The 71,513-nt window shown below is 38.8% G+C and overlaps 4 protein-coding genes across 13 annotated transcripts in view; 2 read left to right on the forward strand and 2 right to left on the reverse strand.

The window, feature by feature from the left end:
- b3gnt7 (UDP-GlcNAc:betaGal beta-1,3-N-acetylglucosaminyltransferase 7) overlaps window positions 1–3,153 on the reverse strand; it is a 3,974-nt gene extending 821 nt beyond the window's left edge. The window contains exons 1-2 of the mRNA XM_026142531.2: window positions 2,853–3,153; window positions 1–1,696 (exon numbers count right to left, since the gene is read on the reverse strand). The exon at window positions 1–1,696 is cut by the window's left edge and continues 821 nt beyond it. Coding sequence (XP_025998316.1) covers window positions 475–1,696; window positions 2,853–2,854 — 1,224 coding nt within the window. The 5' untranslated portion in view covers window positions 2,855–3,153 and the 3' untranslated portion in view covers window positions 1–474. The remainder of the gene's footprint in view (window positions 1,697–2,852) is intronic.
- A 7,536-nt stretch (window positions 3,154–10,689) lies between these two features.
- armc9 (armadillo repeat containing 9) lies at window positions 10,690–39,290 on the reverse strand. 5 transcript variants are annotated; one of them, XM_026142258.2, is made up of 26 exons: window positions 39,111–39,290; window positions 38,692–38,855; window positions 38,362–38,487; window positions 37,979–38,149; window positions 35,972–36,127; window positions 35,764–35,856; window positions 34,341–34,365; window positions 33,653–33,810; window positions 33,244–33,342; window positions 32,496–32,531; window positions 27,775–27,809; window positions 27,562–27,673; window positions 27,169–27,261; window positions 26,050–26,140; window positions 25,711–25,834; window positions 25,438–25,577; window positions 23,913–23,989; window positions 23,337–23,411; window positions 22,643–22,733; window positions 22,350–22,402; window positions 21,557–21,655; window positions 20,587–20,702; window positions 19,725–19,885; window positions 18,857–18,962; window positions 15,806–15,993; window positions 10,690–11,884 (listed from the first exon to the last, which is right to left on the reverse strand). In XM_026142258.2, the coding sequence occupies exons 2-26, from the start codon at window positions 38,764–38,766 to the stop codon at window positions 11,862–11,864; spliced, it is 2,523 nt and encodes an 840-aa protein (XP_025998043.1). In that variant the 5' UTR covers window positions 38,767–38,855; window positions 39,111–39,290; the 3' UTR covers window positions 10,690–11,861. The 5 variants fall into 5 exon arrangements, with proteins under 5 accessions (XP_025998043.1, XP_025998044.1, XP_025998042.1 ...); XM_026142259.2 differs by having other exon boundaries at window positions 15,806–15,990; window positions 38,692–38,889; window positions 39,111–39,275; XM_026142257.2 differs by having other exon boundaries at window positions 38,692–38,889; window positions 39,111–39,275.
- polr2h (RNA polymerase II, I and III subunit H) lies at window positions 38,633–42,082 on the forward strand. Of its 2 annotated transcripts, none has more exons than XM_080289837.1 (6): window positions 38,633–38,766; window positions 40,237–40,329; window positions 40,659–40,742; window positions 41,193–41,286; window positions 41,452–41,535; window positions 41,758–42,082. In XM_080289837.1, exons 2-6 carry the CDS (start codon window positions 40,257–40,259, stop codon window positions 41,873–41,875), a joined length of 453 nt encoding a protein of 150 aa, XP_080145963.1. In that variant the 5' UTR covers window positions 38,633–38,766; window positions 40,237–40,256; the 3' UTR covers window positions 41,876–42,082. The 2 variants fall into 2 exon arrangements, with proteins under 2 accessions (XP_080145963.1, XP_025998047.1); XM_026142262.2 differs by lacking the exon at window positions 38,633–38,766 and adding an exon at window positions 39,609–39,806.
- Window positions 42,083–43,504: 1,422 nt separating this feature from the next.
- mfsd8l1 (major facilitator superfamily domain containing 8-like 1) lies at window positions 43,505–53,889 on the forward strand. Of its 5 annotated transcripts, none has more exons than XM_026143089.2 (12): window positions 43,527–43,955; window positions 47,852–48,037; window positions 48,219–48,281; window positions 49,455–49,574; window positions 49,685–49,764; window positions 49,877–50,207; window positions 50,509–50,582; window positions 50,745–50,958; window positions 51,227–51,349; window positions 51,520–51,650; window positions 53,493–53,607; window positions 53,750–53,889. In XM_026143089.2, the coding sequence occupies exons 1-11, from the start codon at window positions 43,880–43,882 to the stop codon at window positions 53,571–53,573; spliced, it is 1,479 nt and encodes a 492-aa protein (XP_025998874.1). In that variant the 5' UTR covers window positions 43,527–43,879; the 3' UTR covers window positions 53,574–53,607; window positions 53,750–53,889. The 5 variants fall into 5 exon arrangements, with proteins under 5 accessions (XP_080145960.1, XP_080145962.1, XP_025998874.1 ...); XM_026143088.2 differs by having other exon boundaries at window positions 53,745–53,884; XM_026143090.2 differs by having other exon boundaries at window positions 43,815–43,955; window positions 47,887–48,037; window positions 53,745–53,884.
- Window positions 53,890–71,513: the final 17,624 nt, after the last annotated feature.

Here is a 71,513-nt window from a genome sequence, read left to right on the forward strand (position 1 = left end):
GGACAATTCTAGATCATGTCGGAAGGATAAAGAGGAATAAGTCTCTGTCATTATTTTTTTTTTAAAAAGACACAAGAGAATAAAATACCCACCAACTTAATGACAACTTAATCAACTTAGTATGCCCATTGATTTAGCAGCACAGTTTGGTTTTCTCTGAATCTGTGTGCCGACGGGGGTTGGTCCTTAAAAATGCCAACGTAAGCACACAATTCTAATTGAACTTAAAAAAATAATAAAAAATAAAATAAGCTCTGTATAATTTACTTTTGATAATCCTCTTCAAGAAATTGCACAACTGCTCACAAACAGAAAATTCAAATATTGTCCTGGTTTCACTCCACATACAGCTTCTGATAAACTATACCAGGAAGTTTGGCTCCTGCCTTACAGTGCGATGCACTTCCTCATAGCAGTCACCGAGGCAAGGCTGAGCTCGCTCGGTGCCGCTGTTCACCCGGTGTTCTCGCCAAGCTATAGGAGCTCCACCTTTTGTGAACAGACTAGTTCGCTGTTGACCAGATTCCACATGTGCTGGAGGTCCGACGGGAGCAGCTTGTGCACCACAATCATGTTCTTAAAAAAACAAGGTTCTCGGTTCAACTTGCTGTTCTTATTTTTCACCAAGCCAAACGTCTTAAAGGCGTTGTGTTTGACAGGCGTGACCTGAAGTACCTCCAGGCACATGCCCAAGAAGACATCGTCGATGGGGTAAAGCTCCAGCGTGTCTGCGGCCCAGTGAAGCCTACTCACGAGACTTCCATCCATTAGAAAACCGCCTCCACCTGCGTATGGAGGGTAGTGCGTCTTGTTATACAAAGCCTGGGGGATGTGATATTTGTTGTCCTTTTTACGAATAGGCTTCGCTTTGAAAATCACATCCCCAACAAACAGGTTCTTTCTGTGTCTGCTGTTTTCCAGGTATTCAAAAATATTTTTCACGCTGACAAAGACGTCATCATCCCCCTTGAAGACATATTGCACGTTGTAGCAGTAAGTATGGAACCACTTGAGGAAATGGGTCTCCTTGAGAGTCAGGTTGAAGAAGCTATCTAAGAAGTCCCACTGAAGAATATCGTTGTAAATCTGGTCTTCATACTCCACAAGTTTCTGATGATTTGCCCTTTCTGCCTCATTGGAGGACTTACCAAGAAGAAAGAGGGTCTTTATCCTTTTGCCGTCCACCACCTGCTCTCTGCCCCATGTTTTTCGGATGACCTCCCTGCGGTCATACTGAGTGGCCACTGATTTAATCACCATCAGCAGATACACCTCCCCTGTGCACTTCTCAGGGTGGTTGAGGGTCATGGGGAAATATCTGCAATGCCGATAAAGCAAAAACTGCTTGAAACTGTCCTCGAGGTTCTTGAACCACTCGTGTTTAGAAAAGTTGACATTGGCGCTACAGTTGGAACTCTTTACATCCCAAGTTGTGGGCCTGCCGTCCTCAGGGATTCTGGGCTTCTCTGTGGTGGTTGGAGCTTTTGGCTTTGACTGGTAGCTGCCAGACTTCCAGAAACTTTTTATCTGCAGGTATGAGTCAGCTCCAGATCCTGCTTCCTGAGCAGCATCCAAACGAGCGTGCCTCTCCAGCTCGAAGCTGATGCTCCCTCTCTGGACGGCCAATGCAACCACGGCTAGGAGAAACATGACACTCACCCTCTTGTACACTCTCCAACGATCTCTGCTATTCTTCCTGGGGGAAGATAAAAATCATGGGATTCCAGTTAGACACGGCAACATTATACCTTGTAATAGAGGGAAAGTTGATTATATAAACATTGTTAGTGAAAGGCATATGTGTGCAGTGTATACAAAGATTACCTCCAGGTCTTTATATCAAACAATGAGAGCTTATTTATTTATTTTTGCAGAGATTTGTGTATTGCAAAGTGACAAATGTTCATTTAGGATTAATTATTTAAAGAAAATTTAAGAAAAAAACACATAAGGGCGAAAATCATCAAAACTATAACACAACACCCTCGGAGGGTACCTACATAACAAACATGTTGCTGTATAGACAGAGAAAAGACATACGGATTGTCAGCATACCCACACGTCTCCAGAGATTCATTTGTAGTTTTGTGTATGGCCTAAAATGTAGTTGGGAAAGTCCTATGACACCTGGACAATTTTCACTTGAAACGTCATTTATAGATTACACAACCTATAGAGCCTTCACTATTACCATGTTTCTAGAGAAAAAAAACGCCCACCATAGATATATAACTTTCTATAGAAGAATAGTCATGAAATACGACTTATTTAACCAGCATCTGTGCTGTCTGTGGATTTTAAAAACATGGATTGTACTTCAGATTTTCTTCTATGCCAGGCTATATGGCTCTTTATTGCATTCATGATCAATAAGACACTCCTCTATTCCTGCATGGGCCCCTCTACTTCTGAAGATCACTATCTCCCCCCATCCCCATCCTCAAACAAAGTCCCTCCTGAAGCCACACAGTGGACATACAGCTACAAGTTACAGACAGGTGTATTTGTTCTCAACAACATCAGTAATAATAATAACAATAATAATGTGGTTAAGTCCTTAAAACTCTATAAGAGATCGATTCATTTTGCTTCTCACTAAATATTGTGGTTTTTCTTTGTTTGGTTATTTCAAAAGCTAATTCTCAACGTTCAATTGTTGCTTTCTCCTTGTCTTTTCCTTTTTCTTTCTTTTTTCTTTTTTACTTATCTGACAAGCCTACTTTCTAATAGACTTTAAAGATACAGAAAATCAGTTGAAATAAGTGAAAAAGAGGTTACGGTCAGATCAGACGAAAAAAAAAAAGAGGATAAACTATCCGTAATTAAATCTTTTAATAAAATACGCCACTTACATTTTTCCTTGTGCGTCAGATTCTTTGTGATGATGTGCCGGCGATGATCGATTAGTTTTGAGTGTTTTTGTTGTTGTTGTTTTTTTTAAAGGTAGAATGACTTTGCTTTATGTAATTTCCGCTTCTTGGAAAAAAGCTAAATATTCCTTTCCATCGAAACAGTCTTAAAGCATCAAGCGTCCCGTTTAAGAGAGAGTTTAAAGGTTTTCAGGGACTGTGGTGCGAATGTGCGCTGTATGGTCTGCGCCTCGGAGAGTGCGCTCAGGCGCAGAGATCCGCCTTTAAAAGCTCAGCCGCCGTTACGTAGCCTAGACTACACACACAACAGTTAATGAATGAACAGAGAGGGATGCATAGTGTCCACGACAGGCCAATTAATCATCAGCCGACTACCCTTAAACCTGCGACAAAGCAAATATTGAACTTCTTGTCATTTTATTTACTTACGTAGACGTATGTCGTCTGTATGAGGCGGATGAAGAGTGGAAAGGTGGCTTGTCCTGATCACATATCTGTGAGGGTATGGAGAGAAGGCAGAGGAGTTTTTCACCAATATTCAACAAAATTGTGGATTCCTGAGGAATGGAGAAGAAGCCTGTGGGCGACTTTCAAGAGCAAGGATCATGTACAGAGCTGTAGTCGACTACAGGGGGATGAAACTTATGATCCATGCCATCACGTTATGGGAAAGGGTTGCTAAAGCTAGGATAAGAAGAGAGGTGATCATCAGTGAGGAGCAATATGGCTATAAGCTGAGAAAGAGGTCCACAGATGCAATGTTGGCTTTGAGAATGTGGATGTAGAAGCATAAATAAGTCAAGAGGAGCTGCATGGTGTCTTTGTGGCGCTATGGAAAGCATGTGATAGGGAAATGTGGTATCTGGAGAAAGTCTGGAGAGGTAGATGTATGCACTGGAGAGAAGAGGAATGACATGGCGACAGAGAGATAGCAGCAAGACTAAAAGAGAGGGTAGCAATGCTATGATGAATGCTTTTGAGGAATCGTGTGAGGGTTTATATTGTCCCTTTCCTGATCACTCACAACTCACAACAGTAGAAACGAGTACATCAGAGGGACAGCTCAGGTTGAGAGGCTTGGAGACAAAATTAGGCTGGCGGTTGGACATGGATATGTTGAATATGGAGCTGTCAGGCAGGAAGAAAAGAGGAAGACCACAGAGACAGTTATGGAGGAGGAAGGAAGACCCATATCTTTTGTAACAAGAAAGATTTATCCAACTAAACTGTATATATAGTTTGGATTATTTATCTAAAGAAACATAAAGTGGTAGCTCGCGCTTTGCTCTCCTCTGCATTTTCATATTCCACTTGTTTGTACCTCATGCCCTATAAAGACCGCGGCGTGCTATAGCAACATAAGCCCTCTATACAGAATAGTAACCATTAACTTTGTCAGATAAATGCAGTAGATTGAAGTCAAGTACAATACATAAGTCCCATGAAATGTCACACAGCTGAAAGAAGAAAGAATTCCTTTGTTTTTTTAAGGCAGGTATTTGAATATAATTGTTGGAACCAGTGTTTTTGTTAACATCCGGTGTAAGTCCTGTAGAAATGTTTGCAAATAAGAATCAATCAGCGATATTACATTACAGGAAGTCTTCCTCATTTCTCCTCATTTTTACAGTCTTTTGAACAGCCAGAGAACTCAGTTGTTAAGGTCCAACCTCCACTTGCGTTAATCTAATGAAACTCCCAAGATATCAGTTATCAGACTATTATTAAGTAAATCTGACACTAAGCCCCATTAGTTTAGGTTCAGTGTGGTTTTTTTTACTGATATTCTTGTTCTTTTCTATGGCTGTAGCCACTACAGAAGAAAAAAGCAAGTGATACACTCTGTCCTCAGTATTTTTGCATTGTGATGTGGCCGAAAGCAGCTGGTTATCCCAAATTATTTATTCTAAACTGTGAATTACTGTTAATAATTGATTAGATATCCCACACGTTTGAACTTTTACCTTTTAAGTAAGCGTTTCTTTACTTGCCGTATGATTAAATCTGATTTACTCTCCAAAAAAAACAACCCTCTCACTTCTTAGTGTACATCTCTTTTCTGTGGGATAGTGTGGATGGGATTTTTTTGTATAAGCAGAAAAGGCTTTTTTTTAAGCATTCCCACTTTAAAATCGATTATTTCAGGTGTATACAGTGGGGCAAAAAAGTATTTAGTCAGCCACCGATGTGCAAGTTCCCCCACTTAAAATGATGACAGAGGTCAGTAATTTGCACCAGAGGTACACTTCAACTGTGAGAGACAGAATGTGAAAAAAAAATCCATGAATCCACATGGTAGGATTTGTAAAGAATTTATTCGTAAATCAGGGTGGACAATAAGTATTTGGTCACCTCAAACAAGGAAAATCTCTGGCTCTCACAGACCTGTAACGTCTTCTGTACGAAGCTTTTCTGTCCCCCACTCGTTACCTGTATGAATGGCACCTGTTTGAACTCATCATCTGTATAAAAGACACCTGTCCACAGCCTCAAACAGTCAGACTCCAAACGCCGCCATGGCCAAGACCAAAGAGCTTTCGAAGGACACCAGGAAAAGTATTGTAGACCTGCACCAGACTGGGAAGAGTGAATCTACAATAGGCAAGCAGCTTGGTGTGAAAAAATCAACTGTGGGAGCAATCATCAGAAAATGGAAGACATACAAGACCACTGATAATCTCCCTCGATCTGGGGCTCCACGCAAGATCTCATCCCGTGGGGTCAAAATGATCATGAGAACGGTGAGCAAAGATCCCAGAACCACACGGGGGGACCTGGTGAATGACCTGCAGAGAGCTGGGACCAAAGTAACAAAGGTCACCATCAGTAACACACTACAACGGCAGGGAATCAAATCCCGCAGTGCCAGACGTGTTCCGCTGCTGAAGCCAGTGCATGTCCAGGCCCGTCTGAAGTTTGCCAGAGAGCACATGGATGATACAGCAGAGGATTGGGAGAATGTCATGTGGTCAGATAAAACCAAAGTAGAACTTTTTGGTATAAACTCAACTCGTCGTGTTTGGAGGAAGAAGAATACTGAGTTGCATCCCAAGAACACCATACCTACTGTGAAGCATGGGGGTGGAAACATCATGCTATGGGGCTGTTTTTCTGCCAAGGGGACAGGACGACTGATCCGTGTTAAGGACAGAATGAATGGGGCCATGTATCGTGAGATTTTGAGCCAAAACCTCCTTCCATCAGTGAGAACTTTGAAGATGAAACGAGGCTGGGTCTTCCAACATGACAATGATCCAAAACACACCGCCCGGTCAACAAAGGAGTGGCTCCGTAAGAAGCATTTGAAAGTCCTGGAGTGGCCTAGCCAGTCTCCAGACCTCAACCCCATAGAAAATCTGTGGCGGGAGTTGAAAGTCCGCGTTGCTCGGCGACAGCCCCAAAACATCACTGCTCTCGAGAAGATCTGCATGGAGGAATGGGCCAAAATACCAGCTACTGTGTGTGCAAACCTGGTAAAGACCTATAGTAAACGTTTGACCTCTGTTATTGCCAACAAAGGTTATGTTACAAAGTATTGAGTTGTATTTTTGTTATTGACCAAATACTTATTTTCCACCCTGATTTACGAATAAATTCTTTACAAATCCTACCATGTGAATTCATGGATTTTTTTTTTCACATTCTGTCTCTCACAGTTGAAGTGTACCTCTGGTGCAAATTACTGACCTCTGTCATCATTTTAGGTGGGGGAACTTGCACAATCGGTGGCTGACTAAATACTTTTTTGCCCCACTGTATAAATCTTTGGCCTGTCACATTATTCTCTAGGAAGGGCAAAATAAATAACAGAGCAACAATGATTTGCTAAAGTATTGTAATATTGCTTTATGGTTGTCCACTGATGTCAGAGGAGGTGCTGGGGTCAATGAGGCAATGCAGAGCAAACTACACAGTTTTTTTTAATCAGGTCTGTGGCCATTGACAGCCATTGTATGACAAAGAATTCCTTTTTCTTTTGACATCGCATACAAGGGATGCCTTTGATCCATTCTCAAGGAAGGTTTGTTTTTTGGATAAAAGCATAACTTTAATGTGAGTCACAAATTTTACTTACTCTGAAACAAAGGGAAAAATCCCAAATCAATCATTACAATGGGTGAACGCAATATCACGATGGTGAGGGCATGTACGATACTGGGGTTTGTGCAATATAATTGATGTGTTTCCGTTATTGTTATCTATACTGTCCTCTGTGTCCACTCTCTTTGTCATTGTTTGTTCTAGTATAATGTGATCACTGTTTTTGTCCTTGTCACGTGACCTGTAAATAGTGTCTCTGTATGTTTTTACTAACTTGTGTTTAACATCAACCTGCCAGAGGGTCTGCAGATGGAAATTAGCCCAAGGCTATAATCTGGCATATTTACATTTGTTAAAATGTTCATTAATATGTATTGCCCCTCTTTCTAAAAAAAAAAAAAAATAAATGTTTAATCAATAGATTAAATTAAATTAAATTAAATAGTGGCTGAAACTCTTGCTTGCAGAGCTGCCTTAACCAAAGCTGCTCTTAACCCTCGCTGTGGCAAACCGTGTGTTTCCGCCTCCTCGTTTTCTGGAGAAAGAACAACAAAATGTCTGTCTGCGCTTCAAAACAGGAATTTTTTAATACGAGCACAGCTGCGATCCAAAACCTCTCCTTCCTCTGCTTTTCTCCCCATTTCCTGAATCCAACCAGTCATCCTTCTCGGGGCCATGTGCATCCTGTTGCCTGCTGGCTGTTTTTTTTTCCGTTTTGATTTTTTTTTCAGCCCCCCCCCCCCCTATCTTATGTGGATTTAGTCTGTAGCAGTTCTGCAGACGAGTGAGTTGGATATGGACATCACAGTACCTGATCTTTTCCCCTGGCCACTTCGCTGACAACATAAGGACTGTCAGCTGAAGAATGAAAATAGAAGAATCAAATCTGCAATGCATATATATATATATTTTTTTATTTCAATCGTGGATCACATCATAGAGTTATGGATCCACAGAAAGTTATCAAAGAACTCTAACACGATCCCTTTTCATATCTGTCCCTCACGTCGACAACCACCAACGACGGTATCAAAAATCTTTGCCGACTCCTTTATGACTTCAGTCTAATTCTGCTTATGGAGGAATTAGAGAGTTGAGCTGAAAGGCCTGAGAAGTTGAGTGGATGAGAAAAGGATATTCTTAATACAAAATAAAGGAAAAAAAAAAACTGCCAGTACTTTTTAGGGTTTGGGGAAGAAGTTTAACACCTGAGGGACTTTGGTCGTTACTTTGTCAACTAACTAACACCAGTGAACATGCTTAGGAAAATATGTCTTCTTCCTCTTAAATACAACTCCAAGCTCCTCGGTCACCATGAAAGAATTTACTGCTGGACAAGAAAAAGGTATCCTAAGGAGATTGTTTCTTTTCTTTCCTTCTTTTTTGCACTCAAGTCATCACTTGAGGACCTTTCTCTCTAAGAAAGGATAGAACAAAGGAGGTGTCACCAAGCCATGTTATAAATGCCACTTTCAGCCATGGCTACAAGTAAACACCGGGCTCCCCTTTAGCCAACCAGACTTCATTAGGCTCAGTAAACACTAAAATAAGGTCAGATTCGTCTCACTCTACGGTTTTTTCCATGCTTTGCTGATTTTGCTGACAAAAGTTTCCACTAATACCATATTAGTGCTGATGCACTTCCTGTTTTGGTTAAAATACATGACTCATTTAGACCTCCGGAAGCATACCAAAGAGAAAGCTGACTGAATGATATTAATTATATACTTGGCGTGATTTCTTTTAAACTGCTGTTTTCAAGGTGAAAGATTGAGCTGAGCCTATAGCTTTACCCCACCTCGACTCTGCCTCGCTGTAATCTTAGCGTGATGGGTTTATTACTCTAGCCAAACTGTGAAAAAACACTCAGTGGTAGTTTTCAGCTGGTATGAGTCACTAATCCCGTGCCTACCTCCTTCTTGATAAAGACACTCCGTAAACTCAAGACCCTCTCAATGGTAGGCCAGCACCTCGAGCTGCCTCTTATCTGGCATTGGTGTTTGTAAATGGGTAAATGAGTAAACCATTGAAAAAGATTTGTCGAAAGGTTAAGAAGGTGAAATTTTTTTGTGTGTCAAATACTGTTTGCAATCTTAAAAAATAGACCCTCATGCACAAATCCAGAAATGCTAAAGTCACCAATAGACAGGTCTTTCTGGGTGACTGCAGATATCAGAGAGTGAGATTTAAAGCGTCCTTGAAAACCTGCAGCAGGGATTTGATCCTGTGTATACACAATAACAAAAGTTTAACTGGTTTCACAGGAATTTCCCAAAGGTTAAACATGTCACAAAAAGGAGGAATTCATTTTTTAGTCTGTTTGATTCACACTTTGTCCTTTGGACATTACAATGTTTGGTATGAATGTTTCTGTTAATATCTCATCTCTTCCAATCCTGTGTCAAATAAATCGAATACAACAAGAACAGAGAGCTTCATGTCTTTAGCAGAGCAGCTGCGGGGCTCGACTTCACGCATGTGTTCAAAGGAATGGTCTGTGAAGGTTCTCAGTCATCCAGGTCATCGTAGTTCAAAGGAATGGGACAGGAGGAAGCAGGAGGTGGGGGAGACACTGGGATGCAGTCCCTTCTTGGCTGGCGTCACTCCTTTATCAGCAGTGCACATGGCTCCCTGCTGATAAACACAACTAAAGAGGGTGCCGGTGATCCTGATGACATATAGGGCCGTTTAGAAGCAGAAGTGGGACTTTTTGAGCACAAATTTAAAAAAAAACAACTTTGTCTATATATATATATGTTTTTTTTTAAAGTACACTATTCATTATTATGACTGAACCTGTTGTGAACAACCTTAGCTGTTAGTCCCCCCCTTTTTTTTTTAATCCATGCTTTTGTTATGATAAGGAGCAGCAGCTTCCACTCTGTTGCAATTGCAGCTGGTCGGTTCCAGCAGGAGTGAAGCTTTCGGGGTTACACCTGGCAGCGACAGTGCGTCAGTCTGTCATGTGCGGTCCATTTCCTTGCATTGTGCTCCCCCTCGCTGGCAGCATTCGCAGCTGAATCGGTCAACTCTCAGGAGACAGCATGGAAGGGGTGTAAGGAATTCCCATCCAAATCTATCTTTCAACAGCCTTTATATTCCAGAGGTGGACTGACCATCTGTGTTATTAAATAAAGTCCTGCCAATATCTTGACAAAAGTGGACTTCATTCTGTGTTATTTGTCATGTACTCTAGTAAGTTGTGTAGCTCAGGGGCAGGAATGACATGTTCCCTAGAGGGCAAGGACCCATCCCATTGTACTGTTTTCCCATACTTCTTCCCTGTGCTGTCGTCACAACAGTGTATGACAACAATAACGCCATCAGTCAATACTTCACTTAAGTACGGGCACGGATACAAGGCTTAAAAATAGGGTTTGGAGAGGACAGCAGCTCAGGAGGCAACAGAACACTGTCTGGCAGGAATGACTCACAAGAGCTCTTACAGTCACATGTTTGATATAAATGACTGCCAATAACAGCAGCCCGATGGGAAGCAATTTCCCCATATGCCTCCCCTTAACCCTCAACCAGTAATGGTAGATCTCTGGAGGTTTCTTCCTGTTAAAAGGGAGTTTTTCCTTCCCACTGTCACCAAGTGCTTGCTCATAGGGGGTCTGTCTCATTGTTGGGGTTTCTCTCTATTACTGTAGCATCTTTACCTTACACTATAAAGCACATTGAGGTGACTGCTGCTGTGAGCTGATGCTGTTTAAATAAACTGAACTGAATTTAAAGCAATGGAGAAAAAAAATGGCAAGTAAAAGAAGCACTGGAGTGATTTTGCAAACTGCTGACTCGTCACACATTTATTTATAACTGCTTGAAAGAATATTAACAGTAAAAATGCACTGCAACAGAAATGTCTCACCATAAATACACATAACCACACCTGCAAACGGTGCAAATAGACAAGCAACTAAAGCTGAATTTACGACATTAACACAAATTCAAGTTGTTTTTTCCCCCCTCAATTATAGTGTACATGCTACCTGTGTGTTGAAAGTAAAAAGTTCTGGATATCATTTAAAAACATGCACAGTCATACTAGGGCTCTAGCTCTTTCTTGTACAATCTTTTTTCGCATCTGCGAAACAGGAGCTGCCACAAAGAGCTATGCATTTGTGGCAATGTTTTACATTTGAAATACAGCTCGTATAATAATTTATTCATGTGGACAGACATCTTCCACCATAGTTAAAAATCAATACAGCACATTGTGAAATTCACGACGATTATTGATTTACAAATTCGAGATGAGAACTTTCAGTACCGGCTCTTGTACTGCTCTTTGCAATCGCGTTTAAGAGATAAAAATGTCTCTGCTGTAATTTTTAAGCTCCAATCCTCCTCCCTCTCACAGCCCTGGCTGTGTTTGATCTAAAATCTTGAGCTCATGTCCGAAATGATGAAAGTTATCCACAAAAAGAGGCATCTTGGGCAATCCCCACTCAAGTAATGAACATGCCAAGTAAGCAAGTAGGATTGAGTGAGAGCAAGAGAGAGGAGCGTTATCATATTCTGCCCCAACTCAGAGCGATACTAGACTTCGGAGTTAAAACACCTGAATCTTGTTACAAATAAATTCTGCCGTAGTTGGAGGGTGTCGCACACATTTTGTATCACCTTGAGTAGAAACTGCAGAAACTCAGGGCCAACAGAGACTGTCAGGTGCCCAGAGTCGCATGACTGTGGGTTGTGTTTATTGTCTAACGTCATATCAGGTTACAGAAGTAGTCTGCGCTGAAGCCGAAGGGCGAAAAGAGAGAAAAAAAAACCCTAAATGCAGAACCACAATCATAGACATTGTTCCACCCAGTCCTGCTCCTCCTCTTGCCACTAAGCCTCGACCGTCTCTGTTTGACCCTGATCGTAACCTGGTTGGATGATGTTACAGGAAGCCCGATGCTCCTGGGAAGATAGTGCTACCTCGTGGTGACAGCTCCCTCCTCACCTCCTCTTTGATTGCCTGCCTGAAGACAGAGGGAGAGGGGAAGGAAGAAAGGTTGATAGGTTGATGAAAGGGGGTAAGAGGGAGAGAAAGCGGAGGACAATCAGACTTAATTCATCAATAAAATGAGAACAAAATTAAGCTGCTTTGTCACCAATGTATACAAAACGTAGTTGTTAAGCTCCTGTCACTGTGTAAGAAATAGCATATTTAAATGAAAGATTTAATCCAGACCTATTTAAAAAATAAAAAGGACAGTGCTGCTTCTTCAGCTTCTCTGGTTCTCAATTGGCTAGGACATTTTCCAAACACGTAACCGAAGTTATTATGGTTAACTAAAAATAAACACTTTATTTGAGTTAACCAAAATGAAAGGGACACAGTGGACGTTTTAGTTGTTAGTTTAATATCATTTTGTTACAACTTGCCTGATGAGGCTTTGATGGACACACTTACTGAGACTCAAAGACTGTGAGTCAACTGCTTTCAAAACGTTCAAGGTTTTTATTGTATTATCTACTGTGATTGCTCTAAATATTTCCTCTGACACCTGCCGGTCATACAACAGTAATTAAAAAGACTAAAACCAATAAAAACTGAACTGAAATGGACAAACCGGCTCTGGAAACCAACTGAAACTAAAGTGAATTAAAAATAAAAATCCCAAACTAAGCAAAAATAAAAACTTATTAGAAATCATAAAATTGTAAGAACTCTGCTCTTAACATTATGGCTCAGCAGAAACTCCTATCCTTGTCTCTACTTGCTAAGTGGGTGGCCTGTTAAGCCACACAAACATCTTTTCTTTACCCAAGGGAGCCTTTCACTCAGTCACAGCAGATATGTATGCTAGAAAAAACAAAACAAACAAAAAAGCCATTAGCCTGAGGGGAATCTTGCTCAAATGTGTGCTTGTTATTACACAGATCACTGAACCACCCCCCCCGACAATAGCTTGAAACATGCCAAAAAGCTTACTATACAATACAGGTTATTTTATATAGCATGTCTGTTTGCTTATTGCCCTTCAAGATGAGATGTGATTAAGTGACAAACATCTGATATTCGCCAGACCTCAGAAGTACAACACACTCACAGAAGGATGCGGTGGCTTTGAGTAGCTAATAGGTGCCATTACAAACTTCGTGGTAAGGGCACCCATCGGAAGAGCCGGAGGTAATCGCTCATGAAATGCAATTAGGATGCATGAGAGCATGGAGAGATGTTATCGGCCAACTAAGAGCACCAGATCATCTCTGCGCTGACTCCAGTTCTGTGTGTAAGACATGAAGTTGACAGCAAATAAAAATGGACCCAATATCAGGCCTGACAGTGCAGTGCCTCCAATAAAAGCTAACTCAATTAGATTTTCCCAATTTTCATTTTCCCAATAAGTGCTTACTGTGTTTTTTGTTTATAGCCATTGTTACGTTCTGCATGATAAGCCGACTTATGATTCAGACTACTTTGTGTCGCTGGCCATAACGGGAAAAACATTAATGCAGATTTATAAGGAAAGTCTTAAAAAAGGGGCATATTTTATTATATAGAGACTTCTGGCAGAGACTGGTAAGAAATGAAAGAGTGGCAAGTGAATATCCTTAGTGGAACTGAAGCAAAAGTTACTGGGAACCAGTGCAACATTTTTACAGTTAATTTCCTTTAGCCATTGTGTTGCTGTTGTCTTGGTAAGTAAGTACGGCATGAAAAACTGGATTTTCAGGCCTGGGAACACCCACACACCCAGGAGTTTCCTGACATGCATGGTTGTGTTGATATATGAAATGTAAAACTGATGTTACACAAATATTTGGTGATTGTGTGGCAGAGATTTAATCAAGCAGTAAATAATTCACAATGCTCTACATGTTTGGTTGTGTGGGGTGCTACAACTCCATGACAGTCACCGGTTAATGCTTTCATCATTTATATAAGGCACAAATAACGTGTTTTTTACGAATAATTATTTCGAACAAATACTTTAAAAAATATTTGTATTCGGAAACAAGGAAAAACTTTAAATCAAAAAGCTGAGTTTCCTTATGAGACCGCAGAACATGACCGGATGAGTGAGTGACGTGTCGAAGAGGTGAGTGACACAGGCTGCTCCACACAGCAACAGAGACGGCTCTGCTGAGCCAAAAAACAGTGAACTGCATCAGGATTTTGTTGAATCGATTTTTTTGCACCTCCAAATCTGAGGCCATGGTTCTCAGCCGGAAAAGGGTGGAGTGCCCACTCCGGGTCGGGGATGAGTTCCTGCTCCAAGTGGAGGAGTTCAAGTATCTCGGGTTCTTGTTCGCGAGTGATGGGAGAAGGGAGCCGGAGATCGACAGACGGATTGGTGCTGCAGCCGCAGTGATGCGGACGCTGCACCGGTCCGTTGTGGTGAAGAGGGAGCCGAGTGTAAAAGCGAAGCTCTCAATTTACCAGTCGATCTACGTCCCTACCCTCACCTATGGCCACGAGCTGTGGGTAGTGACCGAAAGAACGAGATCGCAGATACAAGCGGCAGAAATGAGCTTCCTCCGAAGGGTGGCTGGCCTCTCCCTTAGAGATAGATGGTGAGAAGTTCAGCCATCCGGGAGGGGCTCAGAGTAGAGCCGCTGCTGCTCCACATTGAAGGGAGCCAGCCGAGGTGGTTCGGGCATCTGACAAGGATGCCTCCTGGGCGCCTCCTGGGTGAGGTGTTCCGGGCATGTCCCAGGGCAGACCCAGGACACGCTGGAGAGATTATATCTCTCGGCTGGCCTGGGAACACCTTGGTGTTCCTCCGGCTAAGCTGGAGGAGGTGACTGGGGAGAGGGAGGTCTGGGCTTCTCTGCTTAGGCTGCTGCCCCCGCGACCCAGCCCCGATAAAGCAGAAGAAGATGGATGGATGGATGGATTTTTTTTGTACCTTAACTGAGTTCCAGAGGCAGTATATAACTTTTGTGAAGATCGTTAAAAGGTTAAAACAATCCTTGTGTAGTTGTCACTTATTAACGTAGCTGAAACTCCCCACATGGATTTGCGGAACCGAATAAAAGAGTATTGCTGCTGCTGAGCCATCTGGCAATAACATAAATAACATAACAGCCAATGGCTCTTATGTTATTTTCTTTTCAATGACGTTCCTTGTGACATGTTTATTGCTGGATTTATGGTAAAACATCAACTAATATTGCATATCCATAATTATTATAATGTATATAATTAAAGAATACTTACACTATAACGTTTGTTAGAAGTGTAACGCAAAAAAAATGGATTTTTACGCTTATTTTGAATTTTACTCGAATAAAAATACAAATACTTTTCCCTCCTCAACAAATACAAATACAGATACAAATTCCGGCTGCTTTGCACATCTCCAAGTACTGTTTTCCATCATAAACTGAAAATGCATGCTCAATAAGACTCAAATAAGTAGTGTTGTGCTGATATACTGGTCGATATCAGCCATCTGCAAGTATACTGGTATTGATATTTATAACAGCCGATAAGTAAACATTTTAGTAATAAAGAGAAGACAGGAACACCATTCAACCATGCTGTAAGTATTGATGTTGGGAATTTGTTTCAGATTGCACTGCAGGGTTAGGACTGCAGATTGGCTAACAAAAACTGACCGATTCTTTTTGTCAGCTTATCTTACTAAGGGTGGAAAATAAGTACAGATAATAAATGTTAGGGAAATATGGTTATGATTCCTGTGTTTGCAAGAAAAAAAAATCTGGGCTGATATACCAGATTTTTTAATCGCCACATATCTGCATCGGTTTTAAAAATGCAATATACTATTGCTTAAACTGCATCTACAGCAACTCTTTTCTGAGAGTCACTGAACATTCAAATCAGTGCTGGCCACCATCTAGAGTGGTTGGCAGAGTAGATGAAGTAACCAGATGGGGCCAAAATCTGCCAGACTGGTGTTGATTTCCCGCTCTTAGCATACGCTTACTTCCATTCCCGCCTCCTCCTGTGGAGCTGGCAGAGACAGGCCGGCTGCTCTGCTGCGGCTCAGACTGTGAGAACTGGGGAGCCAGGGCCAGGCCTCTACCCCGGTGAGCACTGTTCTGGTTGGTTGCTGTGTCAGGTGAACGGGGAATCTTGGGCTTACTTGCAATTGCAGGGATATAATCATTTCTGCTGACAGGGACAAAAACAAAAACAAAAAAGAATATAATCTGTTTTTGGTAAAAAAAAAGAAAGAAAGAAAGCATTAACAACAATCTGCCAATTAAATGAGTCACTATAAATACCATGATAATCATACAAAGAAGGATAAAACAGAAAAAAAACCCTGAAACTGGTAGGATGGGAATATTTAACAGTTAAGTTAGGAACGTGATCTGTAAGACTGTGCAAAAGTCTTGCAACCCCTCATTTCTGTATATTTTGCAAGGAAAATGGGAGATAGGCACAGCAATAAAGTCACACATGGCATGACAGAGTTTTTCTCTGTCATACTTTATATGTATGAATATTACAACAGGGCACGTTCTGACTGGACATGCATCAGTAAATCCTCATTAGTGTTAACTTTCCTGTTTTCCCTTTCTCTAAAGCCTAAACACACGTAGGGTCACGGTGGTTTCCATAAAAATAAGAAAAGTTTTTAATAATTGAGGAGCAATTATTAATTTTTAGGTCTATTTGGACAACAGACAAGACAATCGTTTAGTCATTTTTAGACAATCAGTGTTAAACACTAATATAACATTAGAACATATTTAAAATGCCTTCCTTCCATTCAAATTAGACATTTTCTTTTTTTTTTATACCTAATTTTCTTTGTGCACCTTCTTTATGGTGTCTGAGAAACAGGGTCACGAGTGAATAAATGTCTTCAGCGTCCAGTCACAACCTCCTCTAATGTTCTTATCAGGAAAGAGCTAAGCGACCTACATCCTGTTGAGCAAGCTCACACTTATCAAATGGATCGATTTCATTCTGGTTTCTGTTCAGGGTAGTCACATTGGCTCCAATATCTCTGATAAAATCTGGTATAACTAAGCGTTACTGTCACGGTCCTGGGTCGGTGACCCAGTGTTTTGAGTTTCTTGTGCCTAATCATGACAGTTACAGTGTATTGTATTCCCGTAAAAATGGGTGGAGGTGCTATCCTTGCATGTTGAGCTCTGTTCAGAAGCAAAATGAAATGGGTACACATTTTACATAACTTTTCATCAGTCCCTAAAATTCTTTTTAACAAGTCTCGAATCTGAGTCCCGATTTCTGACAAAGTGTGAGTGGAAGACAGCCTGACTCTCCAGCAGGTGTTACTCTGTCTTAGGGAATCAGTTCATTAGTCTAAAAACAATTGCAAACACACACATCTGCTCTTTTGGCATTTGCCAAACCACCGTGTTGCTAAGATTCTCTTCAGCTCAATATGAATGGCCATTTCATCTCACTATAAAAGTCTTGCTTTCCAAACTGGGGTGAAACGAGGCTACCGAAGTCAGACTCAACCAGGCTGTATTGTAGAGGTGTTTTACGTTCCTGGGGGGTGAGGTGTGGGGGAGGCGAGGGACTACTGAAGCAGTTTCCTGGGACTCATTATTGTGGGTGGGTTTCAGGAGTCAAGTTCCTCTGGGATTTAAAGGAGAAGAGAAGCAGGGGAGGTTCGATTGAATGGGTCTCTTTGTGGGCACTGCTCGTTTAAACGCATGTCACAGTCTCACAGACCAGCTTGGCAGTGCTGAGTCACCTATCGGTGTTCAGCAACATTCTTGCCAAATCTTTACACACACACACACACACACACACACACACACACACACACACACACACACACACACACACACACTTACAGGAATCTCTGCAGTTATGTGGTGGTTGTTTTTTGTGCTCATTCCTTAACAGCATCAGATCAGGTCTGGTTCTAGTTCTCAGGAAAAATTAAGCCAAGAATATTTTAACATGTTATTGTTGGCTCAATAACTTTTTTTTAAATGTAAATTTAGTTTGTATATATTTAGTACATATATAGTATATATTTCTCTATAAATACAGAGAGTGTGAAGTGCCCAAATGTTTGCTTTTTGAGTGATTTTTTTTTGTTATGTTGAAACTGCAAAAGTTTAAATGTTTTTTTTTTTTTTTAATCATCTTGTTATCTGTTATTTTATTGGCTGCTCTTTCTGTCATTTTCAATCGATCAATCAAAGAGAATAAAAAGTAAAATATTAAAAATAGGATTTTAGCAGCACAAACATCATCTGCAGAGAGCTAACAGCTTTTTGGGAAAAATCAGTGTAAACAAATCTGATAGAGTGAAAATCCAAAGTGAAACTGTTCATATTTCCATCGATATGTGCAGAGGAGGTCAGAAGAAAGGAACAACAGTGAACATCTTCTGCTTGGCTGCGCCATGGTTTGGGGTTCATCCAGCTGTGTTGGATGATCTTATTAAAACAGATGGAATTATGAACTCAGAAAAGCACAGTCAGATTTTACCATCTAGAAAGCATCCGATTAGCAACAGCTTCATTTTTTAGCATGACAATAATAATAAAAACACTGCCAAAATGTTAAAAGCACATCTGGATAGAAAAAACACATAACAGAAATGAATATTAAGTCATGGATTGGCCTCCTCAGAGATCGAAACTCAACATTAATGAAGCAGTCTGGGATTATCCCGAGAAGAGCTTTGAAATGTCCTTTCGGATGCTTGGACAACTATTCCTGAAGTCTGCTTAGAGCGATTACAAAAAGGAGAGTTCACTCTCAGTTGAAGAAGAAAGATGGTCTGTTTTTGCCTTTCATACTGTATTTCCATGTATGATTGCACTAGAAAAAAAATGAGTCTAAACAGTTTTTATAGACTCTCTGTGACTGTTTACATTCAAACTCTGATCAAAAACCTCAACCTGATTAACTTTGACTGTCGTTAAACTGTTGCCTTTTTATTCAAAGAACTGCAGTAAAATTCAACACAAACAGCCATGTTATACATAAAATATGAACATGAGCGCGCTCAGTTTACATTTGTGTGTCAGTATACCTGGCAGAGTGTCCGTTGTGGTCCTCCTGGGAACATCCTTTTCTGGCTCTACCTTCATACTGCCTGTCCAATTCTGACTCCTGGGACAACTGCCCACACTCTGAGTCTGAGTGGGAATAAATTAAGAGTGTCAAAAGACCAATTTTAGAATCAACCAAAATGTCAGACCTTCAAATGGAAACAAAGGTCATAACTTTAAAAAACTAAAAAAAAAGTAGATGGACAGCTGAACACTATCAAACACACAAGCACACTTGATACCATCAAACTAAGGTCATTAGCCTTCTGGTGCCCACCCACCGATCTGAGCCATGGTCTGAGTAACTCTCATCACTCCGGCCACTCACACACATACTCAGACTGAGCACTTTGCAATCTGTCCTCTAATGTGTGCCTCCCTCCTGTTTTGTATATACTCCTCTTGTCTACTATTCATTCCTGCTGTCGTACTATTTATATTTGTATTTCAAGCACCCACAGTTTCACTGTACATGTACAGTGACAATAAAAGGCTATTCTATTCTATTCTATTCTATCCTATTCTATTCTGCTAAGTCTTTATCCCTTATGGTTTGTGAGGAAGTTGCAGGAACTTCATTCTCTGGAACTATCTTTTGTTGCTTGTGGACACTGGGCACCACATCAAATACATCTAACACACCAAATAAAAAGCAGCAGGTAGAAGGGAAATTAAAGATTTTTCCACAAAAATGCACAGAGCTTCTACTAAGTGTGAGTAATCTGAGCGCAAACATCTGATTTACAGCCACGGCTGTTAGACACGGTCAAAGAGTTATTATTTTACTCTTTTGAAATTCTACCGCTACTCCTAAATTACATCTGAAACTCTGAAAGTTGAGTCACCCACCGATGCTTTGGCGTAGGGAGTCTGTGGTGCTCGGCCGACTGCCGGAGCGTGTAGGAGGTCGTGAGTTGTATCGAGAGTGTGGCAGGCTTCCTTCCCCGCTCTTCTGTCTGTATTCTGTGTCTCTGCTGGTCTCACCTCCCCGACTGGCGGGTCGATAATCACTACACATAATACGAACACAATCTCACATTAAGAACTTCCATGAGGATGTTGGTGTAAGCAAGATGGCTTTTAACTTGAAAAAACAATTTATTTTGATGATTCCACTGACTTTCATCAGTGCTAGTTCTCCATATTTGTACAGCTCTCTAACAGTTAATTATTTAAACTGTTAAATACAAGGTTAGGCCTGTTTCTCTAGGTTGGTGCTCAGAACAAGGAAATTACCTTGTCAAGACCAAACAAGATGCTTTACAGCAATGGTATTCAGGCACTCCAGTTCTAGTCTACTGCGGCTGACTCATCTCTTCAAAGTTTACGCTTTGCAAAGAAAAACATCAAAATACATTTGAAACATTTTTGTATTTTCAGAGTTTTAGCGGCAAGAGGAACGTCGTTATCTATGTATCCTAAACAAATGGTGGCACAATTATCTACACAAGCTACAGATTAGTCAGCTCATAAAATCTATGGACTACTGTGAAGTGATCAGCCTTTAAAGAAATGAGGCCTGAAGACCGGTATCTGAGATCTAAGGACCAATGTTTATGGTGGTTTGTAAATCACTTAAAGAGAGGCTGTCGCTGCACAGTTTCTCATGTCTTACACATTTTATGGTCCCACAGACACCACAAAGAACTGTTTTAGCTTAAGAGTGAACTTCAGTTTGGATCTTATGACACCGTTTGGTAATTTAACTTACCCCACGCCGATATTACGATGAGAACTAGGGGTGACTGGCCGCTGTAGCGGCTCATCAGCAGCTGGCTGTGGTAGAGGGGTTGGCTTCCTTTTCACTTTTGTCATGTTGGTCATGATCTACACAGCCACACACACAATAAAACAGTAACATACCAAACAAATTTCCATCATGGAAAAAAGTGTTAACAGGGAAAAGAGAGATTACACGTAACTTTTTCTCACTGTAAACCTGACTGTGTTCTGTCCGGCGTATTGGCCGGTCATGAACTCATAGCCACATAAAACAGATCCCTAAAAAACTAACAGGCCAGCACCTGAGATATCAAAAGCCATCACCACAAAGAGGCAGCGATGTGTGCGGTACCTTATCTAATCATGAGGTAAAATATATTTCATGCTAGCATTTATGAACTAAATAGCCAAATAATTACAATTCTGTGAATGCACAGACCTATGCACCGTCTAAAGTTCAGTGCACGCTGTGATAATGTCATATCCTGTTATTGGTGCAATAAACAAAATTTACAAGCTACTTTGCAACTTGCCCGTAATACATTCAAATTCAAATTCAAATTCAAATTCAAATTTTATTTGTCACGTACACAGTCATACACAGTACGATATGTAGTGAAATGCTTGGACAACTGCTCGTGACCTAAAGAGAACAAAAAAGGAAAAGGCTATGAATAAGATAGGAAATAAATATGAAAAATTAAAAAGGGTAAATTTAACTAGGAAGGAATAAAATATAAATTAAGGTTAAAAATGAAATAACTGTACAACACAAATTAGAATGAAGGGTAAATTTAACTGGGAAGAATAAGATAAAGATAAATATATAAATTAAAGTTGAAAATAAAATAACTTAAAGTTGAAATTATATTATTCTTGATTAGTGTCAAAATTTGAACTCTGCGTCTTCTTAGCTACAAACAATATGTTTATGGTGAAAATGTGTGTTTTGCTCTTACTCCCAGGTACTCAGTGGTGAGCAGGCTTTCCCCAGACAGTTCCCTGTGCTGTGGCTGAAGAACTTCCTCTTTATCAATGTCGATCTCCATTAAATCTTCCTGTCACAATGCAAAGACAATAAATCACTTGAGAAAGAATTTGTGTGCAGTGTCAAAAATGCATATTGTCCGCACATGCACTTAATTTATGTTTAAGCATTAAGCAGCATTATATAAAACACCCACAGGGTTTCTGCAGGTCGATTTTTACTGGGTTACATTGGCAAAGCGTAACTTCCTCAGACTGACTAAAAATTAACTCTCACCCATTAAGTTTTAATTTTAAAAATTAATACAATGCTTGGTACCATTCCACAAGGCTCTGACAAGGGACCAGTGTATTCTGTAGTTTTGAGACTGCCACTCAGAAACAGGTATGTACAGTACGTATCAGTTCACCATTGTGGGCAGGGAAACGGATAGCAGCTATAAAAAAAAACAAAAAATATAAACAAAAAAACACCTAATTCGAGATTACAGGGCAAGGGCACTCACACTCAAGGAACTCTCATGGGAACAGGAAGAGAATGGAATATGTGCTTATACACACACACCCCAGGAAACTCCTGTAATTCATTTACATTTTAACTTTTTAAGTCCATCATTCCCCCTCATACTTTATTTTCTTTGTTTAGTTCTTCTGATATGAGCCAGTTATTTATGGTTCAGTGGTTTTGTTGAATTAATTTGTAAACAGGCATTTAATATGATGATGGAAAACACCAGCACATTGATGTTTATCAGGCGGCCTTACGTCATTGTCATCCTCTTCCTCCTCATCATCAGACTCTGGTCCTTCCTCTTCAGCTGGGGGGGGGGGGGGGGGGGGGGAGGATTAAAAAGCCAGCAGATTTTCCAAAATTATACTTCATAAAAAAACTATAGTTTCAAATGATAACTAATGTTATGAAAACTGGGGATCTGAAACAGGAAATGTAAGATATCAAGTTTCATATTTACATATTTTGTTTTTCCTGCATTGCTTGAGTCGCTTACTTTTGGACTACAAGTTTATCATCTACGTGTTTAACAGTAAATTTCACTAACCTGAGTTTAGCTGTTTAATGATGAATTCAATCTGTCTGTTAAGGTTTGGGTTCTCCTCTTTGATGTAGCAGCGGAGAATCTCTTCAACGCTCTTCACACATGAGGGAAAGACACACAAAACATTCAAAAAATTTGTATGCAAGTATAAAATTACAGTATGTATATATATATATATATATATATATATATATATATATATAACAATATTTGGCCAAAGCATATTTGGCCAAGGCATGTGAAAGATGAACATACCTAGGTGACACTGTGATGTCACTCGTTGCTTTCTGAAAACTAATTTAAAAACACTGAGATTGCATCCGTGTCCATTTTGGCCTTTTATAATTGGTTCTGATGAAAAAAATGGCTAACTAATTAGCTAAAATTTGTTAGTCAATACACTAGATAATCCTCATTTTTGAAATGATAAAATGATTAAGGTTGATTAAGGTGTGCTGACCCAGGGTTCCCCACTTTAAAAGAAAGTATGTTTTAAAGGTCTCGCTGATTGCATTGACTTCAGTTTGCAGACCTGGAAGCTGCGTCCATCTTTTATACTTTTTGTGATTGCAACTCCACATTTTAACTACACTTCCATTTACAACTTTCTCTGCCTATTAAATGAACACCTGTTCTTTACCGAGGAAAGTGAAGAGGAAGAGACATGCAAACTGCAAAATGCAAACTGCTATCTCACCATCTCTCTTGCTTCCTGTCGCACAGAGGGAATGCACAGGATGCTGTAAAGAGCTCCATTCACATATGGCCAAATCTGAAAGTGACACAGACAAACACAACCTCTATCTCTATGGTCTCAAATACAGCAATTAGAGATGTGTGCCCACAAAGAGGAACTAATGTTTGTGCTGTGGATAAGCTTTTTTTTTTTTTTTTTTAACAACCTGACCGCTAACATAAGTAAAATCAATGAACTCTGTGCTTTCTATGTTTTATTGATGTTCCTGCAGTCATGGCTCACTCATGCCAAGACTGCAAGACATTTCAAGGGACATAATTACACAGTGTAACATAACAGTAGAGACACTGTTAATTTATGAATGTTGGCGGTTTTAGTTTATGATATGCTAGCAACTCGTGTCATTTTCTATCCTTTAATGGCATTAATTCTGCACTTTCCACCTATTGCATGCAGTACACACTGTTTGTTGTGTAGCCTGTATCAGTTTCAACCACGAGAAATCTGTTTTGCTTGCACACTGCAACCACTGTGCATGCAACTTCTGTGCTGTGTGTTGGTAGATGTGTATATCACCTCGTGGTTCTCATGTCCAAGGAGATCAGTCAAAACTTTTAGCACATGCTTGGCGTTTTCTGCACACTTCCTTTTTCCTGTAAAAAGACAACCATCCAGCACACAAATTTAGCAACGCTTTTTCTGTGTGCAATATGATGGGACTCTTATTTGATTTAATACATATAAATCCGGTTAATGACTTCCCAGTACTTATCCGTGTAAGACAATACAATTACTGATAAATCAAATGTGGGACAGTATTTCATTGTGGCATTCTACATTGAACAGAAGTACAGCATATAATAAAAACATATTTTGGGAAAAAAGAAAAGGAAAGAGGGAGCGTCTGAAAGCGATACATCCTAGATATGACGTAAATGGAAGACAAATAATTGTAAAAACAAGAGTGCAGTGAAAACATGTATTCAGAAGGACCGAAAAGCTAAACGTTTGCTTTCAATGCAAACTTAGGCAATAATTAACCTTAGTGTATCAGCAAAAAAAAAAAAAAGAAAAGAAAGAAAGAACAGGAACAAACCTAGACCTTGACTCGTTGTGGCGTGAAACAAGGTCGTTCTGATTTTCATGATAGCATGGACTATTAATAAGCTCTATGAATGAACGTTATAGTATAACCCATGGTGTGTTTGAGAAGACTTATTTGACTTGGAAATTATTCACGGACAGTGAAAAAAAACAAAGACACAAAAAAGCACACAGAAAATCAACACCAGTCTTAAAGTAAATATAGCATAGTAGCATAGCGTAGTAAATAAAATAAAGCCAATTATTGTTTAACATGGATGAAAGACAATAAGGAAATTGTAAGCCTGGGTCAAAAGTCAACTGATCAGAAAAAGGTTTCCTACAGTAAGGCTTAAAAAGAAAGGTGTTTATTCTTTAATGCCCTGTAAAAGCCTTGAGCCAGCTCTCCCTCTCACCTTCCTTTATTTGTTTATCACATTTTTGCTTCCACAGAGTGAGATTGTTATTTTATTTACTTTATAGTAAGGTATAAAGACCAGTCTTTATACCTTGCGATTTTTTGATTTGTTGGTGAAGCCACTTAAACACTGACCTATGAACCATTCACGCATAAAGACAACTTGGCAACTGTAAATTCTACTTTGAGGGATTTAGTTATTAGCATAATTTGTTCCTATTTCTTCAGTTCAGTCTTTAGTTGGTTACTGATGTCATTCACAAACAGTACCCATTTTCTTGGCAAAATAAAAATATATTTGCCAATGGCCAGAGCTGCCTCTCAGCCTCCTAGCAGACACACCTATCAATTTCAAAATCCTACATCTCCATGTTCTCAAGTTATCACGTTCACAAGATTTTTACAGAACGTGATGCGGTCACTGAAAGTGGAACTTGTTGATACATCGGATTTTTAGTAAGTGCATCTGTGGTATCAGTTTGAAGCTCCTACGTCACCTCATTCTTGTGTTATCGCATTCACAAACGCCGGTGTCCATGCCGCCCGTCTGGTGTTCGCATTATTGAGCTACATTTATGTTCTGCATGTTTTTATGTTTACCCTTTGTTCGCAAACACAGGTTCATAAGCAAAGCTGCAGAATACTCCAGGTTGTAGTCACTGAGGCAGTCTGAGTCCTGGAGCTCATCCACTAGCCAGCCAATCAGATCATCTGCAATCATGGCTGTCTGCTGACTCCTCCTAACAGGCGAGACATGATGTAAGGTCAAATATTCATGCTTGTCAAAAGGACAAAAATTGTGACATATTCATTTAAAAAACATTAATCGAGATAAGAAAGGATTTAGAAAACCCTAGTAATTTTAAAAACTACCTGAGGCTGAGTTTCTGCAGAGCCACAAGGACATTTTCGCGAGTAAGAGATTCTTTTTCTTCCTTTCTGAGTGTTTCTGTCAGATGTTTCAGAAGAATGGGGATTTGGGAGAGGTAAACACGACCTGTAATAAATATCAAAGGAACATCTTGAAAGCATTCACAGCCATTCTAAAGTCTCCTTTTTACAAAATGCTGTCTACAGTTACTGTTTAGCTTTGTGGAGCATCATTAATAGTTTTTCCTCAAAACGGAAAGCCAGTAAGGTCAAACCATCAGGAATCAACTTACAAAGTAAATGATGATGCCTAATGAGCTCTAATGGCAGCTTTAAACTTACCCTCTGCAAGGGAAGCAAATGCATTGATGAGACGAGCCATGTATTGACGGACAATCTCGTTTGTTGATCTCATTAAATGAAGCACAGTTTTCTAAGGAAACAAACAAATGTAGGGCAAGTTGTGCACTGTGAGTTTTTCCACTCACCATTTTTTGAAGAGTGAAATTTCTTAGAGACAAGGACTATGAATTTAAACATAAAACACAATGTAACTTATTTGAGAAGTAGCATCTTTTTAAATGTGTCCTTCCTTAATGTTCATTTTTGCAACACTTTAAAATGAAAGGCATCATATTTATGTACGCTGACCAACACCTCAGTTAAATGCAGAGTCTTCCAGCGTTGCTATAGAATTTAATTTTATTTATATAGCACTAAATCTCAACAACAGTCACCTTAAATGATTGCAGAGTCACTTAGATATACCTAGAAAACCTTGAAACATACACAGGAGTACAAAGATTGAAAGCATTTATGAAAGGGTTATTCACTCTAAAGAGATTGTATTCAGCATAGCACCTGAAGCTAAAGGCTAGGTGAAAAGAAAATGACGAGAGAAAAGAAAAAAAAGAACAAAGTGTGTCAAAAGTCTTTCACGAGGGTAAAGTTTGGGACACAATCTGAGCTTCTCAGAGGAAAGTGCTTATTCTGAGACTGGGAACCATTTCTAAATGACTGACCATTGGGTTCAAATGATCTCTTAATATAAAATAATTACTAAATATTTGATAATGTTAAGATCATAAACAATGATTTTCTTCCTCTAAATTTAAATATATGACCTACAGAGCTAAACAAATTGACAGATTAGACAGTCTAGAATAAAAACAAGAAGACTGTGATATTTTAGAAATCTGTCAAAAAATGTGTTTACAAGTTTGATTGCCTTTTCCCTATCCTCCAGCTTTGTCATGAAAGTCACCTTGTAAGGATAACATAACCTTTTTGGGAGCGAGTTATGTTCTAAGTGTTGGTTTAAAATTGTCTGGAAGCACCACATTTCTACGATTCTTTTATTTACGGCGTGTTTTTCAATTTGCACGTTCACAAGTTAATTAACAGGCCCTCTGAATGAATTTTGTAGTGTTAACATGCATGATAGTGAAGCTATAACCCCACCTCTTTAGTACTGTAGCACTCCAGAAGATCATTGCTGATGTAAGCCTGAAGCACAGTATCTCTCTGTTCACCAGGGAGTGAGCGGGTGAGTCTCTAAAAAGACATTAGAAACAGATCCAACAATCAGCACTCAAAAGTCTAGTCCAAGTAAATATAAGTGCCACTCTTCTTTTGTCCAGGTTCACAAACTGCCCAAGTTTCTGGACGCCCCAAATTAAAACTGTACTTAACGCATTCTACTCTCTGAGGATGAAGACGGATAAATACACTGATCTTAAGTTATAAGCGAGTGTTGGAGCCAAACAAAGTCACAAGGAAGGCTGATGATCAGATAAATACGAGACATCTTATCACTAAGGAGAAGGCTGGAGATAATAAACAGAATACTCTCACCCATCGCATTGCCTGAAGTAGCAGAGACTGAAGTCTCTCTGAGCCTTCGATGAGGTCTTTCTTAAGCTTCTCATAGTCTAACGAGGGCAACATTGGCACATCCTTTGGTCTCCTGGTGATTTAAAGAGAAACGAGATAGCAGCCTTGTTTTATTTGGGTTTAATGAAACTGTATGATTGGTACAAAAATGATTTCTTCCAAACGAAGACTTACTGTGGTGCAATGGACGCTCGTAGCATAGAGGAAGCCTACAAGAGAAGGCAGAGGAAAAAAAACAGAGATAATGAGAAGAAAAAAAGGAGGATCTTTAATGCAGGGTATTTTTTTACAATCTGACTTTATTTATCACTTTAAAGTGTGCAAAACATACCACATGCAACATTAACCATATGTTACTCTTACCATCTGGTCCATCCAATCTAAGATAATCAAGTTAGCTAATGTGTAAATATGTCATTAGTAGTTTTTAAGACATGCATACATCATCATGCGTGTGGTACATGCTGAGTACTGGGACATACAGTATTACAGTGTTTGGCAATATTATCTATGCAGTAAGAGGCCAAGAAACAGTACCAGAAAGGGTAGGCTAATACTTCTGCATTTGTCACACATTAGTCCATCTGTGGTTTTTTTTAGATGGCTCCAGAGTGTAGCGACTGACATCTAACAAGTGAAAGACCCCCACTTTGACCCAGGAGAAGAAACAAAAACTTGATCACCGAGGTGTTGTTGTTGTGTGTAAAGTAAGGTGAAACTGACTATTAAAGTTTTTACTCTGAGGGTATTTTGAAAACCCCTGAAATCAAATCTAAGGAGGAGGAGGAGGAGGAGGAGGAGGAGGAGGAGGAGGCGGCTGGACCTATGGTGGGAGAACCATAAGGTCAGAACACTGATCCGTGTAAACAGAGGTATCGCCTTGTCTGGCACACTAAAACAAACAAAGAAAAAGAACAGAACAGTGATACCTGGCTTCTTTCCCAAGTTCCTTTCCCCCTAAACATTTGGTGCCCATGTACGCATGATAATATGTTGTTCTGGGACATTTGACACTGGCGCACCAAGCAACCAGAAGGTCATATTTAAAGCGACAATCAAATATGCTGCTTAGTAAGAAGAGAACCATAAAGCTAAACAAAGGTACTTCTGACAACAGCAGACGGCTGACTGTTGTCAGGGCAGGGATAGCTCAGTAGGTAGAGTGGTGGCCCCATGATCGGAAGGTCGGGGGTTCGATTCCCCTGAACAACTACCCTGAGGTACCCCTGAGCAAGGTACCGTCCCTACACACTGCTCCCCGGGCGCCCAGTGGCTGCCCACTGCTTCACTGAGTGAATGGGTTAAATGCAGAGAGGGATTTTCCCCACGGGGACCAATAAAGTACACTTTCTTTCTTTCTTTCTGACAGAACAGAAATCCAGGTTTCTGCAAAGACAAAGATGGAGGTGTTCAGTCAATCCCACCAAAGAGCCAATTATATGTTGAACCTGAAATCTAGTGTTTGCATTGAAGCACATACAAGCTAAATTTTAAAACGACTAATTTCGACTGTGTGGTGGCAGGAAAGTCAACTACAGGGTGGGCCATTTATATGGATACACCGTAATAAAATGGGAATGGTTGGTGATGTTAACGTCCTGTTTGTGGCACATTAGTATATGTGAGGGGCAATTGTCTATGGTGTGAAGATACGAGATGTGCAGCACCTGAAACTACGGATACTGGATGCCTGTGCTGACATTTCTTCTGCGGTGTTGCTATCAGTGTGTGAAGAGTGGGAGAGGGTTGCATTGACAATCCAACACAATGGGCAGAACATTGAACACATTTTATAAGTGGTCAGAAACTTGTAAATAACTCATGAAAGAATAAAGTTACGTTGAATCCAAGCACACCATTGTTTTTCTTGTGACATTACCAATAAGTTTTATGTGTCACATGACCCTCTTCCTATTGGAAAAATAAAAGATCTAAGATGGCCGACTTCTAAATGGCCACCATGGTCACCACCCATCTTGAGGAGTTTGCCCCCTCAAATATACTGATGTGCCACAAACAGGACTTTAATATCACCAACCATTCCCATGTTATTATGGTGTATCCATATAAATGGCCCACCCTGTATATTTAAACCAACAATGTAAGCTGCGACCCTAAACTGAATTAGCACAGTTTTTAGATGTTCTTTTTTGATCCTTGAAAATAAAAATGACTCTCTCCCCCTTCATTTAGTCATTCAACCTGCCCAAATAACTGGCTGGAGTCTTTACCAAGATAGCTGCAGAATGGGGAGACTTGCTTGCAGCAAGACTTTATGTCCAAGTTTTATCTAAATTTTGAGTCCTGATTAGTTTTTATATTCTTTGAATAAAAGTGAAATGCTTTTTATGTTTTTTCATCTTTTCAATCTGTTTTTACACTGTGGTTACAACCAAAATCATGGACTGTTGATGCTATTGTCTAACTACAAGGCTTTATGCCTTGGTCCAAACAGCAATAAAAGAAAGATTGATAATGTACAAAGACAAAGACTCTGATACTGAGGATAAATTATGGCCTTGCACTCACTTACATTAAACTAGCAAGCCTAAATGAGAAAAAATACTATCCTCAAAAATAATTTATGAAGCTAAGCAGGTATGTCTGGCCACCGGACCAGATGGGGTAACCGCAAAGGTCCTAAAAGAGTGTGCAGACCAGCTGGCTGGGGTCTTCACTAAGATCTTCAACACTTCACTGTCCCAGTCCTGCATCCCGCCGTGCCTAAAGTCAGCCACAATTGTCCCACTGCCAAAGCGTACTAACATTAGCAGCCTCAACGACTACCGACCAGTTGCTCTAACACCTGTTATAATGAAGTGCTTTGAGAAACTGGTCCGACGTCACATCATGTCCTGCCTGCCACCCACACTCGACCCGCTCCAGTTTGCATACAGAGCTAACAGATCAACTGAAGATGCCATTGCTACAACGCTCCACACCACCATCTCTCACCTGGAAGTGCAGGGCCGTTACGTCAGGCTGCTCTTTGTTGACTTTAGCTCTGCTTTCAATACGATACTCCCGGACAGACTAATAGATAAACTGCTGGAAATTGGACTTCCTTCCACCACCTGCCGCTGGATCAGAGACTTCCTCTCAGACCGTGTACAGAGAGTTAGAGTGGGGCCTCATCTTTCCTCAGCCCTCAGCCTCAACACCGGCTCTCCACAAGGCTGTGTACTGAGTCCCCTACTGTACACTCTGTACACACATGACTGTGTTAGTTCCCACCCAGACAACACAGTCATCAAGTTTGCAGATGATACCACTGTGGTGGGGCTCATCTCAGGGGGAGATGAGACTGCATACAGAGCTGAAGTTCAGAGGCTGTCAGATTGGTGTGCAGACAACAACCTGGACCTCAATACCACCAAAACAAAAGAACTGGTAGTTGACTTCAGAAGGAGGAAGTCCGAGCTGCAGCCTGTCAGCATCAACGGGGAGTGCGTGGAAAGGGTCTCCAGTTTCAAGTTTCTGGGTGTGCACATAGACACAGACCTCCAATGGAGCTCTAACATCTCTGCGGTCTTAAAGAAGGCCCAACAGCGTCTCCACTTTCTGAGAATCCTCAGAAAAATGGACCTGAAGAAGGAGCTGCTGACCGTCTTCTACCGCTGCTCCATTGAAAGTGTGCTGACATATTGCATCGGTGTGTGGTTCTCCAGCTGCACCACAGCACACAGAAAGGCACTCCAGAGGGTCATCAACATGGCCCAAAAAATCATTGGACATCCTCTTCCCTCCCTGAAGGACCTGTACAGCACTCGCTGTCTCAAGAGGGCACGCAGCATCCTACGGGACTGCACACACCCAGGACACCGGGTGTTTAAGCTGCTGCCGTCTGGCAGGAGGTTCAGGCTGCTGAGGTCCCGAACAAATAGACTCAAGGACAGCTTTTACAACAGGGCAATAGCCCTGATCAATGTAAATAGCTGACCTGACTGGATACCTCCCTGGACTTTTTAGGGGGAGGTAACAATGTTTAAAACGATAACAATAATATTTATATTTATAACAAGGTGCAATAATAATTAATGTGCAATAATAACAGTGTGCAATACACATACACTTATTCTTCTTTTTTATACTAAGTTAATATACTGTGTTGTGTTGTTACGTTGTGATGTGTCATATCGTGTCGTGTTGTGTTATATGTAGTGCCGACGTAGGACAGTTTTTCCAATTTCATTGTACTACTGTACTATGTATGACTGTGCAATGACAATAAAGAGTTATCTTATCTTATCTTATCTTGTTATCTTATGTTGACCTGCTTAGCTTTAAACTGCTACGTAACAGTGGTTTAAAGTAAAGTTTACTAGCTATGGCTGCTCATTTTTTAATGTTTAACTATACCTAAAAACAGCAAATTTGATATGTTGACCCTGGGTGCCTGTTTTTAAGGTTGTTAAGAATCCTACATGAAGTGTTCTTGTTGCTGCCTTTCAAATAGCTGTAATATAACCTGTCCTGTTTGAGAACCCGAGCATGCGAGTAATTCTTTTAAATCAAAGCACCCTGTGATGGCCATTCTTGTTCTGTCATTTTATATGGCTATAATCTAAAAAACAAAACAAAAAATAACAATAAGCATAAGAGAAGAAAAATGAAACTGAGAGATAAGTTGAGAGCTAAAGGCTAAAATGAGAGTTGAGGAACAATGACTGTCATCGTCCTTACTGCAAATAAAGCCAAACATACGTTTAAACTGGGACAATCTAGCGGGAATGCACATATAGTCAAGAGGGTGTGATGAAGAAATATGTTAGGAGGTCATGAAGGACATAAAGACAACAACAGGAGGGAAAAGGGAGACACCGAGGCAGAAGCTAGATGAGAACTGGGGACCTGAGCAATAAGAAAATGTAAAGATGAAAATATATGAAACTTACATAGCCATCATCATAGGGACTCATAGAGTAATATCCCTTTGGGGACAAAAGCATCACACAAGCAAAAAAAAAACAAAAAAAAAAAACACACACACACAAAACACAGAAAAAAATGTTGTTCAGTTCAAATAGAAAGAAACAAGATTTCACAAGCCAGAGGTCAAAACCACAATGAAGGCCGCTAACAGCAAGCATGATTGTCAAGCTGTGGACAGTTTTTTAGGTCGGTTGGGAGCTTTTCTACAGCCTTTTGATTATCGGTGGCACAAAAGAGGCAGAAAAAGAGGCTTAATAACAGCAGCAAGGATTTAAGATTTAATGTAACTCTGACCCATCTCGACACCTTTAAATGTCGTCTTTATGGGAGAAACACAGTTACATTTCCAAGGCAGATGATTACGTAAATGTCTGTGACTGCTTATTGGAAATTTGTGTTGTGTACACTTGACTTTCCAACAATGACTGTATTGATTCAACTCCAGGATCCAGGAAGCACTCATTCTAGGATGCACACAACAGAATGACTAGACAGCTTACATAAAAGGAACAAAGATGTCTTTTTGTACATAATGTAAACACTCCTTAAGTGCACTTTTCCCCGATTGTGGCTCTTATCTCCTCACCGTCTGCTATGCATACTCTATGCTTCAATAAAATCACATTAAGTTGGGGCCAGGTGTTGTTGTTACTATTCTGAGGCGTGAAGAAGAGGGAAGGAATAGAGCTAAGACTGTGTGCTGCAACTCACAGTGCCTGGCCTGGTGAAGTCTGTGCTCTGCATCACACTCTGTCTCATCTGGCTGCTGAACAGGCGAACACACACATTCTGCAGGTACTCTGGGGAGATCTGCAAAAACAAGGCACGTTCCCCTGAGCTTTAAAATACTGTTTGTGCGAGAAGAGCAGGGTACTACAAGTGTATTCTAGTTTTCCAAATATTAAAATCTTTTCATATATATTTTCAATCCATTTTGCGCATCAAAAGATTTCTTGTTGGCGCTCGCATGCACACCACTGGACTTTGAATATGCAAATTTGGGGTTTTTTGTCCTGTGTGCACACATTCTTTTCTAACTTGTGCCACACTTATGGACTCCGTATCTGTTGCATGTCTGACAGAATGTGTGCTTGTTTGTCCCACAATTAGCCTGCCCTACCATCTTTCCGCTGACTGTGGCCTCCAATGAGTCGACCAACTCAGCAGTGATTCCAATCAGGTTATGGTAGTCAGCTTGCATCTTGTTGAACTTCCGTACGTAGCTGGTGATGCGGCGATCTGATTCAGCCAGCTGGAGCTGTAACTGCTGCGTGGCCTCTGTGCATTCACCCAAACAAACAGAAAAAGACGGAGACTGCAGAAACCAACACTGGCTTACATGCATTAGGTGAAAATGCCTGTTATCCTTTCAGATGTCAAGAAATTCATTTAAAAATTAAACAATATTCTGAAATGCCATTTTTAATCAACCTCTCCAACACCAATCTCATCATTGACTTTTCTACTAACCTTTATCAATATTTAACATAACGTTTTTTATCCATTAGTGAGAGTTCTGTAAGTGTTATTACGTAAATAATACTTTCCACATTATACAAATGAATCAAGCAAAAAACCCTTGGCAAACAGATGTATAATGGGTGACGCTGATATGACTTCTTTATCTGTAGTATTAGTTGACCACTACTGATTAATGAGCAGGTGTGGCCGTGAGCCTTTGTTCCCTTTGAGATTATGAAAAGTTGAAAGAAAGAAAACTGAATAACTGGCAATAAGAAACAGCTGTTGGGGTGAAGAACTGCAAACTGCAATGCACGAAAAGGTAGACTCTGTGATGGGGTAATTACCTTTAGTACTCCTTCCACCCTCCTTCTGCATGAAGTTGGTTAAAGATCACATACTTAGAGACAAATCAAACATTTCTCCTGTATTTATTCCCTTGCTAATGGTTTCATCAGGAATTACATACAAATGAAATAATTAGTAAAAGGACTGCAGATGGAACTAATTAATATCTGAAGCCTCAGTTATGCTTTCTCTGTCGGTTTGAGTCCAAGTCACGCAAATTTCATCATGAGATGCTGAGCGTGGTCCACGCGGACATCTGTTTTCCTGAAAGCAGCACAGACTTTACATTACAACATACCAGATGTGCATGCACCCCAGGTAGCAGACAACAAACAACGACAATTGGTTGTGTTCCTACTTTCACTTAAGTACCCTATAAATGTCATGTAAGCACATGTAAATGTTATTAATTGGCTGAGCCAAAAAACACTGATGCTCAAATGTTCCCACTTTTGGTAACCGTGTTAATTTTGTATACACTAGAAACATTTTTTTTCAGCCCATAGCTTTTTATTTTACAAAGCTTTGAAAGTTGGCTAGTTTAGTTTCACAAATATGTACTGAGCAAAGTCTATGTGGTGGGTTTCCAGTATCCCAATAATTCCATTACCTTTGCCTGCCCTTCTACTCTGAGGAGGTTAGGATAACTTTGTTTCTTTCTGTGCATTAGCTAACTTGATAAAATCTAAAACCCCAGTTGGGGACAATGGTTGTCATGACGGTTGTTATCAACTTTCTCTTTTAGGCTGGGTTTTGTGTTTCCGACTGTGCTCTCAAAAAAGTTCACAGGTTGAATTACTGGAACTTTACAGTAAGTAGTAAGTAAGTAAAATTTTGGCAATTCCAGAATATTTTTTAATCGAAACTGACTTTTAATTCAACATAACTCACTATCCCGTCAATCTCTCTTCGTGGTACGTCTCTCAGGTTGTCACATGATCAAACATGTTACAAGAGACTGGTTGTTAAAGAATTCCTTATTCACCTACAGAACATATATGTATTCTACATTTAAATGTGCAGTCCAGCTAAAGAAGGCAAGTTTTTTTGCTCCTCAGTGGGTTTATTTTCTACACATCATACCTTGCCTTCAACGAAATTGCTAGATTTTTACTGTTTGCTAAGTTTTATAAGTTTCACTGAAGGCTGTTAAACTACCTAACCTAGTAATCTGTTAATGTAAAAAGCTGGAATTGAGAATTTAATTGACAAAAGTTACGTTTTACTTGACAACCGTTTACCTGTCACGTGGGTTTGTGCAATGAATGAAAATATGAATTGTGTTAATTTTCTATTAGTTTCAGATTTGTCGCTAATGCCATCTCACTGAAATCAAAACAAGACAGACAAATCCATTTGTACATCTGTACTCTGATGGTTTTCCCAGCAACGGCTCATTAGTGAGGCACAGTAGAAGGATACATATAAAGTCATCAGCCTTGGGCTGTTAGATGGCTTAAGTATCACTGACAGGAACTGCTCCAGCTTATCTCTCAATTTTGGCATCCAGGAATCCTAAAAACATGAAACAGAAGTTAAATATGAAGTATGGTGATGTTCATTCTCACAGTGTGACTTAGTAACTGTACTAGATGGTTAAAAGCAAGGTAATATTCTATAAGTGTAATACCTGGAACAGTTCTTTGAAAGAAGGGTGGACAGTGGGGTTGGGAACAAAAGGCAAAGCGTAGTAAGGCAGAAACTCTGTGGTCTGGCTCAGAGCTCCTCCTCGAGTTTCCAGGTACTGCCTGAAGAAGGAAACCCTCTCTTCAAACTCAGCACGGTCCTTGAGGTAGATTTGAGATGTCCATCAAAAACAATTCATGAACAAAATTTAAAAAAATAAATAACTAAATCAGGTAAGCTTAAGGCTGGGGTGTCCAAACTCGGTCCATTTTTAATTGGCCCGCAAGTAATTTTATAAATAGAATAGAATATGGCCCGCACTTCTTGAGTGTATTGCACTTCTTAGTTTTAACACCAGGGGGAGCTGCTGTTGATCAAGGCAGTTGCTCCACCAAAAAGGCAAATCACAGAAAAACTTATCCCCAAGTTACTAAACATGGCAGAACCAAAGAAGCAAAAGGTAGAAAGTGAGTGCAGAAAATTTCAGACACGGTGGGAGAGTGAATATTTCTTCAAAGAATTCAAGGGGAAGTATGTCTGTTTGATCTGCACTGAAACTGTGGCAGTTATGAAAGAGTATAATGTACGACGTCATTATGAAACCAAACATCAGGCCTATGCAGCTTACACTGGTGCTGAGCGAGAGCAGAAATTAAAGCAAATGGTAGCTATGCTGCAGGGACAGCAACAGTATTTTTTTGCGTGCTCAAATTGTCCAGGAAAAGGCTCCAATAGCCAGCTATGAGGTCGCCCAAGACATGGCAAGCCTTTTTCAGATGGAGACCTCATAAAACACGGCCTCGTTAAAGTCACCGAAATAATGTAGGCCTATCCGGAAAAAGTGCAGAACTTCAACAACGTCAGCATGTCCAGAAATACAGTTGTACGACAAATTGAAGACTCGTCAGCCAACATTAAACTGCAACTGTCTGATAAAGCTGTGCTTTTGATTTTTACACCGATGCCACAGACACCGCACAGCTGCTAATTTTTTTGCGGGGAGTGGACGAGAGCACGAGCGCTTTATGTGAGTAAAAATATATTCCACAGTACCCGTGTGTTAATAAGCATGCATGTGTAGGTACACATGCTTCAAATATCAATAATGCGCATCAATTATGTCACTACCCTGCTTTTGCGCACCACTTTCTTTATATGCACAGCGCACGCAGACGTAGTCAGCTGATCTCATCTGATGCAGATTTGCTCCTTGATCAAGTGACATTTGTCTGGATTTTTGCCAGGAGTGGCGTACGATCAGCACTGCAGCTGGATGGCCCGATTTACATACCCAGCGCAGCTGATACTCACCAGAATAATTTACTAAAATTATATGGACTCCTGTTATTAAGTCCAGTCCATCGTCCATCGTTTCAAACGGACGTTAATAGATGTTTTGCTAAGCCTAATAACTTAAATAATAAACTTGAAATGTACCCGTCCCATTTTCCCCTTTATTGTTTTTTCTCTGGACTGTAAATCTTCTGTCTAAGAAGAAATCTAAGGCTGCTGTTCTGAGAATGAGCTACCAAAGCTTTTTCTGAATAAATCAATAAACATCAATTTATGGAAAGCTGTGATGAAGGCAGTTTTGTCTTTAATTATATTCAACAATATAACACATTTGACCACTTTTAAGTGATTTTTCTAACTTTAATACAGTAAAGTTAAGGTTATATACCTAATTTCTAGTAAGTGGCCCAGCCACTCCTATATTTTTATGTATGTGGCCCTCAGTGAAAAAAGTTTGGACACCCCTGCCTTAAGGGGTCACTTAAGAAGACGCAATACATCTTCAATTATGATTGCATGTTTTGCTAAAAGAAGCATAAGGTTTTTTACAAATCTGTATAAATAAATGAACTCAAACTCCAATTGACTCACAAAATTGTTGCCACAGAAGGGCGAAAATAAGACTCTGGCGCAGCTTAGTGGACATATGAAAAATAGCACATAATGAAATAAGTATTAACAGACACATACACTTGTAAATACACATGTAAATACATACATGTCCTACAGGGTGCCTCCTCAGTGGGTAGATTGTAAAGTGGATGTAAAGGTAGAACTCCAGTCCCTGGGCCTCAGCATCAGTGTCTTTAACTCTGTGGGGAATATTCTCTGTCCACAGTTCAAAGAACACCCTGTGGTCTCCATCATCAAATGAGCTGAGAAGGTCTTTCTACAAAAGTCACATTTTTTGTGGTTTATCACACAGTAATAATTGAGTCTCAATGTACATGACTATTACAGATCTTTACAATTAATACAGACAAATACATCAATTTGAACTTTGCTTTGAGGTTGCAATATTTACATGTTAATTAGCATTTTCTAATCAAATAGTCTTTTGCACTTTTTACCATCACTCCTCCATGAAAAATCAAAATGTACCTGAATTACACGTGTCTTTGAGTCTTTGAGAGTATTCCCTCGAGGCTTTGAGAGGAGTCTGCCTTTGCTTTTGCACTCCTTCTCAAAACTGTGAAGAGTTTCTTCAAATTCTTCAAATTTGAGGTACTACAAAGAAACGAACAAAAAAAATACAAATAAACACACGTGACATACCACCTCAATCAGAGCAGAATGTAAGTATGCTTTCAATCATCTATGCATAATTTATTGTAGAAACGCTATATATGAAAGTTGTGCATTGCGATTACTTCATTTCTATTAATGCTCACTGCGATTTGCATATGGCAGTTTACAGAAGAAACGTGCTACCTCCTTAATCATCCCAAGAAGATCGGTTTCATTTGCCGAGATGTCCCCCATATTGGCTGCCTCCTTGGAACTCATGTGAGTACCGAAAAGCTTTAAAATATCCGGCAGCAAAGAGTCCCACTTTCATTCAATAACGTTTTCGCTCCGAGTTAGTATTTTGCGGTCTGTTTGAATTGGACAGCACAATGGTTTGAGCAACTAACACACACACACACACAGAAAGAGAAAAACATCAACAAAGATACAACTGATGGCGATTTTACTTTATAATCTAAAATTCAAGCACATTTGCCTTAAAAGTGAATTATTTTCATCACAGTAAGACATCAGAGACAGCGTCAAGATGTCACAAGCTAGCTAATAAGCTAACTCATCAATTAACGTTATGCGACATAAAGAGAGCGCATTAACATCATTACCTCGTTCGTATATCAGGTACTTGGTGAATACATTTCATTGACACTTCCGAGGCGCTCACGCGTAGAACCGTCCATTTTTGTGAGGATTTGTGGTCTTCAGTTGCAACTTATATTAGTTAGATAGCCATTAGCTAGCAACAGTACACAGACAGGACGCTAAAAAACACCTAGCAACCGAATAGACTGGAAAGTAGAGGCAAATGTCGTAAAGATTGCCGAAAGGATGCTATTTGGTTCTTACGTATTCTTTGCAGATTATTGTGATTTTCTTTTGCTCTTTTTAACTTTATAACAACAATAAGGTATCTCATGAGACCATTTATTTTTTAAACTAGCTGGAAAACCTATATATTTGTTTCGAATATTAACGTAGAGAAAGAGCAGATAGGCAGGTATTTTTTTTTATTATACGTTTTTTTTTTGTCTGTGGCTGAAAAAATTCGTCTATCTGTCTTTATCTAATTTCGTTATATATTTACGTTTATATTCTTTCTTTCCGTATTTCAAACCGGAAGCACTTTCTATGTCAAAGGTTGAGCACATTGTTCCTGCGCGGTACAGTCTGTTTGGGATAATAATGAATGAAATTTTGACTAACTAAGACATCTAGCGCAAAATTAAATACTCCCCGTCGCAGAGTGAAAACCCAAGTGAGCGCGACGCCATTGAACTTACAGTATAATATCAAAACTTGAGGTACGTTTTTGGAATCGTTTGGCCAATATGCTAAGGCTAGCAATTAGCATGAATGAGAGATGCTAAAGTTGAAAAAGCTTTGCCAAGACCTTAATACTTTCGCTAACTGATTCGGCAACAACGGGTGTTAGATTACTGTTAAATGGTCAAAAACAAAAGCACGAATTATTAAGGTTTGAAGTTTTTTTTTTACGTTGTGATACACAGTTGTTTCATTAATGTATGATTAGTGGTTAAGATTTTTCAGCTGCAGTTGTGCACAGAATAGACGGGGGGAAACAATAAGACAAGCAAACACAAGTTTCTGTGAATTTCAGTGAAGTGTGTTTCTTGTACTGGCAGGGTGTGTTTTAAGTTTCAGTAATGGTTTCAGTCTAATAAAAGTGGCTTCATTTTGTGTTTTTGTCTTTATTTTCCCTTATTTTTACAGACTGACAGACTCTGAGAGAGATGGCTGGAATTCTTTTTGAGGATATTTTTGATGTAAAAGATATCGATCCAGATGGCAAGAAGTTTGACAGAGGTGTGTGAAATATTATCATTAAAAAAGTGAAATTATAACACCAACCAACAGATAATTGCATGTTTGATCTCTAATTTGATCTCGATATAGATAAAGTTTAATTTATAACCCAAGTGCAGTTCTTCTTAGTGAAAGGGATCTGATATTAAGTATTAAACCTTTCAAGTATCCAAACACACAACTTCTGGCCAATCATGAACCAGTCTAACTTTGATTATCAACAAGAGGCATTATTTTAGTTATTGTTGATCTTCGTTAACACCATTTAATTAAAAAAACAAACAAACAATAAATTATCTAATAGAAACTCTTCAACTGTTAATCTGCAGTATCTCGTCTGCATTGTGAAAGTGAATCGTTCAAGATGGACCTCATCTTGGATGTGAACATTCAGATCTATCCTGTTGATCTTGGTAAGAAAAAACATTCTTTTTTTGTCCCTGTGTGTCTTTGTGTTTTTGTTTTGTTTTAAATTGGAAGTCATTTGTTAGTTAATATGTATCAAATACAATGGTGTAAACCGGTCCTATATACAGCATAATTATAGCAAATGACTATGTCAGCTATTTAGAATATTTTATCAGAATAAACTGGCACTCTTCAAAAGTAAAGATTATACTGTAATACATAAAAAAATATGATTGCTCGTTAATGTATCCCCTGACTCCCTCAATATTTGACTTGTTCACGTGCAGGTGAGTCGTGTAATAGCTGTATAATAACATTTACTCAACCCAAAGGAACCCAGCTCTATGAGTAAAAAGCCTTGAAGAACCATGTGTCAGAATTGTATCTGTAACCCAAAGTGTCCAAATGCACAATATGATAAAGCTAGTTTGTTGTAATATATCTCTTTCATTAAGGTGACAAGTTTAGACTGGTAATTGCCAGCACGTTATATGAAGATGGAACACCAGACGATGGAGAGTACAATCCTCAGGATGACAGACCGTCTAGGTAAGACAGCTGCTTCCAATTTAAAGTTGTAATTTGTGGAACTTTAGCAAAAAGAAAATTGCTGTTTTATTGGCATATTTAACAATAATAACATTGTTAATACTTCTTACGCTTTTAATTTACAAAATGACTTTCACACTCATTCCACTTTGTTTAAATTTCCAGAGCAGACCAGTTTGATTATGTGATGTATGGGAAAGTTTACAAGATTGAGGGCGATGAAACTTCAACAGAAGCTGCCACACGTCTGTAAGTGAAGTGCTTAGTTTTCTCAAAATGACTATATGTCATATATTTACTGAAATTAATAATCCGCTGGAACAAAACTGTGTTTCTAACAGAGAAGATGACCTTTCTGTGAAACTATTTATGGAAATGAGATCACATTTGAATCTGCCTGTGTGATAACTTTTCCAGACTCTGCCGTTGGTTTGTGCTATTCCAATTTCTTGTGTGTTTTTCTTGTTTCAGCTCTGCTTATGTGTCTTATGGAGGCCTCCTCATGAGGCTACAGGGAGATGCCAACAATCTTCACGGCTTTGAAGTGGACTCTAGGGTCTACCTGCTCATGAAGAAGCTGGCCTTCTAAAACAAACCTGTGGTCACCCACCCATGGTTCACCAGTCAACCTTAAATTTATATGGAGCATCTACAAGGAGGCTGTCGGAAACTTTTTTATTTTGATGATTCTCATTCCTCCATCAGGATGGACTAAAGACTAAACACTGTGGCACATAAGAACTGCTACCGACTCCACCTGCAGACAAACTGTAAATAAAGACTTCTTTTATACACATTGGCATGTTTATTCTTCCTTATATCTTAGCAACTGCTCTCAAACAATCATTTAATTATCCTTGTACTCTGCAAGAAGGGTGAGTCTAACATTATTACACAGGCATCATGTGTGCTGCTATAATTAGGATAGAAGATGGTTCTATAAAGAAACAGTGCTAATTGAATAAAGTAGTTCAGAACGGTGAACTTTCAGGTTTGTAATTACAGTTCCAATAAATCTGTTTGCAGTTTTTGGCTCCATTTATTCCTCCTGCAGACCCCAAATGGGCCATTTATCCTCAGCCTACTCACAACCGCAACAATGCATGTTAGCTGATGTCATTCTGACTCTGCACATGAGGCAACAAGGGATCCACAACCACAAGCAAAACCTTAAGCATGTGTAAAAGCAGCAACACACATGATTAATGCCCAAAGATTAAATCTCTCCCTAAAAGGAAGATTTAGCAACAAACATGAGGTAATCCTACCTCATGTGTGGGACTTCACAGTGTGATGGGAAATGTTCTACATGCCAACAAACTAAAATGTGAACACACGAGAGACAGAAAATTTAATCAAGTGTACACAGGCAGCTTTTTGTATGGAAAGCGGGTTTTTCTTCTAATGGAAGTCACAAGATGGGGAACATTTTTGTCTGACTCAGACTAGAGTTTAGTGATGCAATAAAGGAACGATGTAACTTCTCTGAGGTCTTCCGCTTTTCCTCCTGCTTGGTATCTCCATTTTCAACATCCTTTGTCCAACAAATCCACTATTCCTCATCATCATCCCTTGTCTCTCCAACTTTATCTCCAAAACACTTGACGTGAGCTCTCCCTCTGATACACTCATTTTCTAGCTTGTCCACTTTCTATGAAAATTTTAGCATTTCCAGCTCCAGGTTTAGGGTTTTTAGTTTAGTCTTACTGTCCAAATTATACATCATAGCAGGTCTCACTCTCGTCTTATAAACCTTCTTTTTCACCCTTGCTGCTAACCTCCTGTCACAAATCACCCCTGACACTCATCTCCACCCACTTCACCCTGCCTATGCTCTCTCCTACTCCTAAACTGCATTAATCAGCATGATTGAATCCACACTCATTAGCGAATATCCAGATTCAGTCCAAGGGGTTCAAAAGGTTTTATTTTTTTGCAATAGTGACGCTTGTCTAATAAAGCACGTATAAACAAGAAGTGCAGTTCTTTGTATCAGATCGATACCAAAATTTGCAGTATCGCACAGCACTACCATCGTGTATCTTGTTAAATGGTCTTGCAACAGAAAGAAGAAGAAAAAAACCCCTTATACTCCAATGTGTGCGTATATTATTCAATCTATGAAAGCAGTTGAAGTTTCAGCGGTTGCGACTGTCAATGTGCGGGCAACCGGAAGTTGTGTAGGATGGCTTTAAACTGCGCGCTGCTGTGATTGGTTGTTTCCCCTCTGCCTCGCTTTTGGCAGTTTGAGGGCGAGTGTTTAGTAAGCTACGGCTAGCATCAATCATTGCGGAGCATTTACCCGGCTGGTTTAATTACAGACATTTTATATATGCATGGACTGGACTCGTGTTTTCACGACGAAAACACGAGTTTTCCATACGATATGAGATAACGCGTAGTGATAAGTGATATTAGCCTTGCAAACGCTGTTCAGGTAGTGGGAACAGTGTGCTCTTGAAGCATTCTGCAGCTGTTCTCTGTAATTGGAAGCACTGCTCTCGGGATTATGTCGGCTGTGTTTGGTAGGGAGACGAGAAGGGACATGTATGTTTAAAGTCTTACAGAGAGAAGAATTCAGCAGTGAGGCGTAATGGATAGCAGACGGGAAAAGAAGCTGACATATATCACCATTGGACTTATTTTTCTTCTCAGCGGGGTGGAATATGGTAAGACTTGTTATTGGGGTAAACATGGGTAGATGACAATGACAAAGAAATTGTAACAAGTACAACAAAACTGTTCTATAAAGATATTTTAAGTGGACAAAATGGACTGTTTTAATTATAACGCTGTGGCACAACACCGGTGCAATGACGCATGAGTATAAAGAGTAAAAAAGATTTTTAAAAATAGGTCATTTCTTTATTTTATATATATCCATATCCCCTTCATATCATGTTTACTATAGTCTATTTAACAATATGCAAATATAATAAACATTAAAAAGAAAAAACATCGGAAATAATTAATTTCACATAATCATTTTCAATGAAGGTCATCTCTACAGTGCATTTAAAGCGCATTTGTGATAACATAAATGTTTATAAGTATCCCAATATATAAGATGTATATGTATTGCATAGAATATATAAAAATCTAATTATTATAAGAGGTGGAGACGATGAAAATAATAATATGTTACATTGTGTTTATTTACCGCATTGGCATTTAACAAACAAAAAAATCTGTTCTGTGTTACACACTGCATTATAAGTACCATAAGCTTAACCGGTTATAAAGACACACACAGAAAACTGTAAAAGAATAGATTATAAATCCAGGCTTCAATCAATACAATTGTGAGCTTTAAATGAAGTGAAATTAAGTACAAATTTAAGGTTTGTTTCAATTTTATGATTCTGTAACAGCAAATTGTTTTCACTATTTGCTGGTGACGAGTGTAAATCAGAAAATAGGAAATTCAGCATCCACAGATGCAAGATTGAGGTAGAATTGGGCAAACTCAAAGGTAAGGCGATAATACCAGTGTAAATCTTTATGTGGTGTAAAAATATTGCGATATCATTGCATCACCGTACATTTATGTTCCCTTGTGTGCGCAGTAATGAGAGAACCCCAGGCTGATCTGTGAGTAAGATCAACGTGTGTCAGCCTCCATTGATGAGTTAGTTCCTAAAAATTGAACTACTTGAACAATCTCCAACAAAGCACAGGACTTAGCAAAATGTGTAAGAAAACTGTTCCTGTGGAAATAATAACTGTGTTTCACCTGATAAGACCATAGCACAGAACCATTGAGTACAACCAGGCTAAGCGTGGGAGGACCTGTGACCCAAATGTATATAAGTGACTCAGTCCAGCATGATTGGAGCGCTTGATAGCACCCCACGTGACAGTGAAAACAAACAAGGAAATTAGTGATTAAAGGAAAATCTCAGGTAGAAAAGATTTTTGTTTTACTTTGCAACAATATTGGGCAACTCCCAAAGAGTTACAAGGTTAAGTTAACCTAAAATCTTAAGCAGTTATTTTACACTTGGACTTCAAATTTTCAAGGGAAACACTAGCTAGGTTTGCTTGATCACAGGAAACTGAACAGTACTTAAAACACAGTTGGTTCATCTTTTAACATGAGTGGTTTTACTTGTAGTTGAATTAATGTTTTAGATCTAAGAGTGCAGATTTCCAGTACAACCCACCTGTGTTTATTTAAGAGTGAGTAATGTAAAATAGGGTCATCTACACTACAGTTTGACACTGTATATTCAACTGCACGTCTTCTTCCCCTCACCCCCAACTGGTCTCGGCACCTTGCCACCCCTCCCTAAGGCTGATGCTTCTGGAGAAATCTTCTTGTTAAAAGGAAGTTTTTATGCTTGCTCATACAGGGTCACCTGATTTTAAGGGTTTTCCATTATGTATTATTACTGCAATATAAAGTGTATTGAGTTGACTGTTTTGTTTTTTTAAATTTCGTGCTATATAAAGGAAAATCAAACTGAATTTAACTGGTTGGACATCACTGTCTTTATGCAAACATTGCTTAAGCCATTATCACAACTCGGTAACAGTCACTTTAAAAATACAGTCAAAAGAACAACTGACAACAGACATGAATGCAGGTGTGCCTTGTGAAACCATTGCATAATCCAAATGTGTTTAAAAATGTCCGCCTTTAAGACGTGTATACATAAGAACAGGTTAGGAGCAATGTGGCAACCACAAATCAAAGTCAATGAACTTAACTAAACTCTTGCAAAAAGGGTGAATTAACGCATAGCTGATGTGAAATAACTGCCATGTAGAGTAAATAATTCTCAAATTTGGGACAAATAATTAAAGCAACTACACCAATGTGAGCAAAGAATGCCGCTAACTAACCGGATGAGTAGTTGTGAAGAGCCTGGAAAACCGACCAGCCAACCAGGTATCAGCTATAAAGCATTGTGCATCAAGCAAATCGCTTTACACAATTAGGTCAATACGTTTTTGGTCTCTGCTCCACTGTAGTGGATTTTAAATCAAACATTCATGATGTGACTGAAGTGCATACTTTAATTCAAGGGTTTTACCAAAATAATTCATTAACCTTTTAAGAATTACAGCCATGTTTAGTCATCTGTTTTCAAAGGCTAATGATTAATTGAGAAGAGAAACATTATTTTTAACATCACGTAATCATACATATATTTGAATGAAAATGCTTCCTGGAGTGTAGAAACCATACACATCACAAAACGCTGTGTTTCCTTCCTCAAGATGCTCTGACAGGCCTTGTTGTGGATCTTTCTACCTCCAGTTTTGTACAACCATGCTCCGTTGGGGTGAGATCAGATGACTGACTTGGCCACTGAGGAATATGGCATTTCTTTCCCTTCAGAAGCTCTTGGTTTGGTATTGCAGTATGCTTTGTTTCACTATCCATTTGCACTGTCAGCCGCTGTCCAATCAGTTTTGCGACATTTTGCTGAATGTGCTACTGCTACTTCTATCAGCAGTCACATCATCAGTAAGCACGACTGACCTAGTTCCACATGCTATAATATTGCCTCCACCATGATTTACAGATAATGTCATATGCTTTGGACCTTGAGCTCTTTCTCTCCTTCTCCATCTTTTTTCTTCCCATGATTCTATTACAAGTTAGAAGACATTTTTTTCAGAAATGTGTAGGCCCCTTTAAATGTTTTCTGGTAAAGTCTAATCTGACCTTCTTGTTTTTGAACATAACCACTGGTTTGTTGTACATTTGTATTTGTATTAACAATCAGAAAGTGTCTCTTGATTGTAGACTTTAACAAACACCGACCTACCTCCCCTTCTGTGGTCTTTCAGGCCTTTTTGGTGTTTTTTGAGCTAATCAATTCATTCATTCTTTTAAAGAATGAACCAGATTTTTATTTTATCAGCTTAGTTTGTCCTGATGTAACGAGGGTACAGGCCTCACCTGGCCGTGAAACTGCTTATCAGTCAATCAGTTTCTATTTACCTTTTTGCATCTAAAAATGGTACATTAGGTACATAAATTGGCTGTAATTGTTAAAAAGTTAATTCAGTGGGTTTTTTTTAATACCTTGAACTAAATTAAGTCTGTACTTCAATCAAATCTTGTTTATTTGACTCCACTGTGGTGCTCTATAGAGGCTGTTTATAGACAAGGTCAATGAAAAAGAGAGATTATTGAATTATCTACAGATACAGAGGTTTTGCTCTTTCCTAATGAGCAATATATAAATATACAAATAAATGATAAATTCCTAAAGTTTATGAAAAAGAAACATTCAGTTTTGGAGCTTTTAGTTTTGTCACTTCCACACACAGTTGTCTGTCAGGGCCATATCCCTGAACGACAAAAATTTGAGTAGTAATTTTCTCTGGAATTCTCAGAGAGCGTGCTTTATTGTGTGCCATCTGACCCAGTAATTGAATTTTGGATTACATTTGGTCAGCATTATCCTTTGCCTGTGTGATAAATAAAGCTGTAAGCAATAACAGCGTGCTGTATCCATCTTTTGTCTTTTAGTTTTCAGACTGTGATGAATCGAATATGTATGATTTCTTAATAGTAAAATAAAAAACAAACTCTCTTCTCTATCCACAGCTGTAATTTTGCCCACAATATGGCGTTTCTTGCAGACTCTGGATGCAGCACCTTACTTTCTGGGATTGGTCCTGTCAGCATTCAGTCTGAGTGGCCTACTGTCTGGACCACTGTTTGGCCACTGGTCCGACAGAACCCGATCAACAAAGAAGATCATATTGTTTGCCAACATCTTTGAGATAGTTGGTGAGTCCACAGGTCTTGCATATTTTCTAACACTCAGCAATCCTTCAAATAGGATTCACGTTTGAACCCCAGTTATACTGGGTACTTCTTTTGTACAAGAAACCAAACATATTTTTTTTATTCAAATCTTATGACAATTGTTTAAGTCGATTCCATATTTACTTTTTATCTTTTTTTACAGGTAATTTTATGTACTTGATGGGATACTCAAAGTGGCTTCTGCTGTCAAGCAGACTGGTAGCAGGTGAGTCTATAATAAGTAAACGTAGAACTGAGAATCATTTTGTGGATTTAATGACTACAAATATGTTAGTCATACTGAAAAGCATGTTAGTTTAGAACAGTTTAAAAAACTTGATTATAAAAGTTTCAGACTGAAAGTACTTCAGTGATTAGAAAATACTGGGATACATTATTTACTGCAAAATATAGTCCCTGCCTTTGTGATAGTTTCCATTGACACTCATAAATCCTTAACTTGTAGGTCACTAATAGTGTTTCAAAGTTCAACCTGCGATCGGTTTACAAGCTACTTTAAATTGAGTCTTAAGGTATGTTTGGTGAAATATACTGCTGAGTTTGCAGCAACTGAGTGTGTTATGAACTGGATATGAGACATTGTTAAGACTTTGTCGAGGTTGGACATAATAGTTGCATAACTGCTGTCACTTTGTTGGAGTAATCTGGAGAAATTTCAAGAATGCCAACTGTTTCCTTCTTGTCTAAATAGTTCATGTTCACAGTTCTTATTTGGAGCTGTGTTTTGGGTCATTGTTCCATTGTTGGAGGAAATTGGCTCCATGTGGCTCCAATAAATGAACATTCAATGGCACGGCTTGTACTGCAAAAAGTGATAGCATTCCTTTATCCCATACAAATCCCTCACTTAACATCACCAAGACATTCGTGGGAGTCACTTAATAGAGCTGTTAAGATAAGATGAAGACGTGTAAGGTGTCTGTTTGTCAGAGTAGAAACTTGTTGTCTGGTTTATCGTTTTTTGCTGTTTTATCTTCATTTCTTGCAGTTCCTCAAAGCCTTCAAAAAAAATTTTCTTGGCCAGTTTGAGGCTGAAACACCCAAAGTTCTGATTACTCAATAAGCCAAATACATTTCACCTGTCCCAACATAAGTGAAAAAAACAAAACATTTTTTTCCCAATTAATTATGCTTTTAACATTTAAAACTTGCAACTGTTAACACAATATGCCATCTGTGACCATTTAGGATAACTGAATGCCATCTTAAATAAAAAACACGTGTTTTTCTTTGTTGTTTCTAAATCACTCCTGTCACTTGACTGTTAGTGAAACATGATATCTTATCTTTTTTCCCACTTTACAAAAAACAGTTTTACCTGGAAAAGAGAAGCCAAAGTTGATGTTTTTGGTTTTTAGTTGGTTTGTTTGTTTCCCAGGCATCGGTGCAGGCGTTAGCTCGTCTATCTTTGGCTTCTTAACCAGAAGCACGGCCCCAGAGGACCGTGCCACTGTATTTGCTGCTTTCATGGCATGTCGGCAGGCTGGACTTGTGATTGGTCAGTGCTTGTTTGCTTTCTTGCGACAAATATTAAAGATTGTTTAGTTATTATAAATCTTAATGGTTTTAGGTGGATAATGTTCATGTAGTATCCTTTGTTTAACACAGGTCCAGCATTTAACATCTTTCTGAGGTTGTGTGATTTCCACCTGGGTCCTTTTGTAATCAATAAATACACTGCACCCGGGGTAAGATTTATAACATGTCAGTATGCATTATAATAAGGTGTTTTACATTTTTTATGCATTTCTTTGCGGCCATCTGTGGAGAGCAGTGATCTTGTTCATCCATCCCTTGCAGCTGTTTATGTGTCTGCTGTGGATTCTCCTTCAATTCGTGGTTGTTTTCCTGACTGTGGACCTACCACCCGTTGAGAAAAGGAAAGCCAGGGATAGTATGATGCGAAAGAACCAAGAGGAAGAGAATGAGAAAAGCCTTGTGGAAGACGTAGAAGAGAGCGATGAAGAGGGAAAGCCCCTAATAGTGTCTCAGGAGCTGATGGGGTCCTACGGCTCTGTCGTGGCTTCCAGTCCACCCAGGAACACTACGCTGAATCCGAATCCTTCACCTCATTCTCCTGTTTCACCAGCAGAGTCTTCAGGTGTCTTTAAGAATTTCAGCATATCTCGAGGTCAGTGATTCACATGATTATTGCTGGGTGCCTTGCCTGTTTGTTCATCTCTTCTTCTATCCTCTTCTTAAACTGATTGGATTGCCTTCTTGCTACAAAGCGTCTTAGTTTTATGAGCCTTGGAATGTGCAAAATATATCTCTTACAAGTGAAGTAGCACAGTTTGTTTGTTGTTGTTGTTTCTGAACTTCCTGGTTATGAAATAGATTTTTGTCCCCTTTCTTTCTGACTTTGCTGTTGACCAATGTCTCTTTCCAGTGTTTTCATGTTTTGTCTACATGTTTCGGTTTCTTTGTATCAGAGTTCCTGAGAGAAGAGGTGATTGTGCTGCTGGCTGCCCAGTTTGTCACCTTTTTCAATCAGACAGCCCTGGAGGTGCAGATTGAAACTCTCATACAAATTAAATGATCTGTTTTCAGTATATCATTTCTTGATTTTTTTTTAAATCATTTTAAACCCTGTGAGAGCATACAAACTAAGTTTTATCTTGCCAACAAACATAATGAGACTAAAGGATTTAACGGGCTGTGTCCTCAGACCATGGTGACCCCTCTGACGCAGAAATATTTCAGCTTTGGGGAGCTGGAGAACAGCGTGATGTACTTTCTTGGTGGTGTAGTGGTGATTGCCGGCTTCCTGTTTGTGCGCTGGCTGAGCCGCCATGTGACGGAACGGGTGATCCTCGCCATTGGTCTGTGCATGTGCAACATCTCCTGTATCTGGTGCCTCATCTTCTTGGCTAAGCCGCTAGGTTAGACTCAACTTGAAATTATAATTTTTTTTGATTGTTTTTTTGCTTTAGCATCTAACTCTCATGAATGCTGTTCATCTGGACGGAGCATTTTCACATATAGAACTAGGTCCTTGATCTCTCACTGAGACACAGTCAAAGTAATGCTTTCTTTTTACACATATGTAATATTTAATCCTTAAAAAAGCTTTCCTGAAATCCATCTTCGAAATGTGTCATATATATTATTCACCTTTTTCCTTCCTTTGGCGTTTTGTGTTTTCTCTAGGTGGCTTTGCATGGCAGCTGACAGAGTTCATCATTGGGGTATTTCTGCAGATTTTGGGTTTGCCGTTTGTGTCTGTTGCGCAGGTTTCTCTGTTTTCCAAAATTACAGCTGAGAAAACACAAGGTGAGAAACTGCACCATCTACTGGACAAGCAAAGGCATGACAGGGTTCTGGGGTCGTTTCGAGGGAAAAAATTAGTATATCAGTGAAACTGACTGCACATTTTAAGGCCTTATAATAACCATAGAAGTAAGCCCTTTGATGTGTTTTGTGCTGTGTGGGGCATTTTACAGGTTTCAGTCAGGGAATACGTCGTTCAGTGGGGGGTCTAGCCACCATTCTGGGCCCACTATGGGCTGGAGGCCTTACCGAGAACATGTATGTCATGATGGGGATGATGACTGTACTGCTGGTCCTGCTAACGGTAAGCAACAATTACAATGACAAAACCATAAGGCATCCTGTCAGAGGTTAAGTGTAAACGGACCTTTGTTGGCTGAGAGGAATCATATTTATATCGAGGGCATAACCTGAAAAAATAAAATGAAAACTCATTTGCAGTATTTTTGCTTTTGAAATTTTCTTTATACAGTGTAAATAGTACATTTGGGTAGATTTAGGTTATGTACTTCTCTTCTTTTCCTACATAAAATATTACAAATAAAAATAATACATAATACGCATTTGTGCTTTTGTATTGCTTTATTTTGCCTAAATACTTCTCTCTACTTTTCATTTGTTAGGAATGAATATTGCTACCTACTTGAGAACATAATGATTAATCACCACATTCCCTTTTTACGCAAACCTTTGTTCTTGCACTAATGTGTATAAAATAAACCAGTTTCTAAAATTGGGACTCACAAAGTGTGCAAATGTGCATTTCTGTTTTATGTCAAAAAGTGATGTTTCTCATCAGTGAGTATCTGTTTAGAACAAATAAAAACCTAAAAATAGGTTTCATGTTAAGAAAAGGAGATGCATGTTGACATGTCTAGCCAGCAGCAACTGGATTAGCTAACAAGCAAGCACAACAATATCCTTTTAATGAAGTACAGGCTCACTTGTTATGAAACCCAAATGTTTAGAAGCAAACAAGACAAAACAAGGCAAAAACAACCAAATTTACTCCATCAGTTCTTCACAGACCTTTATTTCATTATTTTCTCTGTAAAAAAAAAACAACAAAAAACGTGGAGCTCTACCTCCCTGACACATCCGATGTAGTTTCTCAGTTATCACAGCATCAAATGTTCAGTTCTTAAAAATATTTAAACTTTTACAGATACTACCAAATGAACCCGAATGAAACATTCCCGCTTCAAATCACGTCTGTAAAACTCCAGACGTGTCTGTGTCCAATTCAGGACACAGACACTATCTCTACTTTTAAGATTAGGCTTCAAACTTTCCTTTTTGATAAAGAATATAGTTAGGGCTGGATCAGGTGACCCTGAACCCTCCCTTAGTTATGCTGCAATATGCTGCTGGGGGATTCCCATGATGCATTGAGTATTTCTTCTTCTGTCACCTTTCTCACTCACTATGTGTTAATCAACCTCTGTGCATTAAATCATACTTGTGATTAATCTCTGGCTCTCCTCCACAGCATGTCTTCTATCCTGTCTTCCTTCTCTTATCCCAACCGGTCTCAGCACCTCCCTGAGCCTGGTTCTGCTGGAGGTTTCTTCCTGTTAAAAGGGAGTTTTTCCTTCCCACTGTCGCCAGAGTGCTTGCTCATAGGGGGTCATATGATTGTTGGGTTTTTCTCTGTATGTATTATTGTAGGGTCTTTAACTTACAATGTAAAGCGCCTTGAGGCGACTGTTGTGATTTGGCGCTGTATAAAAAAAATTGAATTGAACTAAATATTGAACTCAGCTTAGCAACTGCTAAATGATAATGACACGTGTAGCGTTGGACCCGTTAAGCATAGACAGGACACGGACGTAATGACAGCACTACTTTATTTTCGAATGTGATTACACTGTGGTTTTTGTTTTCACTGGGACACAGACACTCCCCCTCTGCCTGTCACTGACAACATATAAAGAGACATAATCACACTCACATCCCAACACACCTGTTCACCCCACCCCTGCACCGCCCCGGGAGCTCACTGCGTCACCCCTCCTCTGCACCCGGCCAGAGACCACACCCACGCCACAACACCAACTAACAGACAATCTTTCTCTTTCTCTCAGTCACCTTCCACTTCAACATGAGAATAAACGTTTCTTTAACAAACGTTTTTTGTCCATTGCAGATGATGCTGGTCTACTCATACAGCCGACTGGTGGAACCTGCTGCACAGGAGCAAATGGACAATTCGGAAAACTTTAATTAGCAAGTGGCTGTTAGAGGAAAAGTGGTTGAAGGAGGTACAGTTTTATTTACAACCATAATGTATGTCTTGATGCGATTAATTTCAATTCACTTTGGTAGTATAGTAATCAGATGTTAGAAAGTAAATAAAAGTCTTACATACTGTCTTCTTCTGTCTCTCTCTCTTTTTAAGAACAGTGTGAGCTTCGCGATCTGTACTTTCTGTCCCTCATCAGTCTCACTTTCTGCAGACCATCATTTAGAGTAGTGTCACGCACCAGAAGCACAAAGCTCATTCTGTAGGGGTTGGATTTGTCTGTGCAGAGGCTGATCTGATGCTGTTTAGTTCACTATATTTCCTATGGAAATATACAGAGTTCTGCTGTTCATGCAATAGTTGGATAAAGAGGTTTGTACCAACATCCTACCTGTGCTGAAGCACAGGTAGGATGTTGGTACATGTTGGATCCTACCTGTGCTGTGATCACACATCATGCTAACTGTTAATTTGATGAATATTCCAAATGTTTTACATTTGCATCAGAGGACATATATGAATATATATTAAGCACTGACATGATTTGCATTATTCAAGGTGTTTAAAGTTTTGTGACCATTGTGGGATTAATTTGCTGACTCCCTGAATTTTTTTGAGGGTGTTTTTAGGGTTTAGGAATTACAGCTTCTTAAGCTTTTGCCCCCTTTTTTGTTTTTTCCAGGGGACTAAAGGTAATTTGCTCAATTGACCTTTTTCATGGACAGGTGTAAACTATTCTTTCATTATTTTTTGCATCAGTTAAACAGTTAAAAGCTCCTAAGTTGATTTCAAATGCAGGATTTGGATTTTGAACTATGCATGTGAACTTGGAATCAACAGAGATAAATGTTGGATAGGCTGCAAAAACAACTCTATTGTAGAGATAACAGCAACATTAGGATTTGCGAAATCAACAGTATGATGGATATATGAAAATAAAGATACTGGTGAGCCACAGAAGACATTGGCGGTAGATCAGCGCACGTGTGTCACTGTCATTGACTGGCTAGTCTGTAAGTGGAAGACTTCACAAGGGTAGACTTTATCGGCTTCAAGAATAGAAAGGCCAAAATCTAAAATGATGATTTTTATTTTAATTATGATTACAACAATTTTTACAATTATTTGGTGCCTCTGAAGACAGGGGACTGTAAATGAAAAACGCTGTAATTACTCAAAAAAATAAAAGCTTTAAAGGCTTCAATTTCATCTCAAATCTGTTGTAAAAAATTATAACTGAAAAAATATCACTGTCTAAATGTTTCCTACTGAAACATAATGATACCTTGACCTATTGACCTTCTGTTGTGATAAAGAATATTAATATGTTATTAATACCAAAACAGTACAGTACAGAGATTTTAAAGGCAGGCCCTTTTGTCTGAAATAGCAGAAGGATTTAGAACTTTATTTTTATTTTATTTTTTTTAAATTTACAGTAATTTAATTACAGTTGATCAAATGAAATATTCAGCTTTTGATGACACTGTTTTACATTCTTCTCATATTGTATTTATTAATTTAACAAGCGCTTAAACACATCGCCGATATGTTTTTTTTAAATGTCACAGTAAGTGAGACAATAATTAAACACTAAATAATCAGAAATAATTACAACAACTAATACAAAGAATCTTTTTTTCATTGGAAAGAACTACGAAGTACACATTGCTAATATCATGATGCTGATTTCATATATATTTTCAACACTGGTGGGCGCTCTTAGTCTTTGAAATATTTCATTCTTATTGCTGCATGACTGGTATGTGATCACAAGGAGTTGAGTCCACTGTTAGAAGCTGGGTTTTTTTTTGTGTGTTTTAATGAACATCAGCACTGTTAGAGTTGCTTTAGGTACAAGGCAGTGCTAAAACAGGCACTACACTTTTTGCAAGCATTTATGTTGTTTGTCTCGTAATAATTTCTTCACATTTTACACTAAACTCACCAAAGCGATGTTATGAACAGAGTATTCTTTATTTCATATTTATTTTTCATTATTTATTTATTTTGTTTTGTTGCCTCGCAAAATGTACATGACCTAATTTGTACCATTGTCTTTAAATAAAAAAGATGAACTTCACTATGTGAGCTTGTGTTTATAATTCTCCTAATAAGTGATGAGTTTGGGTATAGTCACACAGTCATTTTGAGAGTAGATCAAAAGAATTGGTTTTATAAGACATTACTTATGTTTGCAATATAATATATGACAAGAAAATAATGTTTATATACATATTTATTTAGTTTTCTATTATTTAAAATGTACATTAATTGCAATAACAGTATTTTGTCAAGGTCATTTGTTTTCTATCGTTTAAAAGTCAAAGAAAGATTTTTTAAAAATAGTATCTTGTAGTTTAATCTCTATATTTTAATTAAACAGTTTCACTGAATTTTAGTAGGTTACATCATCATCATCATTTGGAGGCAATGAAGCCAACAGTGTTGGTATCCCAAATTAATGGTTTAGTGGAAAATGCTTGAGTTGATTTCTAATTGGAAGCACTGTTTTAAAAAAAAAAATCTGTGAGGTTGTTAAAATTACATTATTCTGTAAAAAAACCTATTGAATATTACTTGTTTGACTTCTTTATAAATTGACTTTCCGATTAAATAATACTGCGTAAAATATAATTTTATCTGCATTTTTATTTCAGCTTGTCAGGTTTCAGAACAAATAAGTCTACTAATAAAAAAATATTTGAGGTTCATATGAAATTAATCTTTTTTTAAATTTAAACATTTGTATCAATTTTATTTATTTATTTACCCTTGAAATTAAAATGTTTTTTTTATAGTTGTCCTGGTCAAGAAGGCACACCATTACAAAGACAAAAACATATACAAATCAAAACTAATATTAAATACACATATGCCAAAAATAAGTTGTAATGAAACAAAAATAAATTAAAAGACATGAGATTAGAAGGTCATGTAATACAAAATAAATAGTACATTAAGATTCTACTTTCTTCACACCATTTATTTTCTTGTGCATTTAATATACTATAAAATTATTTTACCAGTACATTTAATTTGTAATTGTTAAATAAAAAATTATTCATATAGTTTTGTAACATAGTTTTAAAAAATAATGTAAAATATATATGACATTTACCCTATTTCCTTGTCATTCCTAAATCTGTGCCTAAATAAGGCACATATTTAGAAATGTACATTAACTGATAATAAAATGGTGATATTATTCATCTTCCTGTCCATATTTTTGGTATTATAATTTGAGTGTGTGTGTTTTAGTGAGAAAACTGTAATACATATTTCACAACTCTTTTGTTGCCTTCATATTTCCGTAGAATTTTGCAGTTTATGAAATATTTGTATTTATTTATTAATTTACTTTTTAATAATTATTTAAAATTACTGCAAACAAATTCATTTTGTTGTAAACTAATAGCAGGCCTTCTTTGTTGGTCCATTCAAGACAAAACTTGCTCTAAATCAGGACATTTTACACTGTTGATATGACGCGAATGTCACCCCACTGGGGGCCGCTGTGACCTTGGCACAAGAAGAACCAAGAAACAAGCGTGTAGGTGAGGCCTTGCTCATGACGGCATGCCTTCTGCTTGATGACGCGATGGCGAGGAGGTGTGGCCATATGTTGTGAACTCTAGTTGAACCCATTTTGATGTTGGGCGGGGCTGGCTCGGAAATGTTACGACACAGCGCCAGTAACAGAGATATTTTAGGGTTATCCTTTTTTTTTTTCCAACTCCACTCACCACACACACAATCCCCAAACACAGTTAGCCTGCAGCGGCACACTGACCGAGCAACGACCCTGCATATCAGGGTCAGAAGTGTAGAGCACGTCGTGTGTCGTATCAACAATTGTCGGGGTAAATTTGGCTTGCCCGCTCCTCCTCTTTCACTACCAGTCGCAGACATATAACCAAATTCACAGATGATAATGGACACATGAACTTTTGGTGAACTGTATTTTCTTGACTGGGGCAACGAGGGCATGTAAAGTTTAGTAGGACTTTGTCTGTGTTGTTCTTTTTTGTTGTTGTTCTTAGTACAATTCCACAGGCTTGATCACTAATCGACATCCACAAACTGAGTGAAGATGGTGTAGGGATGATGCTCTGTGACTCTGGGGGCCTTGCGAGACCCTGGCATACATATTTTACATGTGTGAGAGCGGACAAAGCATTACCGCCGTATCACCATCCACTTTCCCGCCACATCTTCTTTTTCTTGTCGTTTCACTTGCACTTTACACGACTTTCAAGAATAATACCTTCGACGAGATTTTAAGACTTTCATGAAGCGAGGTGACATGGGTAATAAATGAAGAGAAGTGCTTTAAAGCTTAAACTTAGCCTTTGAGTTGCCAAGTGCATGAAATATTGACTTTGTGCACTGGTGTCACAGATTCCTAATGTTTGTGAAAAAAAATAAGTTGGAGCCACAGTTAAATCAAAATGATGGCACTGACAGAAACCTGTGAAAGTCTCTGAGTGTCCCTGCAGGGATAGCACTTGAATCCCGTTTTAATAATACATGTGTCCTTCCGAAGAGGTGCGATGTTGCAAACGCAAGACAGTTTGTGGAAAAAAGTGAGCGGCTTGAAAGGGCTCGAGTTGTGGGTAAAAAGGATGGGCTGTGACAAGAGTCTTCCATAACAAAGGGTAAAATGCGCATAAAATCTCATGCCGGAGCTGGGCTTTAGAGTCGCTTCTTTAGTTCAAAAGGTTATGCGAGGAGTAGAGTTGTGTTTAGTTGCTGTCTGAAATTGAACTCCTGGAGAAGATTTAACTCCAGATCCGTCACCCGGGGCCGTCTGACAGGCAGACTTTTTCTTCCCCACTGGTTTTATCAGGGATGCAGGGTTGTGTAATGCTCCTTCTAAGTGAATGAATAATTAAGTCTGCGTAGCCTATAGCGGGGGCACCCAGGGATGTGTTGTGCAAGGGAGCCAGCTGCTATTGCACAGAGAGTTCTGTTTTGCCAAATAGGTCACGCTTCAGTCATCCTCAGTTCTGAGATTTTTATTCTCCCCCCTCTCTTTGATCTTAAAGCATCATACACTTACTTTGGATTTGGTCTTTTTTGACCTCTGACATCCCACTAGTCTTGACCTATGTGGCTGATGAGAATAAAGTAGCACACGTGGGATTAAGAATACTTGTGTTACATTTTGCACCGTTTGAGAGGGGTGAGTTTTCACAATCTATGAAAAGAATGTTAATGTTGCCTTGCCATTGAAGCGCTGTGCTCCTCACTTTTATTTCCAGGATGCATGTCATTGAATTTCAAGTTCTCACGTGCAAATTTTAGTTTTAAATTAATTTTGTTGACAGCTCTATTCTGGAGGAATATAAATTAGCTTATTTGTTGAAGGGAGACATTGGTAAATGGACCTTTAAAGTTGTTTTTGCTGGCAAAGCACCAGTGCACAGAGATGAAATACCTTGGGGACAAAAGGAGCTGCCTAACAGAGAGAGAACAAAATGTCTTTGCCTATTATTATGTTCTGAAATATTTTGTTTTATTTCAAATTTAGAAAGCTAGCTTACATTATTATAGAGATTGTTATCTGTTCAGTAACCCCATTACTCAGATTTTACATACCTGCTTTTAGGAGATATTTTCATATCTTAAAGTCACAAAATTTTTATCTCCAATTTTATCTAACACGTGTTACTGTCTTAATTTTGTTCTAGCCCACATCCGCACTCAGCCGTCCAGCCGCCTCCGCCCTCATGTGTCCCCTCTGCCTTGAGAGGAGAGAGATTACTAGCCCATCTGTATCTCCAGAGCCAGGCCACACTAAGCCGATGGGAGCCCTGCTCAGCAAGGCACCGCCACAATTGTTAACCCTGATTAACTTGATGTGGTGTTCAGTAGAGAGAACAGTGTGAAAATCCAGCGAGTACCATGACCTAGTGCCCTGCCGTTGAACCTAGAGGGAATTGAGCAAACTTTGGGGAGGGTGGATGAGAACTGGAGCCAGGAAAAAGGATGAAGAGCAAAAAAACAGCGATTGTAGAGATGGAACTGGCTGGAAACCTTTAGATTTCAGATAGAACAGATATATGCCTATGAATATATTTCTGTTTCAGTGCAATTGAGTATCAGTTACAATACAGACTCCAGCAATAAAGCATGTATTGGTGTGACGTTCTGTGCCCCTGCGACGGTCTACTGTAAAGGCACTGTTTACTGTAGAACACCCACTCAGATCATGATTTCACAGAGAAGGCAGTTTAGATTTATGCTACAGAGCATGAAATGGTGCATAATTTAAAGATGTGGACATACATATAGAATAGAAATAAACAGAGAAATACATGCCTTGTTTGCTTTTCTACATAAATTAGTTTGCTCAAGTCTCCAAGGCAAAACAGACTTATGCTTGGACCTTTAACATACTTGAAATTCAGATGAACCCTGTTCTCAAGCAACATTATCATCATCCCTCATTTCATTTAACATATTTGTATATAGCATGTCAAATAATTATTTCATTCAGAGCCCGGTCAGATTTGAACTTTAGCACGAACCTTTCTTATTTGTTCATTTCTGACTCATGGATAATGGCCTATTATATGCTTTTCAGCTGAATAGCCTTTGAAGAATTTCTCATAAATGAGCCTGAAATTATTACTTTGCATATCCAGACGCATTTGCACATCATTTTTTCTGTATACAGAAATGCACCAGTGCCAGTGGCAGTTCAAACAGTCAAGGCACATTAAACAATATACGTTCAAAGGAGGTTACATTGTGGTATTCACTGTGTTGTGATGGGGATGCTTTAAGAAAATAATAACATGTTGAAACCCATACCAGCCTCTGCAGAAGCCTGCGTTGCTTAGCTCGTGGCCCTTTCCCCTTTGACCCAATGATTAAGCTGCTTTTGGCAATTTAAGTTGAGAAGCAGCTTTGCAGCTGCAGTGACAAATCTGTCCTAAATGAACCTCTGCTTTCACGGAGGCTCCTATTGTCTTATCTGCAACGCATGGACGCTTCCTAGTTCCCCAGTGTCTTTTACCACACTACTTAAATCAGAGGTGTCAAATATACAGCCCCAGGGCCAAAATGGGCCCTGGGGCTGACACCCAGCAAAGACACCAGTCTGATCTACTGGATGGCAAATATGAAGGGGGCAAAAATTTAGGACATACTGTTGGGATGTGTAGTTAAACCTCTTTACAGTAAGTTTCACTGTTCAACATATTGTAAATATTCTTACAGGAAAACTATGTTTTCAGAGAGGATTTTGTGGATTTGTGTCAGTTTAAATTTTCAGTTGACGTGATAGAGGTAAATAAATGGAGGGATTGCAAACTCATATAACAAATATTTAAGGTGTCCGTTTATTACCCATGAAACCAAAAGAAACAAAGTCTGGATTATTGCTCATATTAAGCAATGTTTAAAAAGCGCTCACAAAATAGTGCAGAGCTGATCAAAGATAACTGTGGCTACATCTACACTAGCCCGGATAAATTTGAAAACGGTGTTTTCGTCTGAAAACACTCCGTGTCCACACTATCATTTTCAGTCGTTCTCACAGAGTTGTGCGTCCACATTGAAACGGGCGAAAACGCTTACGTTCCAGTACTGCGCATGCGTGAAACACAAGACGATTCGACCTGCCTCATTTCTGTCTGCCGTCTATTTACTTACCGGTTCTTTGAAACATCGCCGCAAAATGTCGAGGAAAAGTTTATTTAAATGGACTGACAATGAGGTGGAGTTGTTGCTGCGAGTAACACAAAGGTACAAAGTTGCAAAAGTGAGTGAGAGTTAAAGAATTTGAAGAAAAGCTATCTGAAGCATGTATAAACTGATATTAATCTTTAATAGGGCTGTCAAAATTGAGCGCAGACAAAACAACTGCTGTATAATGTCCTCTGCTATCTTAGTTTAATTGGTCACATGACTGCATCACATGACTAAAACGTGTCATCGTTTTCTAAAAGGCTCCGGGTTCGATGTCCACACTGTAACGCGAAAACGGCGTTTTCAAATGTATCCGCTTTGGTGAGTGTTTTAAAAATGCTGTGTTTTGCTTGGCCAAAACAGAGAGGAAAAAGATGCGTTTTCAAACGAAAATGTATTCGTGTGGACATGGTCAAAGCCCTAAACTGCAGTTGCAAGGCCAGAGATCAGATTCTTTTTGACCTGCAGGTGTGATCGCACCCTGAGCTCAAGAGCAAACTGTCAAGCACATCACTTTCAAAATGCAACCAAGTCTTGTGAGATCTTTGTTGGAGCTGTTTTTTAACAAGGGAGGTTTCTCAGCCTTTTCCGTGTTAGACTGGGTGGGTGTTAAGAGAAAGAGACAGGACGGGGACAGAGAGAGAATGTGTGAGGCAGGAGGCAGCAGAAAGGAGGGTCTTGGAAACAAGCTTGACAAAGGAGTGACCCAGGATTAAGCACGGTAGACAGTAGCAGTTTGATTTGATTGGGCAGTGCTGCGCTGTTAAATCGCTCATTAAATCCAATTAGTGGAGGGTAGTTGGAGACAGATTTGGGGGTTTGTAGGGGACGGTGGAGCTTTAGACTTTTCCTGAGCAGGATTGCATGCCAGGGAGAGCAGGTGACAAACTCCAGCTCTGAACTCCTGACCTAGCCATGGGACTCCCTCCTTCTTTCTCTCCTTTTCACCCCCCTCCCTTGTTTTTTTCTCGGCTGTCCACTCACAGCTTTCGTCCACCTTCATACCACTACGCTGAGGTGTGATGGTGATGGGCATATTTGTGACACGGCTGATGTCAAAGAGCAGTCAGTCCTGCTAGATTTACATGTCACTGTAAAGCCAATTAATGTCCGATCAAATCAAAAACAATTAAAGCCAGAGTGTTGCTCTCAAGTGTTGCCAAGAGTCACATCAGAGCAGTGCCAAGACAAATGCCACACAATCGCACGGTATAACACCACCCGGCTGTGGCCTCTCAAAAACCTCTCTTCAACATCAGACATGGATAAATGCCTCTACCCCTCCTGAATTTAATAATTCCTGAAACTTGATTCCCAACTTAATCTTTTTCTCCAATTTTCATGGTCCATAATGATTTTGCCCCAGAAATTGAGTGCAGTGGTTTGAGACACAAACAAACAAGTAGGGATTCAGAGAGACTTTGACATAAAGTCTCATTTAGTTGGCTGATCTGTGAAGTCATTGATGCTTTCCACCCAAACTGTCACAACACTGCTTTTGTGATTCACATTGTTTTTCCAACTTTCACTCCACTCCACTGTTTGGCCCTTGATGTGTGATTCATGTGCTGCATCTCTGCGTTGTCTGTCCTTTGCAATCCAAATCTTCTTCCACCATGTCAAAGGTTTTTAATATCTTTGGAAGGTTCCTGCTTTCTTGATTTGTTTGTGTAACTGAATTAACAATGGGTAAAATAATAATAATAATAATTATAACAATATATGTATGTATATGTATATATATATATATATATATATATATATATATATATATATATATATATATATATATATATATATATATATATATATATATATATATGTACATGTATACATATACATATATATATATACACACATATACATATGTACATATATATATATATATGTATACATATATATATATATATACATATATATATATATATATATATATGTACATATGTATATATGTGTATATATATATGTACATATGTATATATGTGTATATATATATGTACATATGTATATATGTGTATATATATATGTACATATGTATATATGTGTATATATATATGTACATATGTATATATGTGTATATATATATATATGTATATGTATATATAATATGTGTGTGACATGGTGCTATAGCTTTATTCCACTTTGCTTGTGTAATTTTAATTTTCAGATTTTTTACACTCTTCAGTGAAATCCAAACAACACTAACATTTTGAGTGTGACACCTGTTATGTAAAAATTATCCTGTGGTTGTTTTTATTATAATTATTGATAATATAGAGTCATTCAAGGTGCTTTCCAAGATCAAATTAAAACCCAAAATAAAAGAAGAAATAAAAAGGACAAATAAACCAGTGGTAATAAAAACCCTTATTAAATTACAAATTACAACAATGGCAACATAACAACAAATTAATGATGTTACAGCTACCATAAAAGCAATCGTGAATAAGGGTGTTTTTATCTTTTTAAAAATAGCTTGGGCTGATGACGATCTAACCTCAGTTTGTATATACGTTCTAGCTATGGTATTTACATCTGTGCACTACCAGGTGATCAGACTGTGCAGACATACTGGATCCTTTACACATCTCTGATTTTTATATTTAGGGTCCAATTTATTTAATGGTTGAGAAACAAACAGAAATAATTCTCTTTTTTACTGTTTTTGCTAAAATTGTAGCAGTGGCATTTTTAATTAACTTTAATTGTCTAATAGTGTTTTAGGAAGGCCAATAAAAGGAGCATTGGAATAGTCAGCTCTGCAAGAAAGAAAGACATAAATGAGCTTCTGCAGATCTTGCCGGGGTGCATAATCTCTCGGTTTAGCTATATTTCTGAGATACCCAAAAGGCTGATATAATCGCAGCTTTAATGTATATATAGTTAGTGAAACTAAGGTCCTCATCCATCATTACACACATATATATCACACACACAAGTTGCACATGAGCATCTTTGTTTCTAAACAGCAAAATCTCAGTTTTGTGTCTTTTTAACTGAAGGATTTACTTATTTATTTGTACAGGCAGGTTAATGTAGGTGGAATTTCTGGAAATCTTGTAGATGTCTAAACAGATATATTTCCATATTTAAATAATTGATCTTTTATCCATTTAGAAGGAGTTATGTGTCCCAGCAGTCTCCAAACTGACTCTGCTCTAACAGTGGGAAGATGGATGGGCTATTCATTGATATATTTAGTAATTAATGTTAGGTTAAAAAATGTGGCTTATACGTCGTCACATAAAGACGGTGAATAAATACAAGAATGGTTAAAACTAAGGATTATTCCTAAAATAAAGTTGGAGAGTTGATACGTGAGGCCTGTTTGAGTGCTAAAATAGGCTGCAGTGCATCACGGCTAACAGACTAGCTAGCTATGAACCATGAGGGTTTTCAGTTAAGTCAGACTGTGTCAATTACTGTTGTCAAAAGACTCTCTAAATAAGATTTTACTGCTATCAGCTGCACAGTCTCTTCCCAGCTGTCTTATTGGCCTTGGGCTTAAGGAAGGGTGAGGTTGCGTTGCACCATTTGAGAATTAAAAGTTATTAAAAAAAACATCTGTGCTTTAAACTCCCCCTCTTTTTGTCAGTCTACCAAAGTGTTACATGGAATTTTTACAAAAACATATTGTGTAGCGTTTGGTATCTGTGTTATTGATACTACAGTTTAACTACAAGCAGTGTCAGAAGTGCAATTAAAAGTACACTGATAATAAATCCACAATGTTGGGGAAAATACATTTCTTCTGTAGAGCAACATGCAATTCTTACTTCTTGGAAATATTTAGATTCAGTTGTGTCTTCATCAGCTAAATGCAGATGAATGGAGACGAGGTGTCCTCCAGTAAAGCAGCACATCTCTGAAACTGACGATATCTTTTTACTGACAGGATAAATTGTTTATATGTTAAATTAATGCAATTTAATTTAATTTGGTCGAGGTTATTACTTCCTCTCGAGAAGCAATAGCAAAGTTACAAGTTTTTGGTTTATTTTGATGAGTTTTGAACATTTTAAAAAACCTATTTACAAATATAAGAAACAATGGGCATGTGTACTTTTGAACATTATATCTTCTATCCTTTCTGTATAATTAAATCCACTAATTAAATTGCAAATATTTAAATTACTGATCTAGTATCCAGTTATTTACATATAAAAAAATAATAGCAGTAGTCTTTAAATAAAATAGCATATTGGACATTAGAATTAGCAAGGTTTCTGAGCATACACTTCTTTTTTTAAATGGTTTTGATAGTAAGTAGGCAGTGAGTGGACACTGGATCAAGTGATTTTTTTGTTTAATATCACACAAAGTTTAATAGTTTTAAAATTAAAAGTACAAAGAATGAATTTGAGTTAATATCAAGGTTTAAAAGAAAAAACAATACAGTATAAGTAGTTATGGTCTAATATTCCTAAAGGAATATTAGTGCAGTTATGCCAAATATAATGTGTGTTGAAACTAAAATTTCTTCTTGTACATCATATCAATATTTTAATATTTTAACATCAAACTGTTCAAGCTCCAATTTGCTGTGCATTTTTCATGACACCTGACCCTTTATACACATAAAGAAATTCATAACAGCCACAGCAAATTATTAAATAACAGTAATTTCTCTGATTGACCTGATGCTGTATAGCCTTTCTAGTTAAATGTAAAACACATGGAGCTAAACCCTTACATGCCAAAATGAATAAAAATGGATGCCAGCATTTAGGTCTGGGATCAGTGGGCAGCAGTGCCAAGGTGAAAGTGGCAACTCAGGACACACACTCACACACAAACCCCCACAAAACTGGGCTCACTGTGCCTCTAATGCATGACTGTGTGCCCCAGTTACATCTGGATGTCCACCGAGGAACTCCTCCGGGCCTTCAGACTCACAGTAAAAGTCAGCAGAGCCTGTGCAACCTTTTCCTGACCTCTGCCATTCTGCTCGCTGGGCTCTTGAGCTTCTGCCCGGCTGTCTCTTACTTTTTTCAGCACATAACACAGATCAACACAAGATCTGACAAACTCCTGCTTATGTGCAGCATCACAAACGACCAAGTGAGTTGGCTTGGTTTCGCAGCACATTCACCGCGCCTTGATGTATATTCTGTTTCTCAGTACGTACAAAGATGGCTAAGGGGGGCAGTTATGCCAAATCTATTTGTCAGTCCCTCAAGACAAGCAGAGACAGCTTCCCTAACAGGCTCTTAGAGCCCAGAATAGATGACAACTTTGACACTGTTGTATGATGTTTCAGTAGCACAGACGTGGAAGGCGGACTGCCTAGACTTGATGTACTGGAGGGTATAAGCCAACAGACGTATAAGAGGGACGGGGGTGGGGGTGGGGATCTATTTAAAAACAATCGTAGCTGTGTATCCACTGTGGGCTAAACAAAGGATTTGGTCTCATTAACTTACAAGTGTATACAAAAGCAGGCTAGTTCTTAAGTGAACATGCTGTCAAGGAGGCCGCTGAGAGGCAATGGCCCATTTTTTTTTGTTTTTTTCCCCAGTGCGTGCCCCTCCACTGCATTATATGCATGTACTGAGCATGCTCATCAGCATCTTCCCTCCATTCCCCTTCATCAAGTCCATCTTGCTGGCGGTCATGTGGATATGTCAAGAGAAAGAAAACAATAATCAACATTGACAAACAGCCCAGGCTGATGTTCCACAGAGCAGAAGTGATACCAGGAGGCTGGACACAGCAAATTATATTCCAAAAATACATTTTCCTGCAAATTCAATGATAGTAAAAATGAAAATTTTGTGTTCTGGCTCAGCTCAAGCATCACAACAATAATAAAAAAAGAATAACATTGCAGTGTGCTGATTTAAAACATCAACAGACTTCTGTTTTCTTGTGACGTTTCTTTATTTTATTTGAACCAAAGTGTTTAGTTTGAATCATTATTCTTTTTGTTTATGTTCAATATATTTGTTTATTTATTTTAAGGGCAGTAGGGAACACAGTTGCAATTTCTGTTAAATGACTCCCTTTTAAAATAAAATGATAAAAAAATGAATAACAAATGCTCTTTCAAAATAAAGCATTCGCATGGTTTAAAAAAACACTTTCTAATAAATAAAAAAGGCAAAAGAAGAAGAAAAAAAGCATAGACAACACATAAAATCTCCAAATATAATAACTCTAAAAACCTTATTTGAATAAGACCGCTTTGCTTGTTTCACTGCTGGCATGAAAAACACAAATTAAAAAGTTATGCTGACTAAGACCCACAAATCAAACTGATCTCTAGACTTGTTAATTAAAGTTTCAAGGAAGATTTAAAAGGAGAAATTTCTCTGTAAAAAGTGACAAAATAATTCATGACCTTCAGTAGAAAGTCGTGTATTCCCTAAAGTAAAGTTCTTCAGACTGCTTTCAGTCTTCTTTCTGTTACATTTTACAAGCTGACAGCTGCACTTTGCCACGGTCAGCCTTTAGGAAGTAAAAAAAAAATAGAAGCAAATTTACCACCAGATATTTTCAAGTTGAGATTATTTTTCTTTTCTGCACTTTCGAAGACCTGTTCAGAGTCTCTGTTGTATATTTTATACAGTTTACTTCTTAAACCTCAGCGCTGGTAAAATCCGTGACCGGAGGCTTTAGACTATATTTTTTTGTCCGTTTCATTTCCCTGAATGTGGTGTCTCAGGGACACTTTGAGGGAATTTCTTCAAATTAGATTATGATGGTCAAAAATAAAGGTCGCTGGAATCTCTCAAAACACACTTTTGCTCATAGCTCAAGAATCCATGTGCTCGTTATGTGCTTTCCAAACTTTCCAGCAAACATTAAATAAAATCATGATGTGATATTTTTACATTATATTCCATTTACATTTTGCATCCATAGGTCAATATTCAACTTCATATTGTAATAAAATAATGTAAAATGTACTTCAGGCTTTGTATTCCACAAATATTTGAAGCAAACAGTTTTCCCTAATAATAATAATCCATAAATTAAATATAGGTAAATAGATTTTCTTAATTTCGTGGACTATGTTTACATTAATAAAAAATAATGCTGTTAAGAATTAAGCAGTAATTACAGTCCCTAAACAAAGGCTTGTGCATGGGTCTACTCTCCCTGTCCCCACTTGACACAAATATACGAATATTAATTTATTTAGTTTATTATAATCTATCATGAATTTACTGGTAGCGGTTCACATGTAGACAGTATGTAGACATTTATCTTGACTGGACAAAAGCAGTCACTTTTTATTTTTATGTTAAAGGAGTAAAGAAACAGTAAACGTCTCTTTACGATTATGAAAAAAAACCCATTTCAGCTGTACTGTTGGTGGAAATGAGAGAGGACACCCAGAATGACCACTGAGGTTAGAAAGTAGATAAGGAAACAATTACTCCCTTACATTTTCCTCACATAGATAAAATAGCTTTTATTTTTCTCTGAGCTTCAACCCTTCAGCTAAGAAAACACCGTCCACTGACATCACCACCAACTGGATAGGATGCTTCAAGCTAACAAACAGAAACTCTCGTCTCATTTAGAGTGTTCAAGCTTTGTTATCAGGGAATAAAAAAGAAGTTAGCTGTTAACGCAGACACTATGAACTCTGAGTGACATCGAGTTCACAGAGAGGTTATTGGTTCAAATTAGCTGAAAGATTTGCAGGGCAAACTGATGCTATTTTTTTTAAAATGTGACAGACAACTTCCACTAGGGGGCAGTATATTACCTCAGTTTAGCAGAAGCTGCTGTTAAGAGCAGAGTAATGAATGAATAGAGCAGAGAGTGAGAGAGATATGACCCTCTGATGAACTGCAAATCTGCTGGGAGCTCAGCGGGGCATTGCTGACTGGTTAAATGCCAACACTCCACCTGCAAGAAGAGAACAATGACAATGATGCATCTGTATGCGTGTGAGCGCCGCGAGCCTCTGTCTCTGAGTGTGTGTTTGCATGAGTCGGCCGGCGCTTACACAAGTGTTTGGTGAGATTTTGGGTGTGGCTAATCATGCTAACATGCCGCCAGCAGTGCAGCAAACACAAAGTCCCCCACATCCCCCACATTTCAGATGTGTCCACCGTGATATCTCTACTCATTCCTAGACGTGAAGGCCAGGGAACATTTCCCTCACAGATTAAATTAAGACTATTGAAGCCTTTTTGCTGCCAGATCACTTCTCTAAACAATTCCTTGGCCCCTCTTTTCTCTGTTCACTTTATGGAGGGGATTCTGTCTTTTGCATCTCACTTTTGGCTCTCTCCTGTACTTTTCTTCCATCGTTTTATTTCGTATCCTAACAAAAGCCAGGACTGCGAGGCACATGATTAGACCCCCACTAATTGGTATCAGATTCACAGGTTTGGATTGGCGCTGTGCTGGCTGGAGTCGATGTATTGCTTACATCTGCACAGAGAGCGGGTCGCTGAGAACCTGAGTGTGTCAAGCTGTTTGGCCAACCATCAGTTTCCCCTCAGAGTCATAGGCCTGCCATCGCGCACAGCGCTAGGGGCCAGCGCGAGTTCCAAGCACACACGTATGGGAGCTTTCATGTGCAAGCCAAACTCTGATCAGAGGACCTCCATATTGACACCTTTCATGGTCTGTTAGCACCTTGACAGTGAAGAAACAGGACAGCTGAGATAGCTGCAGTGTGACGGGAAGAAACCAACCGGTGTGGAGGGAAAGCTGTGGTTAACGGAGGCGGGGTGGACATGGGGATTAGGGAGCAGGGGGTCTGCCATATTTCCTGCATTCATAGCCCCCAGACATAGAAACCCGCATACACAGACTCTCACAAAATATAAACATAAAATTCAGGCACGCACACTCGTACTTGTTGGCACTAATGCGCTCTGTAAGTGTGCCTCATGTTTTCGGTGTGTTTTTGTGAAATGAAGGACGACTTCGTGCCACCGAATTTGCTTTGGCAAGGCACTGCAGTTTGTTTTGACTTTATCGCCTCGGCATGAGCTGGCAGACAGTGGAGGGCAGTGGCTGGGGCCTGGGGTGGACTGCAATGTTGCGCAGAAGTGATGGCAGTAGCAAGGAAACGAGAATGAAGAGGGGAAAAAGAACAGAACATGGGGACATGTGTATGCTCACGTAACGCATCTGTCTTCCCCGAGAGACGTCCTTGACCCACAAAACACTTACCTAGCGTGTTGTCAGTGGCTAAAGGATGATTTGTGACCATTAAGCTAGTGGAGTGATAGTATGCTCACGACAGCACACGGTAAACTCCTGGGACCCTGCCATTGGATATGAGCAAGCCACAAGGGGTTTCCTGCCAATAGTCTGACAGCTTCTGCCCACCCCTCTTTGGTTAACCCCTTATTTAACCTGACAAGTTCACCAGGAATCCATGTTTGTTTATCATAAGGGGCCTGTGAAGGTGAGTGCAGGGCTCAGGACTGGACACACAGCTGTGCTATTATACCAAATCTTGTCAAGTAGCATGAAAGTAGCAGCAGATCCAGGGCAAGCCCAAAGTCTATTTGCACTAGTTCTGATTTCCAGTGCTTGGTCCATGACTGGTTGGTTGGGGAGAGTGCTACGCTGATATCTAAGGGATAATAGTGAAAGGTTTTCAGTGAAGTTTTAGTAAATTTGTGATATAATACTGTATGGAGAGGCCCATAACATAATCAACATGCGCTTGCCTTTGTATTGTTTCAATGTAAGCATATCCCATTGGTGCCATAAATAATAAAGGTCATTATAGTTAAATAAAACTAAAACTAAAAACTAAAATTGGATGTGACAAAAACATTTTAGTTAATCTAAATAAAAATAAAAACTACTGTCTTGTAAGACATTAAAACCAACTGAAATGAACTTGGGAAACCTAAAATAAAATTAAAATATAGTAGAAATGTTATTTCTTTATGTGGATGTTTTTGTTAGGTTAATACAGTTTTATCACATCTTGCCTGCAAAGGCTTTGATTAATGTGTTTGTTGAGACTCCAGATGTCTACAAGACTGAGAATCAACTGCTTTCAAAAAATTATGTTTTTTTTTTATTGTAATACTTGTTTTCCTAAACATTAGCTCTCACATATTCCCTCCATACACTAAAAACTAAAAAAGACTAAAAAAAGGGAATAAATAAACTGAAATGGGGAAGGCTGCTCTGGAAACTAACTGAAACCGAACTGAATTAAATACAAAATGTCAAAATAAAATAGAAAACTAATTAGAAAATAGAAAACCTGACAACAATTTAAAACTAAAAAAATAC

Source organism: Astatotilapia calliptera, chromosome 15 (assembly GCF_964374335.1).
Source record: "Astatotilapia calliptera chromosome 15, fAstCal68.1, whole genome shotgun sequence".
In the NCBI taxonomy this organism is placed as follows: Eukaryota; Metazoa; Chordata; class Actinopteri; order Cichliformes; family Cichlidae; genus Astatotilapia; species Astatotilapia calliptera.

Bases quoted from the DNA above. Each gene is read 5' to 3' on its own strand.
- armc9 (XM_026142258.2), bottom strand. From the start codon at position 38,766: ATGAGTTCCAAGGAGGCAGCCAATATGGGGGACATCTCGGCAAATGAA. The intron at 38,150-38,361 runs GTACATTTTGAT...TGACTTTTGTAG, and splicing joins CAAAGACACGTGTAATTCAG to AAAGACCTTCTCAGCTCATT. The intron at 25,835-26,049 runs GTAAGTTTAAAG...TATTTATTACAG, and splicing joins ATTTGCTTCCCTTGCAGAGG to GTCGTGTTTACCTCTCCCAA.
- polr2h (XM_080289837.1), top strand. From the start codon at position 40,257: ATGGCTGGAATTCTTTTTGAGGATATTTTTGATGTAAAAGATATCGAT. The intron at 40,330-40,658 runs GTGTGTGAAATA...GTTAATCTGCAG, and splicing joins TGGCAAGAAGTTTGACAGAG to TATCTCGTCTGCATTGTGAA. The intron at 41,287-41,451 runs GTAAGACAGCTG...TTAAATTTCCAG, and splicing joins CAGGATGACAGACCGTCTAG to AGCAGACCAGTTTGATTATG.
- mfsd8l1 (XM_080289834.1), top strand. From the start codon at position 43,880: ATGGATAGCAGACGGGAAAAGAAGCTGACATATATCACCATTGGACTT. The intron at 43,956-47,851 runs GTAAGACTTGTT...CTCTATCCACAG, and splicing joins TCTCAGCGGGGTGGAATATG to CTGTAATTTTGCCCACAATA. The intron at 50,959-51,226 runs GTTAGACTCAAC...TGTTTTCTCTAG, and splicing joins CTTCTTGGCTAAGCCGCTAG to GTGGCTTTGCATGGCAGCTG.